A 72,089-nucleotide genomic window follows, 5' to 3' on the forward strand; every position below is an offset into this window, starting at 1 on the left:
TATAGAGACAGCTCAGAGGTTCTGAGCACTGGCTGCTCCTCCAGAAGCCTTTGGCTGGATTCCCAGCACCCACCTGATAGTTCACAGTCAGTTGTTCCTCCAGTTCCAGGGGAATGTCTCTTTCTTCTGGCTCATGGGCACAGGTATAAATGTGGTACAAAGACACACATGCAGGTAAAATACACATAAAATAAAAATTAAAAAGGCCTAAAAAGCAAACAAACAAACAAGCAAACAAACCCATGGACTCAGGCGGAAGGTGACCTCTGGGAATCTGCATTTAGCAACCCTCTAACAGCTGGGCTTGGGTCCATGTTTCCCTTAAACACTGCTTGATCCTTGGTCTGAGTTTCTTCTGGGGCCACAAGTGACTCCAAGAGACATTTCTTTCATTTTGAGCTCTTCCAATCAGTACCAAGTACTCTTCCAATCATTCTCTTGTGCTGGGCACAAGAGAATAACTCTTCAGATAGGTGGGTCATGGTTGATGAGATAGCTCAAAGCATAAAAGCGCTTGCCATGAAGCCTGGCCACCAGAGCGTGATCCACAAGGTCCTCATAGTAGAAAGTAAGGACCAACTCCAACAGTTGTCTTTGCACACACATGCCCGCACGTCCATGAGAAAAAGTGTGGACCGTGTTGGGTGTGGCTGTGTAGACCTGTAACCCCACCACTTGGGAAGTGGACATGAGAGGAGCAGGAGTTGAGGGCCAACCTTGGACTCTGATTCAGGATACATAAGCCAAATAAACCCTTTCCTCCCCAAGTTGCTTTAGTCATTGTTTCCTTTCCTTTCTTTTCTTTCATTCTTTTTTCCTTTTTTTCTTTCTACCATCCTTCCTTTCTTCTTTTCATCCTTTCTTTCTTTCCTTCTTTCTTTTTCTTTCTTTCCTTCCTTCCTTCTTTCTTTCTTTCTTTCTTTTTTTCTTCCTTCCTTTCTTTCTTTCTTTCTTCCTTTCTGTTGTTGTTCTTGTTTTGATACAGGGTTTCTCTGTATAGCTCTGGTTGTCCTGGAACTTGCTCTGCAGACCAGGCTGGCCTTGAACTCACCGAGATCCACCGTCTCTGCCTCCCAAGTGCTGGGATTAAAAGCTTGCTCCACCACTGCCTGGCTAGTCATGGAGTTCATCAAGCAATGGGAACTATAAGTAAGACATCTCATGGCCTTTCCTTAACAACAGGTCATGAGGGTCCAGGAAAAATGTCTGCCTCATTTCCCATTGTTTGCACTAAACGCTGTGTGAAGCTGTTTTGCTGCTGTAACAAAATGCCAGAATGAACTCAAGGGAGAAAGGGTTTGTTTTGAACTCATGGTTTCTATCCATAGTCCTTGGTCCATGGGGCTGTGGTGAGGCAGAACACAATGGTAACAAGAGTGCAGGAGGCACAGAAAATGGAAGGGAGTGGGTTTCAAAAAGATGGTCATATGGATGGACTTCCACCACCTCTCACAATAGTGCTACCCTGTGGAGGGCTAAGCTTTCAAACCAGGAGGCTGTGGGGGAGACATCAAAGTCAAGCCATGACACCCCCAAGTCTGGAATTAGTGTGTCTGTAAGTAAGGAGACAGGACTGAGCCTGGGTTCCAAGGAAGGCTCTGGAAATCCAGACACACCATGAGCAGATAATGTGGTCACATGGGAGCATTGCTCTAACCCAGCCAGGCCTGGCAGGCAGCTTTCCGAAGAGGAGATCCTCTGAAGAAGTAAGCCTGTGACCTGGCTAGCTATCCCTAATCGCCTACCACAGATTTCCTTGGCTTTTCAAGTACAAGCCATAGGAAAATGTATAAATGGTGATAAACACTATTTCTAGGCTTTAAACATATATATATATATATATATATATATATATGTTTGTTTCTAAAGATAGGAAATGAACCCGTTTCCCAATCAGCACCATGTCCCTCTCATTGTCTTAATTTTCACCTACTTTCAGTTTTCACTCTTTCTTAATTGCTCATTATTGCAACTTCAAGGCCCAGGAGAGTTCAATGACGAACTGTCACAACATCTGAAAGCCTGCAACTAGGCACACCATCTCAGAGAAGTCACAGGATCTCTTTGGGTCTTTATTTTGGAAAAGGATTCTCAAACGCATATTTTAACTGAACTGGTATCTTGTTAAAATCCACACTGGCTTTGAATAAAGTGCTACATTGTGGGGCCAGCAAGATGGCTCAGTGGGGAGAGGTGCCTGCTGACTCGGGTTTGATTCCTGGGACTCACAGGTAGGAGGGAACCTTCCTCTGTGGGTTGTTCTCTGAACACTGCCAGTGCACCATGGCTCGTGCACGCCCCCACCAATAAATAATGTAAAATATCATTTCACACACGCCCACTTTCCTGAGACGCTTTGCTAGTCTCTGGGTGCTGGGGTGTGTCCAGGAAAACACAGTAAGCATCATGAGAGAGACAGGAGTTCCGGGGAGGCAGAGCGGGTCCTTTATTGCTACTTCCTTACTCAGAAGAAGGTAGGGCAGGTCAACAAGCCCTGAAAACGAGGTTAGCCAATTTAAATTGAAGGGTAAAGCACCCTAATTTCTTCTTCCTTCATGAACTAGGTAGGAGGAATTCTACACAGCTGGCTTGCCCCAACATTTTGCCACCTAGACCTTCCATTTGAAATAAAACTCTTAAAAAGAAAAGCACATATTCTGGTGACATCTGAGTCTGCTGGGTCCCCAAAACCTTGCCAATATGCACCATCCCTAATCCCCAGGCCATGGCCCCTGTCACAATCCTGTGCTGTTTCAGTCCCATAAGCGTAGAGCTCACCCCTCATCAACACAGTTTCCTTTTTTTTTTTTTCAGCAGATGGAGCCCTTTGCAGAAATCCACACCTGACTGGGGGGTGCCCAGCCCCAGTTGATAGCTATATGACGCAACCCGTATACCTTCGGCTCAGCGAGCATCTTGGGAGAGTGGGCAGCACGACTAAGAGCCAGAGGACCAGGAAGTCTACTGTGAGGTATTACCGTCTATGTGATAGGAGAGCCACACCCATGAAATCTCAACACCACGGTCACCTACGCATGACCTACGCATGTACATGACAGCCCCAGTTGATGTGCCATTGTTGATGGGAGAACTCTCACAGGGCCCACCTTAAGGTGAAGAGCTATAGCCAATTAATGGCTGCTGAGAGGGAAAGAAATCAGTTTTCTCCAGAGATGAGATCCCTCAAAGTTTATCTAACCCCAAGTGGTCAGCCCTAAACACATATACGTACATACAGGAAACACTGATTTGATTCAGCAGGTAATATTTAAATATACACGTGTGTGTGAATAACTATAATAATTAGAGAAGAGGACATGAATTTGAGAGGAAGTAGGAGGGACAAGGGAGGAATTGGAAAGGATGTAAATAGAATACTCACGTACAAAATTATTTTTAAATAGTGAACATTTCTACTGGCTGGGTAAGCCATGCTGGATTAGACCACTTGGCTTTTGTCGTGTGAGAGCCATAGTCTTGTTCTTCTCAGTTGTGTTCTGTCTGCGTCTGGCCTTTGTGGTCTCAGAGGAGTGTCTCATTGGGTTGCACTCCTGCAGAAACCGGAGGAACACAGGGTTGGCTCCTCTAAAGGTCACTATGTTTTTGTTTTCGTTTTATTTGACTTGTATGAGAGTTTTGCCTGCAGGTATGGCTGTGCACTGCTTGCACGCCTGGTGCCTATGAAGGCCAGAAGAGGGTGCTGGGAATTGAACCCCGGTCCTCTGGAAGAACAGCCAGTGCTCTTGACCACTGAGCCATCTCTCCAGCCCCAACCTATAGATTTTTTTTTTTTTTATTGCAGGCCCTACCTCCTGCCAGCTATAAGTGCAGCTCTCATTCAGAACCCCCTTGTCTAACCTTGGTGGCAATTGTCCCCATAGGTCCAGCCTCAGGGAGCATCCTATCCAGCTGTCATCTTTACATCTTGTCCTCATTTTTTGTAGTTGATCCTTTTTCTCAAACGCTTCTCAGATTATATATAGGTTGACTCTGAGTGGCCAGCTGTTTGTTGTTGGAACCTTGACAGTTCTGAAAAAGATTCAGCAAGCTTTAACGTCTGCACGCCTTTCTGGGTATTTCACTCTAGTCATTGTCTGGCCTGTGCGTCTGTCTGCTCCACATAAACACAGGGTTTGCTACAAAGAGAGGGAAGGGGAGGTTTGATTCGAACATTAAAAACTGGTTAGGAACTAGGTGAAAGACCCAGGGGACCAGTGAGTGCTTGGCATGCTCTCCTGGGTTGGATCCTATATTAGTTGCTTTTCTATTGTTGTGACAAAAGGCCATGACCAAGCAAGGCAACTTCAAGAGAAAGAGTTTCATTTGGGCTTGTGGTTTCAGAGCGTTAGAATTCATAACAGCACCAGGAACAGCTAAGAGCTAAAAGTAGCTAAGTTCTTGATCTAAAAGTAGGAGACAAAGTGAGAGCACTGAGAGTTTCGGGAGCCTTTTGAAACCGAAAAGCCCACATCTGGTGACACACCTCTACCAAGCCCACACCTCCTAAGCCTTCCCAAACAGTTCCCCTAACTGAAGCCTCTAGGTTAGGGTTATTACTGTTGTGACGAAACACCAAGACTAAAGGCAACTTGGAGAAGAGTTTATTAGGCTTATAAGTCCCAAGTCACAACCCACTGAGGGAAGTCAAGGCAAGAGCTGAAACCAAGTGGGAACCTGAGGCAGCAGCTGTTGCAGAAGCCATGGAGGACTGCTGCTTAGTGGCCTGTTTCTACGGCTTTCTTAGCCTACTTTCCTGTAGAACCCAGGACAACCAACCTAGCCCACAACAGGCTGCGCTCTCCCCATCCATCACTAACTAAGAAAATGCTTGATGGGCTCCTCTACAGCCCAATCTTATGGATGCATTTTCTCAATCGAGGTTCCCCCCTCTCAAATGACTCCAGCCTGTGTCGAGTTGACATAAAATGAGCCAGCACAGCAGCCAGGCGGTAAAACACATGAGTCTATGGGATCCATTTTCATTCATGGTACCACACATCCCCAGCTCCCCACCACACACACAGCAGGGGAAGGAGAAGAGAGGGAGATTGGCTTAAGAAGTGTGACAGCACATGCCTGTGATTGCAGCACGTAGGAAAAGGAAGCAGGAGAAACTCTGTCTCAAAACAAAACAAACAAACAAAAACACTGGCTTAACTATGAAGTCAGGTTATTGTTTAAAAAGCTCTTTTTTTTTTTTGTCCTTCCTCACAGAAGGAACTCGGAGAATAAACCTCCGTGAGTTCTGTGGTGAAGACCACGTGGTCTATGGCGGTGAGGACTCAGGCTTCTGAATGGGGACATCAGGAGAGGATGCACTAGGAAGCTCTGTCCCTCCTCATCCTTGGAGACAACAGTGCAGGAACCCCGGAGGAGCGTCACAAAGCAAATCAGGTCTTTGACTGGGGTGGAGCATCGAGTGACTTGCATGACTTCTCCAAACCCACAGTATTCCTGGGGTAGCCATGAATGCTGGCCGAACACACAGAAAGGCAAGCCAGGTGCTAAGGCTTGGTGTTCTTGAAGCTGTGTCACAAGTGCAAGCTGATTTGAGAGCTGGGGGCAAAGTGACAGTGCAGCACTCTGACAGTGCAGAGTCAGAGAGTCTATGTGGCTTCTATGTCCCAAGTCACAGCCCGTCGAGGGAAGCCAAGACAAGAGCTCAAACAGGGTGGGAACGTGGGGGCTAGACTGCTGGGTGTGTGAGCCACAGGATACAGCAGTCAGCAGGCGCTGGAGCGAGGTCCGGTCATCCAGGGCCATCACAGGCTTTGATGAGACCTGGAGACCAAACCACCCCTCAGAAACTGCTTCTGTGCTCAGCTGCATGGGTGACAATACCCAGAGACGGGGTCAACACCTTCCTAGGACCGTTAGGTCAATGACACCATGTCTGAGGACGAGACACTTTTCCTCCAGCCAGGAACACACCCACTCGCCGTATCAGCCTCAATTACACAGGGTACCTTAGGGAACTGGAGGACAAGGAAAAGGGAACTGTTCTCTGGACAGCTTTATCTCCTAAGCTGGGCTGAAATTTCATTTCTGGGTCAGGAACCATCCCTAGCTGATCTGGAATGCCCTATAGTCAAGAGGCCAGGCTTTGCCTCGAACTTAGAACAATCTTACCTCTGCTTCCCATGCTGGTATGGCAGGTGTGGCCACCATGTCCCGAGGAAGAAGCCCTGGAGGCCAAACCCAGGATTCTCTTATTAGATAGTCCTTAGTATTAGTAAGTCTACAGAGTGGATCCGTTCACAGGCTTTACCTCTTTGGAGCTGAGGACTGAACCCAGGGCCTTGAGCACAGTAGGCAAGTGCTCTGCCACTGAGCTATTCCCAGCCACCACCACACCCACCAAATTTACTTTGATCTCTCAGTAGAGTTTATGAAGCAGATCACCGTCAATGACTGAATTTGTAATTTGAACTGGGTGAGGGCGTTATTTGGTCCTCTTACTTTAGCTCTACAGGGCTGGGAAAGTCATTTGAATTGTAGAAAGACAGGTTAAAAAATAAATACTGCCAGCTGGGTGCAGAGGCCTTCAATCCCAGCGCTCCGGAGGCAGAGACAGGCGGAGCTTTGTGACCAGCCTGGTCTACAAAGGGAGTGAGACCCTGCCTCAAAAACAAAAACAAAAGCCAAACAAAGAAACCGAAAAACCCACAAATCAAAATAGATATTGTCAAATAAATACATATAGGGAAAAATAGTGAGATCATGGGTGGTTTGGGTTTTTTTTTTGTCTATTTTCCAAACAATTCACCATGAGGAGGGTGTGAAGAGAAACCATGAGTGAGTGAAGTCCTGAGTGAATGCAGATTGCTGGCATAGGAAAGGCCACGTAGAGAACTTCAAGGCCCTAGACCCACAGGACATCACAACATTGCTGCCCATATGGTCCAGCCTTAAGAACGGCAAAGCTTTCTTGGGAGTTTGAGAGTTTGTGGATAACTGATGCATGTGTATAAGGACTATCAAGTGGCATCATCTTCTCTTCTGCACAACCTAAGCCTGCTCACCTACAGTGGCCTCCTAAGGAGACTAGAAGGTCCCTCTCAGAGCTGGGCCTAGTATGTACCTGAGGTTCCCAGTTTGAGGCATCCATCTTTTCTGTACTCCCTCACGACTCTTGCCAGAGATCCGGGGCCCAAGCCATCAATCATATTTAGTTTTATTAATTTAATAGCTTGACATATTTATTGCATTCATATTTGAGATAATTTAAATTGTAATCAATTTATTGAAAATTTCCAAGGCTGATGCACTAGCTGATTTAGTCTTGTGCTCGGTGAATTTCCAGGTGTTGGAGCATCTGAGGAGATTTGTATAGTCCTTGCTTGAGGAAAAAGGCTCCTTCCCTTTTGGGGAGCCCAGGGCAAGTCCTAGGAAAAGCCACCTGTCCATAGTTATATCTCCCTGAAATATTGGGTTGGCAGCTAAAGAGGAGAGTCTAGGAGGGAGAGAAGAGGGAAAGCAAAGATCCATAGACACACTGCCGGTCCCTGGCTTAGCAGATGAGAGGCATGCTTATTGGCCCTCGCCTTTAGGAGCCTTCTAGCTACTTTGGAGAGAAATGAGGGCATCTTCTCACTGTGCCCCAGTCTACACTTCACCCTCATACTCTCTGCATCAGGAGCACCTGGGCAGAGCTAAGGGTACGAAGCAATTTCCATTCAGTGTGAAATTAGACCAATGTTCCTCTGAAAAGAGATAGCGGCTATTGCATTTCAGATTAAGTACAGGTCACATGGAAAAAAAAACTTGCGTTTGTGAATGGGGTTTTAGGCATCATTCATAGTGCCACGAAGATTTTCTTTTTAAATTTAGTTTTCCAATTAAAAAAAAAGATTTATTTTCAAATAATGTGTCTGTGTGTGGGCATGTGAGTATATGTGTCCACTGAGTCCAGATGTCAGCTCCCTTGGAGCTGGAGTTCTAGAGGGTTGTGAGTGATAGAGGTGCTGGGAACTGAACCTGGGTCTTTTCTGAGCCATCTCTCTAGCCCCTAACTGTTTGGATTTTAAAGCAAACTGCTGATATACACAATAGATGGATCTTAAAAGACTATGTTAGACGAACTTAGGATGCATGGAAGAAGCCAGACAGAAATAATCCTGGAAACAGCTGAGGTCTGAACTCAGGCCTGATGGCGGTGGTACACAGGGCCTTCTCTCAGCACCCCTCCCTGCCCGGCAGCCTCCTCTGCCCTATTGGTTTCTAGCCCAGGTTCTGGGGCCGTTGGGGGTGGCGCTCTGAGAATTCCTTTTCATATTTGAAAGAGATGCTCAACTGGGTTGTTTCTAAGATTCCTTGTGATTCTCATGATGCTTTCTTCTTACATTTGTACTTATTTTTGGATAGTTAATATTCACAGTACAAAGCTGCAGCCGCTCTACCTGCCAAGGATTACAGGAGGCTAAAGAGACAGCACACTAGTGAAATGCGGGACCTGCATCAGACTCCAGCAGAGCAAGCCTGTCAGAAGAACCAGCAAAAGGCAAAGCCTGGAATTAGTTAACAACATAGCAGTACTAGTTTCCTACTTCTTAACAGATGTGCCATGGTCATGCCATAACATGAGAGGAAACTGGGGGAGGAGGTCTTTGGGAATTCTCTGTCGAGATATCTTTACAATGTTTCTGCAAGTCAAAATCATCCAGAGTAAAAAGTGTTTCCCCTCCCCTTCCTCCTCCTTCCTTCTTGTTTTTGTTTGTTTGTTTTCTTTTCTTTTTCAAGATTGGTTTCTTGTGTAGACTTGGCAGTTCTAGAACTAGCTCTGTAGAGCAGGCTGGCTTCGAACTCACAAACTCACAGAGATCTGACTGCCTCTGCCTCTGCCTCTGCCTCCTGGGCTGGGATTAAAGGCGTGCTCCCCCACCTGCTGTTTTCTTTAAAAGTGGACTGCTATGGGCATGGCCTTTAGTCCCAGCACTCGGGAGGCAGAGGCAGGCAGATCTCTGCAAGTTTGAGACCAGCCTGGTCTACAGAGCTAGTTCTAGGACAGCCAGGGCTACAGTGAGAGCCAGTGTGCAAGTTTCTGACATAATACAGAGATATTCAACTAACACTGAAAGAACATATGTGTGTCCTATGAATGTTACTTTACATTTATTGACAACTTTCCCCCCCATGGAGGTTAGGACAATACATCCCCTCTCTCCCCGCCCCAGTCCATCTGAAGGACCAGCAAGCTCGCCAATCCTGGGACTGTGTCCCTCACACCAGGTGAAGCCAGACTGTCACCCCTCAAAATTCTCTCAAGCAAAACCTCTCTCACATACCATCCCCCAAGAGTGGGCCTGTCCCTAAGGAGGTAGCAGTGCAAACCAGAAAGCTGGCTGCAGTGGCCAGGGGTAAAGATATCCTGAAGAAGAGGCAGCTACGCACGATTAACATTCCTGACATCAATGACCACTGTCCCTCAGAGCGGCAGAAGACCTTTGTCTCCGGTCCACAGCACACAAAGGGTCAAGCCTCCCAGATCTGTGCCTTGTGGAGAAAAAAAAAAAAAAATAGCCTCACAGGTCAAAGTGTTCAGATTACACCCAAGAAAATCCCTTTGCAGAGAGACAACAGCAAATCCCCAGTGCAGCTGAAAGGACAAAACTTTCTACACCTCAGGGACACTTCAATGAATAAACCGGTTAAACATGGTTTGGATTTACGGAACATGAAAACAACTGGATTAAAGTATAATCTGGCTGGAAAGGAAAGGAAATGTACCAACAAAGCTCAGTAACGATGAGGCTAGTGTTGCCCTCCACCGGGCAGGAACCGCCATTCCAGGTCAGAACAACCTGGAATCTCGAGAGCTCGTCCCTCCTTTCCGACCATCAGCACACAACGCTCTCTAGAAAATAAACTGTCGCCAAATGGCTGGTCTGTCCTTAAGGCTCAGTTACAAGGCAGAGCAGCATCGGTGGCAGGCCACCCCGCACCTGTGTTAGAGGGCGGGGCAGGGTTACAGAGCTGAGGTTTCAGTTTTTACTGGCCATGTGACGTTGGGCGAAGTAAACTTTGTCCCAGCTCTTGGTAGAATGAGGATTCTATTTTACGTTACCTGCACATACTTGTGTTAGCAAGCTTGTCCACGGGAACATTTAAATCACCAGTTGCTTCTGATGGATAATTCTACACACCTGTGCTGTATCTCTCTGGCCCTGACCGCTTTACCTCTTCAGACTTTTTTTCTTCCATGTAGGCACGATTTTGTCTGTCAGACACACTGCACTGGGTAACACAAACTGAAGACAGGCCTTAAGAGGAACAATGCATAGCAATATGGCCAGAATTGGAGTGTTTATTATTTGTGGTAGTTTTCTTGGCTTTTTTTTTTTTTTTCACCTGCTGGAGGCTTCACCTTCTTTTGGTGTTTTTGGTTTCTGCCCCTCTATTTAGGTTTACCTGATTTCTCCTCAGAGAAGGGCTGTCAGCTAGAGCCCTTGGGACCATCTGGTGTAGCGGAAGGGAACAGTATAATATCCAGATCAAATCTCAGCGTTTACTGGGCTGCTGGCATACACACATGCATCTAGAAGGTTTATGGCTCTTAGCTCTGTGACCTGTAGCCCCTTTCCCCGGCTGTTCATTTAGTTCTAAGCCCCTGGTGACAGGAAGGAGGCTCCTGCAGGCTGGGAGGGGAAGAGCACCTCTCCCTTCTTGGCTGTGGAAGTCTTACTCTGAAGAGCAGGGAAAGCAAGGAGGGCCTGGCTGTTCTTTCGTGACTCATCACGGTTTTATTTTGCTTCACATCTTCATTGTATCTGGTGGATTCCCGGAGGAGCTTCCGTAAAAGAGATCTCCAGGGATTTCTTAGTCTCATGTCAATGCGTACTCGGCCTCCACCGAATGGACTGCATTCTCTTCTAAACACACACACATGCTGTGGTACACGTGTGGAACTTGGAGGATGATTTTGGGGACCAGTTCTCCCCTCCACCGTGTGAGTCTGAGGGATTGAACTTTCATAGCCAGGCTTGACAGCAGGCTTCTCTATTTTGGCTGAGCCATCTTCTCGCCAGCCCGAAATCATCTGCACGCCTTTCCTAACCAGGTTGTAGCTCCAGTGATTTCTCCCAGAAACCTGGCAGTAGTTGATACTCTCAGATGAGCTACCCTGTGTGATATGGGGAGAAAGCTTGCTCTGTAACACTGATATGGTCTACTTTTTGGGGTGTGTGTGTGTGTGTTTGGAAGAGTGCCAACTCCCAGCTCCTTACAAGCTTGACCCTGAATGGCCACCCTTGTCCCTCCACCTAAATCCTGAATCCTGTGCTCTTTTCTTGTCTTCACATCTGTTTACGCTTTGGCTGTGGTAGGTTTTGACTGACAGTGACCCAAGCCTGGCTTTGAGGAAAGGGCTGGGGTTCGCCCTCTCTTGCCCACACCTCTGCAGTAGTCGGTGTCACTGGCCAAGTTTACAGGACCATTTGCATCGCAGCACCGCCTCTGGTGGTGAAGGCAGCTCTAAATGCCCACTGGGGCTGTAAAGTGGCTTCCTAGCTTCCAGATCAAGGGCTGGGAGAAATTTCACCCACTATGCATTAAGATTAACAAAAATAATTTCTCAAAATCTGATAATACCTTTTTCTCAATTACCTGATTTTAAACATGAAGCTGAGCCAGGTGTGGTGACACAAGCCTTTAATCCCAGCACTCAAGAGGCAGAGGCAGGTGGACCTCTGTGTGTTCAAGGCCAGCCTGGTCTACAGAGTGAGTTCCAGAACAGCCAAGGGCTGTTACACAGAAAGACTGTGTCTCAAAAAGATGAAGTTGGTCAATGAGGTTCAAATATGACCAAATTCATCACAGGGACTCTTTCAGCTGAGTGCCCAGCCTTTCCAGGATTTCCTGGGACGTTTAAAAAAAAAAAAAAGGCCCCTGACTTACTTGAGGCCAAACCTACATCCAAACCCATGCATTCCTGTCCTCTTGTTTGGTTACCGCTGTGCCTTCCCCACCAAGGCAGACTGAGGGCCATAAGTCAAGATAGGACATGTTTCCTGGAAACCAAGCCTTTTGTTCTGCCAACAGCTGAATGGAAAGCCACCGTCCCTGTCCTAAGTACAGTTGTGTGGGAACCTTTTGATCCAGACGTCTTCAGTCATCCATCCTGAGTAACCCTGAGCCCAGCTCATGAACTTTGGGAGCCTGTCTTTTCATCTGTCAAGGTGAATGCTACCTGCATGGCGTTCTACACAATCAGAGAGAGAGCACACTCAAAACACTGGGGCTGACACTATCTTAGAATAGTTTCAAACTCCTTTCCAATACCCTGTGGTAGTCAATGCTAGCAAACGCTGACTATGTAACCTTCAGGCCCCAGCATGGTGAACTATCTATCTGTACTGGTCCAGTGGCCTTGGGCCTCCTTACAAGCTTTTCTTCTGCTCCTACAGAGAGAGGAGATTCCTTCAGAGTGGCACACAACAAAATTACCTAGGTCACAACCACAGGGTCCTGGTGGGAAAACACCCAAGAAGCCAAGTGCCAACTATACTTGCTACACAGCAAATGGCTCTAAGGCCAGCTACTAGGATGGACTCCAGGACTTCCCAAATGCTGGGTCAACACTCTGACAACTGAGCGTCAAATCTAGGCTCAGAATTAGGTGACAACATGGAAGCTTCTCCATATCCCAGAAGCCGAGGTTCTATCGACTTTCACAGTTAATCCTGCTAATTACTCTTGTGTCTGCAGGACCGAAGTACATCAGAGAAATAACTTTATTTTGATTTGTGGTTTCAGGGGCTGTTGTCACCGTTGAGGGGGGCACAATGGTGTTGTGGTAGCAGAGACCTCACAGTGGCAGTGACCACCCACATGGCAGTGGCTCAGGGAGCAGAGGGCTCCTAAAATTAGAGGCTGGCCCAATAACCTTCAAGAGCAAGCCCCTCCTGTCTTCCTCTCGACAGCCAGGGAGCCACTTCTACTGTCTCTACTGTCCTCCTACCCAACCCAAACAAACAAGCAAATGCAAAAACCACAATGACAACGCTGACAGCTGCTCAAACAAATGCTCAAAACATTAGCTTGTCAGGAACCTCTGAAACCACGTCCCCAACAGACCTGTGAGTTATTAAAGGCCCTGCTGATACTGAGCAAGGCAGGCAGAAGTGGACCCAAGGAATTACTGAGCAGGCCAGGCCTGAAATTCCTTACAATCACCTGTAGTGAAAATTTTGGTTTCTTTAAAAACCCACTTACGGTATGTGAATATTGTTTTAATGCCAGGAGCAGGATATGGGGCTGCTTCAGACTGTCCACAACTATGATTATCTGGTTCTCTCGGAGGGGGCGTGGTCCTTGCCAGCTGCAGATGGTTGAATTCTGGGGACTTTGGAGAGGGTATGAATGGGAGAGCCCTCTAAGGGCCCACGGCGGCAGCTGCTCCCTCTGCTGCTGCGCCTGCCATTGCTGGACTGCTGGAGATACTCTGCCCTTAGTATCAGCAGGAAGTCATCCAGAGAGCTCTACATCCCCTTTCCCTCTGAACTTCTTTCTTGCTTGCCTAGTGTTGGAGGGGGTTGGGACAGAGAAGGATGGTAGATGTAAGAACCCAGTAAAGTAGCCCACAAAAGTACGCCTGAAAAAAAAAATTACGCCTGCAATTAACCACCCAAGCAAGGCTTTGGAACCACATACAGTGTTCCGTTGGTAAGTCTTGAGCCTTTACCATTACTTGGAATCTATTGGGTCTTCATCTACTACTTGGAATAGACAATAAGCAGAGAGCAAAGCCACCCTCAAGCACATGACCCCCTTCTCCTCAGGGACCACAATCAAGAGAATTCCACTGAGTGGAAACACCTGAGCTTCTTTTTTCCTGTTGGGGGAGGCTGTCCCACGAATTGCAGATTTAGTTGTGTCTCTGACACACCTGTCAAGACTCCACCTCTCAGCTGTGATAGCCAAAAAAAAAAAAAAAGCACCCCTTAGTTGAACTTTGATACGGGAACTACTTAGCAGAGCCAGTGTTCCCTTGAGACAGGGTCCTGGCTGGGCCGGCAGCTGATATAGAGAGACCAGGCTGGCCTCTGCCTCTGTGTGCCAGGAATAAATGTGTGCACCATGGCCGGCTCCATTGTGAATTTTTTTAACATCTAATTTTGTGTGTTCGGGTATGACCATGCCACTGTGAACACATGGGCAGAGGACACTGGGTAGCAGTGGGCTCTCTCCTACCATGTAGGTCCCAAGGATCAAACTTAGAACCTCAGGCTTGGGAGCAGGCGCCTTTACATGAGCCACTGCGTGTCAACCCCTTCTCTTTTGTATAGCAAAAACTGACAGATTCGATGGGCTCTCTCTGGCTCACTAAAATCAAATTTCTATGTTATCTTTATTGTTTTGCCTGCCTGTGTGTGGTGTTTGTAACTGCTGACCCTACATCAAAGCTGGGTGTCCTCTTTGACTACTTTCCACAGCCGCCCCCCTCCCCACAGGATTTCACATGAACCCTAAGCTTACTTCCTGCATGCTGGGATTATTAGCATCGACATGTCCACCTGGCTTTTAAATGGGTTCTTAGGATTTGAACTCTGGTCCTTATGCTTGGGTAACAAGCAAGCACTTTTGTCACTGAGACATCTTCCCAGTCTCCTTGTTTAAATCTTTGTATCTTTTTAAAAGATAATTTGTTTTTATTTTAAATCATGTGTCTAGGAGGGTTTGTACATAGGAGTGCAGCTGTCCTTGGAGGCCAGAAGAGGGTCTTGGATCCCCTGGAGCTGGAGTTATGGTCAGTTGTGAGCTCCCAGATCTGCACAGGGACCTGGATCAGGGTCCTTTGCAAGAGCAGCAACTCTGAGCCATCTATCCAGCCCCACAGTTCACACTCTTACATGCTGGGCACTAACTCCAGCCCCTTTCTTCTGTTTTTGAGTTTCGCTATGCAGCCTAGATTAACTCTGGAAGGCACTATAATCTGCTGGCCCCTGGGATTACAGGTGCTCACCACCACACACGAGTGCTTTAGAACATCTTGTGGTGGTTCAAATAACTGGTTTTATGAAATGTTGATACTGTTTTGAGCAACAAGAGGCCTTTTCCTGCAGCTGTGACTTCTCCATCGCCTTTGCGGTCTGCTTTGTGGATATCCCAAGATTGTTTCTCTTAAATACACTGCTGCAGGTTCACGTGGGCTGGCACATGCCTGCGACTCCAGCACTTGGGAGGCTGAGGCAGGAGGAGTTTGAAGTCAGTCTGGGCTACTCTCTTGTCTCCAGAGGGATGTTCTGGAGTTGGAGGACGACATCCCCTCTTCCTAGAACTTAACACCTAATCAACATGGGGTCCCAAACCACTTACTGTCCAGAATCAAACCAGAAACCTCATATTCCAGTTGCATAGGTCTGGTCAGAACAAGTTAGGCAGCAAGAAGTTGTGTGTTTTGTCTTGTCATTTATGTCATCAGGTGCTCTTCTCTCCGAAAAGAATGAAGTGTGCCACTAGTACTAGCAGAATTAGAGAGCTCATAGCTGCCACTATACCCTCACTAAGTTCCAGCAAGTCGTTCAGATGCTTGGGGAACAGCTGCTGAGAACAGGAGGCTTGACACTGACATCTCAAAGGCTGTGACGGAGTGACTGGAAACAAAGCTGTTCTCAAACACAGTCCTTCCCAACAAGGCAGCGGGCCTTGCGGAAGCTTTCCCAGGGCTTCACTCTGCTGCTGTTTAAAGCAAATGCCCCATTCAAAAGGTGCTGGCGTACTTGCTATCACTGGCCTTTAAAGAGGAATGGGGTTACGGGAATGAAAGTGTATAATTAGTATAGAATCCTTTTCAGTAGGGAAGGTAAGTATAAAGGACAGAGAAAGGACAGGCTCTGGAGGCCGTGCAATCAGTGCACACCAGAAATGCATTTCAACTTTTATTTGAAAACAACTTAAATTTTTAGACAAATGATTTTAGTATATAAATTTGATTTTGTTTTTATACAGAATATAAAGATTTCCCTCATTAATCTTCCATGTGAAGGGGATTACAGGCCAGAAGGAAGACACGTTCTGCACACAAAGTATACCTTGTATGTGTGGCGCTGGAGACAAATGGTGTCATGCTCCTGCACATAAATTAGGACCAAGTGGTGACATCACACATGGGGTGGGGGAGAAATAGTCTAGTCAATCAGATTCAAGAAGCAAACGACACAGAAACTGCAAATAAGACCAAGTTGGCAACTTTAGTCAGGACACTGCAGGTTCTACGGGCTCGTGACATCACAGTGTGCGCATGGACACAGCAGGGAAGAGCTACTTAGAGGCTGAAGCAAGGGAGTTTTCACTAAAGCAAATTAACTTCTTGTCAACTGCCAAACAAAACCGAATGAAAGGGGAGCGTGTGAGCGTTAGTCGAGCCGGGGCGTGTTACAGCAGTGTCTGTGCAGCATGCTATGTTAGTTACAATGTCTTCAGTGTGTGGGGGGTCAGTAATGGCCTCATTCTGCTTCTTCCTGCCAAACTCAGGCATGTCTTATTTTAGACGGAGTATAGCTTTTATCTATTGTCTCATCCTGCAAAAACATGTGAAGACAACGTTCATTCTGGGCCAGAGGATGACCAGCGACCCTGGAAAAAAAGAACAAAAACAATTTTCTAGTCCATTGTTTACTAATGGTAGGATGTTTACTAGTGGTAGGATGGGGTCAAAACACACACATTTTAAGGTTAGGAGATTTGTACTATTTATTAAATGCAAGCATTATTCTGAACTACTCATAAGCTGTGCTATCAAATAATGGTCTTTTCTTTTGGTTCATAGAAGTGATTTAAAAGACATTTTAGAAACTGTGAGATGGCTCAGCAAGCAAGGGTACTTTTGGCCAACTCTGCTGTCCTAAGTTCGACCCCCAGGACCTCAAATGGTGGAAGGAAAGCAATGACTCCGCCAATTATCTCCTATGCTTTACATGTGTGCATGTGCACGCACACACAGGCACACACTTATACACAAATGTAATCATAAGAAAATAAAAATGACTTAAAACTCTGTAGTTTCTGGAATGCGTATCTAATTAGCTTAATTAGTTGGTACCTGCCTAAGACACTTACATTTTATTGTTCCATGTGAAATAGTTCACTGGATTTTAATAATCTATTTTAAACATACAGGATCTAAACCAGGAATGTTAGCCCTTGCCTGTAATCCCAGAACAGCAGAGGCTAAGAAGGGAGGCTCTTTGTTTGAGGCCAGTTTGGGCAAATATAAAGAGATAAAACAAAATATAACAGGGATAGATTTTAAGTTAGAAATACAGGAAGCTCCATAATAAACAGGAAGAAACACACCAATGTTTAGGTGTTCTGCTTTTCTCTCTTTCTCTCCCCTTCCCCACCTAAGTTTTCCTCTGTAACTGGCAGTCAGACTTGTGTTTCAGACCTAGTTTAGCTTTGCTTTCTTTCTCTGAGTATGTGTCCACAGAAAGGTAAGTGCAGGGGCCTGTGGTGAACACCTGTCATCTCAGCACCTTGTGGAGGGCTCAAGGCCAGCCTGGGCTACACAGTGAGACCTTGTGTACACCCTCTGCCAAAAAGAAAACCACAGCCACACATGAAGGTTGTGTGCTGCTACGGTAGATGCCCCAGTTAGAGGCTTTTGTTTACCTCTCACAGACAGCAAATTGTTACAAATCCCTGTGTGCTCACACAGCCTCGCTGTCTGAGATTTCACTAACATAATTACAGTGGGCACAGTCCAACGCCTGCAGCTCAGCTACTCAAAAGGCTAAGACTGGAGGACTGCTACAGCCCAGTTCAGGGACAATGAGCAGTGTCTGAACATCTGTCCATCCATCTATCTGGCTGTCTCACTCTCCCCTTCCTCCTGCTCCCTGCAGCCCCAGCTGAGTGCGACCTGCAACACTTCCAGTCAGCTTTCCTAGCGCAGGCCACCGAAAGCTTCCTTTCTTAAAGGGAGAAAGAGAGAAAGAGAGAAAAAGAAAAGGGATGGAAAGATGTAATACTGGTTTGAACTTAGCAACCAACAGTTACTAAAATACAAACAATCCTAAATTTTCTTACATTTAAAAAAAACATTTTGTCATGAAAACAATTTTTATGTACAATTTTACATAAAACATGCTGATAATATTGCTACCTGCAATCAAATAAAATGATTGCAAATATATTGTGCATTTTATTATTCACATGAGAACATACCTTAAATCAGAATCATGAGTAAAAATATTTTCTGAATGATGCAATTTTAAATGCAATTTGCATAAATTATCCAAGAACAACAAATAAAAAACTTAGGTCAACATAGACTCCCTCACGTCAGCCACTTAAGAGTATTGGCATTTACCACAGGCTGTCCAACTTAGAGACATTTTCACTTTGTTTAGATGGCTCAGAAGTCAGGAAATGGCCAAAAGGAAAGGCAGCATGGATTTAGCTTAACATTTAAATGACAAGCAGTCAGGGCTGGAGATGGCTCAGCAATTAAGAGCACTGCCTGCTCTCATAGAGGACCTGGGGCTGATTCCCAGCATGCATGGGCACAGACACACATGCAGGCAAAACATCCAAATACACACAATAAAGTACTAAATCAATGAGGGCTGACTAGTCAGCTGATGCCTCACAGCACTGACCTCCACCCTGAGGGACAGAAAGAACTTACTTGTTTATAAACTGCTCCAGCCCTTGTTTCCTCTCCTCGATGAAACTGTCATCAAATATCCCGTCGTCCCCTCTAAAAGGGAGCTGCCGCAAAAACGCTTTCCCAGGGAGCGGAGGGACCACCACCTACGACAGTAGGAACAAAGTGAATCCGTGATGCTGCCAACCCAGAAAACGCTCTGCGGTGAAGCGCCAGTGCCAGTCCATCGCCCGAGCATGGCTGCCCTGGACCCACACAGTGGAAGGATCCACAGGTTCTAACAGTGCCACCTAGCAGGAAGGGAAGAACATCTCCACTTACAAAATCTATGAAAGGAAAAAAAGAAAGGAGCTGGAGAGATGGCTCAGCAGCTAAGAGCACTGGCTGCTCTTCCAGGTTTGATTCCCAGCACCACTTGGCAGCTCACAACTCTTGTAGCTTCAGCTCCAAGGGACCCGACACCTTCCCTGGCATACAAATAAAATTTAAAAACAAAACAAAACACCCTGCCCCCACAAACCAGTAACATTAGAATCAATATACTAAACAATCAACTTTAATCCAAGATAAAATACACAGATAAGGTTACTTTGCTTTGCTCTCTGTTTTTGAGATAAGGTCTCATATAGCCCAGGCTACCCTTGCACCTGTTATGTAGCTGAGGATAATCCTGCATTTATGACCCCCCTGCCTCTACCTGAGATTATATAGGCTTAGCCACCATGTTTATGCTGTTTTCAATCTATACATATTCCTCCTAACTGGTCAAAACAGCCATTAGAACCTAAGACTGTTACAGGCAACAGGTTTAATAACCTACAAAAGTCATGAATGGCTTATCTAGCAAAGACCCCCTTAAATATCAAAGAAACTAAGAAAACTTTGCTCCCTGTATTCATTTCTTTATTTTGTGTATATATGTACCTGGGTGTGTAGTACCTAAGAGCACATGTGGACAACTTGCAGGAATCCGATCTTTTCCGTTGTGTGAGCTCCCAAGATTGAACTCAGGTCATCAGGCAAGTGCCTTTATCTGTTAGGCATCTCACCAGCATCATATCCAGTCATTTTAAAGATTTCATTAGAAGTCCTTTCTTTTTGAGACAGGGTCTCAGGTAGCCAGCCCAGGGTATTCATTTTGTAGCTAAGAATGACCTTATGGGTCTGGTCCTCCTGTGCTGGGACTACCTGTGTGTGCCACCACGCTGGGTTTGTGCAGTGTGGGAACTGGGCCTGGGGCTCTGTGCAACATGCAGAGGTGCATGTTGAGGGAAGACCTCAAGGTTATCTTTGGGTAACAGGGAGTTTGAGGCCAACCTGGACTGCATGAAACCCTGTCTGGCACAAATACTTCCTCCATCGAAACCTGTGAATGGAAACCTGTTCATGCCTGTGAGTAAAAGGAGGGCGTCTGGTGAGTATAAGGCTGAAAGCTAAAGTATGTTAAGACAAAAGCCAAAAATTCAAGCCATGAAGACAAACGCAGACACTGAATGTCACTTAGTTTCCAGCTTAGGCCTAAAGTACAAATAAATAACGGAACAACCCACATGCGCTGCTCTTAGCAATAATGGGAGTGAAATTTCCAAAAAGGCTGGACTCCCAAGATACTTATGTGATCCACAAGTGCGAAGTAAAATAGCCCACAAAGAAAGACTGTGGAGCAGATACATGATAAGGAACCTTGGCTTGTTTGCTTTTTACCTTTTTTTTTTTTCAGGTTGAAATTTTAGCTGTATTTTAGTTCTAACTTTACTATTTCGATCCATTGGTTTTTTTTTTAATTTAATTTAATTAATATATTTATTTATTACAATTTATTCACTTTGTATCCCCGCTTCAGGCCCCTTCTCTTCTCCCCCTATGCGCTTTCCCTATTCCCTTTGTAGTGGAGGACCTCCTCCCCTTCTATCTGATCCTAGCCTATCAGGTCTCAGGTCGGCTGCATCATCTTCCATTGTGGCCTAGTAAGACTGCATCCCCCCTCAGGGGGAAGTGATCAAAGAGCCAGCCACCGAGTTCATGTCAGAGACAGCCTCTGTCTCTGCTAGGGAACCCACTTGGAAACTGAGCAGCCAATTGGCTTCCTTTGAACAGGGGGTCTAGGTCCTCTCCATGCATGGTCCTTGGTTGGAGTCAACATCCTTAGTCATCATGGAAATACAAATCAACCATGAAATACAAAACGGACCCTGAGATTTCACCTCACACCCACCAGAATGGCTAAGGTCAAAAACTCAAGTGACAACACATGCTGGAGAGGATGTGGAGAAAGGGGAACCCTCCTTCATTGCTGGTGGGAATGTAACCTTGTACAACCACTTTGGAAATCAATCTGGTGCTTTCTCAGAAAATTAGGAAGTGTTTTTTTACATTTTAGAATACTGTAATAAAAAGGCAACCCAATTAAACAGGCTTTTTAAAAAGGTCAGCAGCAATATTAGCCACCAAATGAAAACCAAAAGCGCAATGATACTACTCCATCTGTAATAAACAAGGGTAAGAATAGGAAGTACAGACACGGACATGGAGAGACGCAGAATGCTCACACTGCCGGCAGGAATGGGAAATGCCACAAACACACTGGTGCACATCTACAGTCCGTGTGTTACTATACAGATGTAATGGTGCACATCTACAGTCCGTGTGTACTTACATATGTACTGGCGCACGTGCAGTTTTACACGGGATGATAAGCGAAGAGGACAGATTGTACTCAGGAGCTGAAAGGCCAATCTGGGCCACAAGGTGAGCTGGAGGCTAGTCTGATTTTGCTCTCAAGGAGAGCAGGAGCAGCTGTGAGCTGACAAGACGAATCAGGAGGTAGAGGCTGCCGGCCTGATGATCTGAGTTTCCTTTCATCTACATGGTGAAAGAAGAACTCACTCCTAAAAGCTGTCCTATGACCTCTGTGGCACTCATGACTACACTCATACATAACCATGTGTAATAAAAAAAAGTTGTTATGCAATTCAGCAACATAATCCAAGGTGTTTATTCAAGAACAGTAGCAACCTAAATGTCTATCAAATGATGAATTGATAGAGATAGGAATCTATCTTTGTGAAAGGGCATTCTTCTAATGTGTGAGGCCCTGGCTTCCATTTCTAGGACAGCAAATGAAGAAAAATAATGGGGGCTGGAGAAATGGCTCAGTGGCTGAGGGTACTGACTGTTCTTCCAGAGGACCCAGGTTCCATTTCCAGAATCCACAGCTCACAGCTGTCTGTAATTCCAGTTTCAGGACAACTGACACCTCTAGTCTCTCTGCACACTGCACACACACACACACACACAGAGCACATTTAACCACATACACTTGCACAAATATACACAGCTAAATAACCATACACATAAAATAATAAATAAATCTTAGAAAACAATTGGACAAATAAAAGTGGTATTTCTATACAACAGGCTATTATTTATAAATACAGGGGCCAAGTGAGGTGGTGCACGCCTTTAATCCCAGCACTATGGGAGGTAGATGCAGGTGGATCTCTGTGAGTTCAAGGGTAGCATGGTCTACAATGTGAGTCCAGGACAGCCAACACTACAAAGAAAAACCCTGTCTTAAAAAAAAAAGAAACATAAACAAACAAGTAAGTAAATAAATAAAGGGGCTAGAGAGGTAGTTCAGCAGTTAAAAGCACATGCAGCTCCTGTAGAGAACCCAGGTTCTGTTCCTACCACCTACACAGCAGCTCCCAACCATCCGTAACTCCAGCAAACCTAACACCTTGCTCTGGCTTCCTAAGTGCCAGATATGTGTATGTATGTAGGCAAAACAAAATACACACAAAATCTTCTTTACAAGTATGATATGTGTTAAAATAAAAGCTTGAAAACACGCAAAGTGAGAGAAGCTACACATAAAAACATTAGGTGTTCTGTGTTCCCATTTATACAAGCAAGGCCATAAAGTACATCAATGATCACTCAGGGGAAGGCGAGGAGGAGCTGGGAAGAAACTGTTATCACTACCCAGAAACACAGGGTTTCATTTACTTTTTCTTTCTTTTTTTCTGGAAATGGTCTTGCTGTGTTGCTCTGGACTGTCACTTGGAGCAATCCTTCCTCTGCTACCTGAGTGCTGGGATTAATTGCGGGTATGATCTACCATACCTAGCAAGTTTCTTTTAGAAGGGTGATTGCTGATCATGAGTTCCTAAACTGACTGTGGTTGTGGCTGTGTAATTCTGAACATTTTAGGTGAATTACGTCACCTCAATTGTATAGCATGCAAATTATCTCTTAATAAAAAGCAGTTGCTGGGGGAGAAAAGCATATAGTCAGCAAACATTTGTTAAACATTCCAGGGACTAGAGAGATGCTCAGCGGTTAAGAGCACTGACCACTCTTCCAGGGGACCCAGGTTCAATTCCCAGCACCCACACGGTAGCTCACAACTGTCCAGTTCTAGTTCCAGAGGATTCAACACCCTCATGCATGCAAACATGCAAGAAAAACACCAATGAATGTAAAAATAAGTATATCATTCTAAACATTCAAGTGTAACATAAACTAAGTTAAAAAAAATGCAGTCTAGCAAAATACTTCTCTATGGACATTAAATTTTTCTTTATTTTCCTAAACTGTTCGATTTTTTAACACACACACACACACACACACACACACACATGCACACACACGTTTGCTTTTTGAGACAGGGTTTCTCTATGCAGGCCTGGCTGTCCCTGAACTCAAGAGATTTTCCTGCTTCTACCTTCTGGAACTAAAGGTGTGCACCACCACGCTTGGATTAATGTGTATATGTACGTGTGTATGTGTGTGTGTGTGTGTGTTTAATTTCCAACTTTTATACACTTAGATCTTCTATCTGCAAATAGCAGCAGCCATATATTGTACTCCTTAATACTCATCCAGATTTTTCAGTCTTTTACTAAGTTCACTTATCCATTGGTGGGTATTATTATGTGGTTTTGGTAAAGATTACATTGGCCTAGTACATGGTAAACATGTACTCTGCCACTGAGATACACGCCTGGTCTCCAATCATGCTCTGTGTTATAAACTAGTCTCCTATAAAAACATGGCTAAACTTTTAAACTCATCACACTCTGCTAGTCTGTATGCAAAGCCCTAAGGCAATACAATGTGTAAAGCTCCTCAGATGTGGGAGAGCAACCTTAAAGCCTTGTGAATAAGTGTCACTGGACTATACACCCCAGCCCCCTTAAACCGCTACATCCTTAAAATATGTTCTTGATATTCAGAACAAATAATGCATCCTCAATATACTGTAAACCACTTTTGAACTCTAAAGCTCAGGTGTCGATCAACTTAGTGTATGGAGACCTCCTGTTGAGATTCCTATCAGAATTTTATGGATTATAATTAAGTTAGGAGATAATGTGCTACTGTTAAGGCAAGGCCTTTACCTTGTCTCCACCACTGCAACTTGTCTAATAGAATGTGATTGCCTTAAAGGGGATCTTCATTTAGTCAGAACTTCATTTATTCACCTGCGACTCCTAGAACAACAGGGTGAGTTTCACATGTTCAGAGTCATTCAGTCATCAGATGTAAACACTGCACACTGGACTGCCTCTGCGTCCTATCTTCCTCCCCCACTTCCAGGCTTTTCCTTACATAGGTTTAGTAAGTCTTCCTCTATTCATGAGTAGTTTGATATTCTGTGGAGTATGGATATTTGGATAGTTTTGAGGAATGTTATGACTTATGCATGATGCTTGTCTCATATATGGCCATCTTTACTTGGCTAAAGTTGTTTTCTTTCCATTTTCTATTTTACAGAGCTTCAGAAAATAACACAGTCTATTGAAGTCAACTTCTTTCTACTATATTCTATTTATAAAACAACTTTTATAAATTTTTCTTCTAAGAGAAGGCAATTCTTAGCAAGGTATACCCCAGCAACGCAATAGTGGATCATGGTCACCACTGAAAATCTAGGCTGGGGTTTGTAAAATCTAGCTCAGTTTGTAGAGTGAACCCCTCATACACACAATGCCCTGGACTTGATCCCCAACACCAGATGTGACTCGGGGCAATGACACATGGCTGTACTCCAGTACTCAGGAGGTAGAGAGGAGACAAAGAGGTCAGTGTCATCTTCAGCTACATAGAGGCCATTCTGAGGGCTGGCGTGTAGCATGAGAACCTGAGTTCAGATTCCTAGCCCCCATATTAAACCTGGAATAACAGCGCCTACAGCCTCAGAACTTGGGGCTGCATGAAGTGGATCTGGCGGGGCTTGCTAGCCAGCCAGCTTAGATGAAATGTCAAACTCCAGGTTCAGTGAGAGACCTAAGGTGGAAAGTGATAGAGGAAAACAAATGAAGTCAACCTCTGGTCTTCATGTGAGCGCACACATGTATGTCAGTCACCTATACCCACCCACAAGCTTATCTGAAGAATATCATTGTGTCAAACAATAAGGTCATCATTTTATGAAACTTATACATACATGTGGGATAATAAAAAAAAAAAATACCATGAGTCAAACAAAACTGAAAAATGTACTGACACTGAGGATGAGGAAGGAAGAACACAAGGCTGAGAAATGTTATTCAAATGTCAATGAGCAAAGGCTCAATTGCACTACTGAGCAGAAAAGGGAAGAGCTCTTCTGAAACAAAGAGGATGACTATTCCTCTTCTCTCAGAGCACAGCATGAAATGGACCCATGTGCAGTAAGACCTACATTGACTGAAAATATGCTCTGGAGATCTTAAGCTAGAACTGTCCATGTTTTGCTTTAAAGTTACATTGTAAGTCATAAAAGAATAGCTCCATTATAAATAATTCTTACCTTGCTCTCTCTTTCTAGTTCACTTCGAAGCCACTCAAAGTCACTGTATCTTCTTCTAACAGTAGATTCCTTCAGCTTGAATATAGGAAGATTTGTCTGAAACCAAAACAGTTACTCCTAAGTTGAAGCACATTAAGGCATTCAGAAAGGAAGATATCTGCCACATTGATAACATGACAAACGTGGTCACCTTACAAGGCACATTACCACTGTCCCCAGCCCTCCTTTTAGTTAATTTTGAGACAGGATCCACTAAGTTACCCAGGCTAAGCCTTGAGTACCACCAATTGTGTAGTCCAGCAGGCCTTGAACCTGCTAACATCCTGCCCTGGCCAGGTGGTTACTTTTTTTTGCAGTGCTGGGGACTAAATCAACAGCTCTGCACACTAAGCTGAGCCATACCTCTAGTCCAAAACTACAACTTCCTTTGTTTTTGTTTTTTTTTTCCTTTGAAATTCATTGATCTTGCAAGAGAGACAGCGTGTGTGAGAGAGTGTATTGTGGAGGTCTAAGCACAACATTCTAGCTGGTTCTTTCTGTCTACCCTGTTCTGAAGTAGGGTCTCTTGTTCTGCCTACTAAGATGTGTATTCCTGGCTGTCTGGTCTGCAAGTTCTGAGAGATTCTTCTGGCTCCACCTCTCATTTTGCTGTAGAAATTGTTGGGATTATAGAAGCCTGCCACCATGTCATTCAACTTTTTAGCATGGGTTCTAGGAGGCTGAATTCATGTCATCAGGCTTGCATGGCATGCCTTTTTATTTGCTGAGCCATCTCTCTGAACCTTAAATATTACCCTTAATTGGTTTCTTTAAAAATGCCAAAAAAAGGCCAGAGAAAGTGTATCTTCTGTATCACTAGTAGAAAATTAAGAAGCTGTGCATGGTGGCGCTTTAATCCCAGGACTTGGGAGGCAGAAGCAGGCAGATCTCATTTAGTTGGAGGCCAGCCCTTTCTACAGAGTGAGTTCTAGGACAGCCAGAGCCATACAGAGAAATCCTGTCTTGAAAAAAACAAAAAACATAACAATAACAACAACAACAACAAAAACCAGTCAAACAAAACAAACAGCCCCCACCCCAACATAAAAAAGGCAATAAGGGAGCTGGAGAGATGGCTCAGCAGCTAAGAGCAAGTATTACTCTCACAGGACTCAAGTTCAGTTCTCAGCAACCAAGCTGGATGGCTCACAATCACCTGTAATGAGGCTCCAAGCAATCCAATACCTTCTTTTGGTCTCTCTGGGCATTGAACTCATTTACACATAACTAGATTTATACACATCTTTACAAATGGTTATGAAGGGCCATAGCTCAGTGGAAGAATATGTTCTTCACCTAGTGAGGTTAAAGTTAAATTATAGTAGGTAAACTAGGCTAACAGAGCCAGATCTTTATAGGATTTAAGAACTGAAAACACGATGTTTAGAATGCTGAGGTTAGTCATAATGCAACACATAGTTTCTGGACTGAAAAGGCTACTTGTTGCTATTTCTGCCAACTTTTGGGGGCTGCCTGGGCATTGGGGTGGGGGAGGAGGTTGAGATAAGACTTCTATGTAGCCCTGGTTATCCTGAAACTTACTACGTAGACCAGGTTAGCCTTTGAATTCACAGATATCTGCCTGTCTCTGCCTCCTAAAAGCATTTAGAGATTAAAGGTGTGTGCCACTATGCCTGACCCAATAACAAGAAGGTCATGATTGGCCGGGGCTATATAGAAAGGCCACTAAAACTCTTAGAAGTGTTTTAGGATTAAAAACGTTAGCAGAAGAAAATATTTTAATATGCATATGAAATCATATAGTCCTTGTAGACCAGAAGTGAAGTAGGATATCAAATGTAAGGCCAGCCTGGGTTCCAAAGATCCTGTCACAAAGTCTGCAGAGCCCAGAAATTCTTTCATGCAGCAAAAGCCAAGCTCTATCAAAATTCTACTTAATGCTACCTACTCTCTTTGGTGAATTTTGTTCTTAATTCAATATTTGCACTTGGAGAATTTGTAAACTGTTTTAAAGCTAAGGAAAAAAAAAGTTAAAACCATCAGGAGAAAAAACACATTTTCTGTTTTGTAGATCAAGACACCATGCACTGCTACGAAATCTCTGCTCATTTGCTAACCTTAATGCTGCCAGTAAAGAGCTGTCAGTCAGCAGAAGAAAGGCTTTCTATTCAGAACCCTAAGTTCATTTTGTAGTGGTGTCAATTTTTTCCAAAGTGTATTAACTTCTATGTTGTACAGCTTAAGAGCGTGGAACCTACTACAGACGCTAGTGGGCAGAACAGCGTATAGGTTTCAAGCATGAAACCAAATCTCAGAAGAGGTTTAAAAGCACTTGAGTTTTCTTTCCCAGGTAACCACAACATTTGTTCATTGTATTAATGACCAGGAGCAAAATTGGACCTAACAAGACTCTTATTATACTAAAAGTCAAACTTGTATTTAGACATGCTGGCTTGCTATACAGGAGCATTCTCATTCCTCAGAAGAAGAAGAAAAAAAAAAAGATCAGGTCCCCTGGAGAGCAGGATGATAATTCCCAGAAAGAAAGCACTGGATTACTTCTCTCTAATTTCACCCATTGGCTTCTTAACCAGTTCACCCTTCCGCATTAAAATATTAAGTCTTTGTAAGTGTCTAAAGATAGAAAGGTCTTTACAGAGCTGAGTATTTTCTGCAGGTGAGATTTTACACTCTGAATTCCCTCCTCTCAAATTACTTTACAAAAGGGATTAACTGCTCTCTTTATTCAGTATGTTAAGATCAAGCCTGTGAAAAGAGGTCCCCAAGAATTTTCATCCTTCTGGGTACGGAAGTCTGTAAAGTTAATCTCTGAAACAACATATCAAGCTTACAGGTACAATGTTGAGGGAAGGGAGCCAACTCAGCTCATTTTACCTTCCATTTTCCCTTTTGAACTTTTGACACAACCATGATTACATCTGATCCTCTCTAATTGAGTGAGGATCGAGGGGAAAGGCTCTTCCCCTCTCCTTTAGCTAGTAGTTTATCTATGTGAAAAAGGACCTTGTAGATTTACTCAGCTGGCGATGATTTCTCTTCTTGTTTCATGGCTACCCTGGAGTTCTGACAAGGCCTAGCAGGAAACGATGGGCTAGGGTGTGACCACAGATGGCTGGGAGCGCACATCCTTGCCCAGTGAGCAGCAGACCCTCTAGCACAGTAAGAACAAGCAAACAGGTGGACATTATCTCCCCACTACATTTAGAATACTGAGCTCGAGTGTGGGTGCCTGCCAACGTTTTTCCTGAGTTAAGTGTGGAAGGCAATCTAGCAATCCCAGAATTAGAGAGGTCGAGGCAGGAGGGTTAGAAAGTCATCCTCAGCTACACAGAAAGTGAAGCCAGCCTGTGCTTCATGACTCCTGGGGCTGGAGAGATGGCTCAGCATTTGGGAGCACTGGCTGCTCTTCTAGAAGACCCAGATTTGGTCCCCTCACCCACATAGTGGCTCATAGCAGTCTATAACTCCAGTTCCAGGAGACCCAAAGTACACACACACATACATGCACACACACATAGAGGCAAAACACTCATATACATAATTAAATAAAATCATTATAAGATCGCTTTAACTTACCTGACCAAAAAGGGGGTGGGGGAAGGACTGTCATGTTTTTGTCTGAACCACTGAGCTACTTGATTGCAAACTCATGTTTGGCCTTTTGCTGTTTATTTAATGCTTATCTATAAATGGCCTGAGGCTGGATATTCCCCCACCTCCCAGCTTTGGAAGACTCATGTATTGTTTACCAAGCATCTATAAGACAACAGTGCTAAATATGAAATCATTTAAAATAATGGAAAAAACATAATCCCATCCCTCATAAAGCTTATGAAACACCAAGGAAAATAGCATTATTATAAAAGTCTGAATTTGTATGGTTAAAACACCACAAATAGGATCTGGTTAGTTCACTAATGGAGCCTTGCCTAGTTTATGCAATGTCTGGGGGTTGATCCCAGTACTCACTAGACCCCTACGTCCCTCCTACATACACTAAACCAACTATACACAAGTTCCCCACCCCCACTAAAAAAAGGGAAACAAATAACAAAAACAGGAGACTAACCGAGCAATTTGTCCAGAATGATGCCAACTGCAACAGGGACTCACTATATATCCCAAGCTGAGTCTCCCCCTCAGAGCTCTTTGAACCCTCAGCTCCCTAGTGCTGGGATTTTTTTAAAAAAAAGGATTTTCTTTTTGATTATGTGTACATATGTGTATGTACATGTGAGTGCATGTGCCCAGAGGCCAGAGGAATTAGATTCCCTGGAGGTACAGGTAGTTAGCTGTGAGCTGCCCAATATGGGTGTAGGGAACCAAACTCTAGTCTTCTGAAAGAGCACATATGCTCTCAATGACAGGGTGACTTAAAGACAGAACTCTCTAGGGATGAGATTACAGTGAATCTGAAGGAAAGCTGGAAGACCTGTTGTGGTTGTGAATTAAAAGTCCTATTGTTTGGTGAAGATGATCTTGAGAAGTCTGATGAAGGCACCCTCAGAAACAAGGGTGGGAAAGCTCTCTGTGCATAATGTGACAGCTGGGAAGGAGCAGGAAGTTCTGCTGCGCTGTTCCACGGCAGGGTGACCAAATAACAAACCGCAGCGCTTCAAAGAGCTACACATGATTCTGAATATTGTTACCAGAAACAAAAGATTAATGTACATGTGAGATCTATTTAAACCGAGCTAAAGACTTCATACTGACATGTATCCAAACACCATATTCAGCTAATAATATTTCATTATGTAAAAATGTTTGTTGTTCTCAGACATTCCCTACCTTGCCCAGGCTAGCCTCAAACCACTCCGCAGCCCTGGGCTGCCTCTGAATTCTAATATTACTGCAGCAGTCTCCTGCGAGCTAAGATTACAGGTGTACACAACACACTTGACCTTAATATGTGCAACTTTTAAGTACCAGAGAAAATAAACAACAAAAAGATGTGTGGACAAGATGGTTCAGCAGGTAGGGGCACCTGCTAGGCCAGACAAGCCTAATGTCCTGACGATGGTTCCCACGACCCACATGATGGTCAGAGAAGAGAGAACTGATTCCCACAGGCTGTCACCTGATCTCCACATTTGTGACATGTCACATGTGAAGACACATGTTCACGCACACATGCATGTGTGCAGAGTAAATAAAAATGTAATTACATTTTTAAAGATGAATACAAAGACAGGTCATAGCTGCATAAAAATTTACACATCAACACAGTGACTTAACAATAAATCTGCCCGTTTTATATAGTATCTATCTTTAATGAAAGGCTAGCTATCTTTTAAAAAGTGTTATTTTTGTAAACATCTGTCTTGCTTTGTGTTCTAAATATATTTTTCTATTACCTAAAGAACCCTGTGGGGTTTCTAAGTGCCCTTATGTCTTTTCATCTGAAGTCCGTGGTGGAGACACATCGTGCCTTTGTTTTTGAGTGCGTATATGTGTGGTCATTCGCCTTGCAAGTGGAGACCAGAAGTCAACTTCAGTTACCCACTTCCGTTCATCTCAACCATATTTATTGAGACACAGTCTTTTATTGAGGCCTGGAGATTACTGACCGGCTACCCTGGGGCAGAAAACCTCCAAGATCTGCCCGCTTCTATGCAGTCAGTGCTGGGGTTATAGGACTGTGCCACCATGTCCAGCTCTTACGTAGCTGCTGGGATGTGACTTCAATGGACCTTCAGCAAGCTCTTCAGCAAGTGCTCCATCCACTGAGCCATCCCTCAGTCCCAATGTGTCTGAATAGAAGATTCCTGGGAAGGGATGGTGTAGCTCAGTAGTTGGGAGAAGAGAGGGGAGGGGCAAGATGAAGGCTGCCTGTGAACCCCTCTTACTTGCTTACTTGTACTTTTTAAAAGACAGTAACTGGGAACAAACAACAAAATGAGACAAAGTTACAAAATAACCAGTACCCTGTATTTTCTGGTTCCCTCTATTTTTCTAAGTTAGCAACATATTTCATAAGCCTTTTGTAATTTCCATGTTGTAAGAGTCTCTGTGTAAGGTAAGAGAAAAAAGACCACTGGAGTTCATGTGTTGACAGTGCCTTACTAAAACAAGCATGCCTATAACAAAGCTGGTAACTAGACTGCATTCAAGAATCTGGATTCCTAATTAAGGGCTGGGCCAATGGCTTGGTGGTGAAGAACACAGGGAAACCACATTAGAGCTGCAACACTAACACGGAAGACCACAACTGTCTGTATCTTCAGTCCAGGGGATACAACACAATCTTCTGGCCTCCACAGGCACTACACACAGAGTCATACATATAGGCTAAACACTCATAAACATAAAACATAATGGTTTAAAAACTGAATATGGGGGTGTGGTGACATGCCTGTAAGCCCAGCACTCAGAAGGATGGGATAATGAGTTTCAGGAAAACCTGAGCTACAAAATGAATTTGAACTACACCTTCAAGACCTTTACTATATTTTTTAAGATTAAAAAAATTTGGATGGTGGTGCGGGCCTTTAATCCCAGCACTTGCAAAGGCAAGCATATATCTGTAAGTTTGAGGCCAGCCTGTTCTACAGAATGAGTTCCAGAAGAGGCAGGGCTACACAGCCAATTCCTGTCTCAAAAAAAGGGGGAAAAAGCCACTTTTAATGTGTAGGTATGCAGGTATCCATGCGTGCAGGTGCCTCCAGAGGTCAGAAGAAGGTGATAGATTCCCTGGATCTTGAATTACAGATCAGTTCTAAGCTGCCCTGATATGAGTGCTGAGATCCAAATGCAGGTCCTCTGTAAGAGCAGTATATGCTCTTAACTGCTGGGCTATCTCTTCAGCCCTCCTTATTAAAAGAGCAAAAAGTTAAAGGGAGCCATTTCAGCTATAACCTACATTTTGTTTTGTTCCATCATGACTAGTTCATGAGTTCTGGCAGGGATGCTATCTGAGGACTCCACTTGTGATGAGCTCAGAAATGCACTTGGCTCACTTTATTAAGGGACAATCTCTGCCTTGCCAGATTTCGCCAATGTAGTTTAACTTTCAGTCTCCTTCCCCGGTCTTCTCTCTAGTCCCCCGATCTTTTCCTTTATTACTTTTTTCCAGAGCTGGGGCTTGAGCCCAGTGCTGAACATAAGCACTAAAAAACATGGTTCATCACCAAGTTCTTTCTTTTCCTCTTTTAAGCATCTTTCTCCCCCTCCTCTAAAATCTGTCCTTTATAATAGTTCAAGACTTACAAAACCAACAGAGGATTAAAGGAATTCTGCTTCTTGGGAATCCACATATTTGGGTGAATTTGGGTTTTATTTTTATCAGTACTTAGGACTGAACACAAGCCCCTACGTGCTAAGCATGCATTTCACTTAGCTATACCACCAAATCCATGTGACTGATTTTACCACTAAGAAAGAGACTAGTTTTTACTGTAGAACGGAGCTATTCATTTCCAAATATAAATAAAATATAAATAAACTGTGCTGCATGTTCATGACTGGGCATCCAGAATGCGAAGAAGTCTTACAGTCGAGTCTGTAGAAAGAAGAGATGGCTATCTGCCCTGTCCTAGAAGAAATCTGGGTGGTTAAGCTTCTTTCTATCATTCTTGCCTATTCATTTACGATTGATAACTGAATTCTTCTTAGCTCATGAGAAAGACAGACTAGATTACAAAATCATGGAACACAGAGAAAACTAGAAAAGAAAGTAGGGCACGCTGGTGCATCCCTACAGTCCGAGCGCATGGGAAGGAGAGGCAGGAGGATGAAAAGTTCAAGGTGATCCTCGGATACAAAGTAAGTTTGAGGTCAGTATGGGCTACATTTGACTGGTCTCAAAGACTGTAAGTACAAAGAAGGAAGTGAGTTGTGCAGTACTGCCTTACTATTGCTATATTCTTTAAACACACCAGAAACAAAACGGTAACAATGTTAGGGGAGATCTGTGTGCCCTGTACTCTTAATTCGCTACTTAGGAAAAAAGGGACTAACCATTTGTTTCTTCACAAAAGCTGTATTATTAATCACATAGTAAAATCATCAGGACTCCAAATGGACAGGGAGAGGACAGCATTTTTGAACCTGTAGTATAGCGGTCTAAAACAAGCATTCCCTTCAAGTCTCACACAGTAAGCTGTCCATTAGCAGTCCTACCCACTTACACAGGCTGGCCTAGCAAAGTCAGCAGCTCACATACACTCTATATGTAACCTGATTATCATTGATACTAGGCAGAAAACCAAGCCTGAAAATGCAATCGGCTGAATATAGCTTAACAATAGATAGGAGAAAAATGTTTACCAGGTGTTTCTAGTATTTCTTCAGATAGTGTCACGTGTACATTTGAAAAAGACTGGCAACAACATCAAAAGTACACTAAATAGACCACGCTCTATTCAGTCAATCCTAAGAGGTGTAAGTGGATGCCCTCTCCAGGCTCTCATTCAGCACTTGCATTTCTTCAAATATCCGCATCTAGAGATAAAGGATAATAATCCTAAGCGCTAAGCTACTGCCTTTCCCTCCGGTACTTTTGATGCTTGCTTCACCCAATCTGGAACAGCATGGAAAACCAGAGATATGGTTTATAACCTAGATGAACTCCTAAGTATGGCTGCAGAGAAGTCACTTAAGCAAAGAATAAACTTTTAGTCTAAAGAACCTTTGAAATGGAGATTGTGACTAAGCCAAGGTATTTAGTTTCTTCTTTTTTAAAAAACTAAGGACATGGCCTTCCAATGATACAATTCCTCATTATTTTAAGGAAGTATCCTTTATGGTATATTTCCAAAATGGGCAACAAAGAGTTATTTAAACTCGTTTAATGTATAAACCTAAAAATTCCATAAACTCTTCCTACTTTGTTCATATTCTTCATTTGTTAATTGCCAAAAACAGTCATTTGTGAGAACATGGAAGGTTTTTTGATGAACAACTTTTAACAGAAATGTATAAAAATTCCACTGTAAGAGAAAATCAAGTGCGAGTTTATAAACAATCACATAATTCTACACTTCTGGTGGAAAAAAATGGGCCTACTAATTAATATATCAGTTAGTAGTCTAACATAGTTTTTTTTTTTTTCACATTTTATATGTACAAAACTTTAAAATTGATACTTAATATGTTGGAGACACCACACTTTCTGATTTAAGTAATCCAAATCGTGTGGGCTAACCAGATAACTCAGTGGGTAAAGGCACTTGCTGTCAACACCTGAGCAGGGGAGTTTGATCATCAGGACCCACATGGCAGGAGAGAACCAATTCAGTAAGTTGTCCGTAGACCTCCACATCTGTGCCACAGCTCAGATGCGCACACACTCACACACACAAATACATAAATATTTTTAAAAATGAAAGGGGGGAAGAGAAAGAGGGGGGAGAGCCCAGTAAATAGAGCCCAGAAATAAATTTTAAAATATGGTCAACTAATTTTTACAAAGGGCAAAAAATAGCTACAAAAGGGAAATAAGTCTCTTTAATAAACTATGCTAGGAAAATTGGATGTTTATTAAAAAGAATAAAACTTGCTTGACAAGACTGTTCAGTAGGTAAAGCACTCGCAACCCAGGTCTGATGAACTGAGTTCAGTTTCTGGAACTCTGACATAAAAGTCCCAGAAGGAGGGAACAGATTCTACTAAATTCCTTTGCCATCCACATGTGAACCACGGCATGTGCATGCTCCTACATACATAGCAGACAGTTCTCTGGCTCCTGCTCACATCCTTGGGCATACAAATCTTCATATAGTTGCACATACACCACGCCATTCACCCACCCAACAAAAACAATATGAGTAAGATCTTTTGTCTTCAAAATAGGGAGTACAGAAGAAACGTGTAAGGCAAAAAAGTTGGTTGGGTCCTCTCGGTGGTGAAGCACTTCACTAGCAGGGGGCCGTGGGTCTGACCTTTAGTGTCACACAGTAGGCAAGGTCTGCAAATGCAGCATTACTGAAGAGCTCAATAGGCCTCTTCCCAAAGTTAACAACAAAACTAGACACACAATCAAATCAACTACATCTGGCAGCTGGAAGTTGGCTAACGGCTTAAAACAAACTACAAACCATTTAGTAATAAAAACTACTAGCTGGGCATGCAGAAGGCCTAAGATGATCTCCTTGTCCTTCGAAGGCTGAGAGGAGGATGTTTGAGTTTGAGGCAGTGCACGCTACATGAGAACCTATTTCAAAAACAACATGCTAAAGTAAACTACAGGTAAGGAGAGAGAAGGATGGTATTTTAGACTAGGACTGTTACTATCATACCAGGCCCCACCTGAATCCAGCAATGATAGGGAGAATAATAAGGTTGTATTTGCAGGTATACTGTTATGTGTCTTGAGAACAGAAAATTGGAGAGGACCAATATTGAGGGAAACCAGGATTGCAATTCTATGGTAAGCAACAAACCAACAGACCTGATTAACAGCAGAGAAACTGGGGAATTACACAGGCATGGTGAGCCTTGATAAGCTTCTAACTTATCTTGGGTGGCTTGACAGGCTGTGTGTGCTTGCATAAAACTACAAGATTGAGAAAGGCTGGATGCTAGGGACGTTGGTTATCTACAGACCTACACTTGAATATGACGCCCTCCATAGACGAAGAAGAGAAACAGACACAACAATCGTGTCATGTAAAGGCTAGGGCAAACTCAGAAATTACCTAAAAGTTGAATACATTCCCCAACCTACACACTGATCTCTTCCAAAGGCAGTTTTCCTAGCTTAATGTATTTACGTACAACCTTTGACCAGTAACTAATCATGAGTGTAAGATGATCCAGGGTGACCCCCAGGAGACCAGGATTCAACCCTCTTGAAGAAAAACAAATCCCTAAAATAAGTAATGAACAGAAACACTAAGCATGATATGTCTCTGTCAAATTGTCTTCAAAATATGTTTAGTGTTTTGTTTTGTTTCCCACAGACTGGCAATGCTCTTAACTTTAGTCAGAAGTTGTTTTTGCAGTGGGCAGTATATACTGCAGGCTCATTGGTCAAAGTATTAAGAACAAGTGGCTGCTGTGGTGGCGGCGGCAGCGGCAGCGCACACCTGTAATTGCAGGGCTTGGAAGGCACAGCAAGTGTGGTCTACACAGTGAGTTCTAGGTCAGCCTGGTCTACAAAGTGAAGTTCCAGGACAGCCAGGGAGGGTTACACTGAGAAATCCTGTCTCAACAAATAAATACCCAAACAAACAAACAAACAAACAAACAAACAAACAGGAAGTGACTACTGAGTGCTCACGGTGGAGGAATGAAGCTCATTGGTGGGGTACTTGACTAACATACAAGAATTCTCAGCCCTAAATGTATCACTGGAAGGCCCAGGAACACCTTGGAAGAGGGATTTGGGGAGAATAAAGAGCACAGGAAGGGATGGAGTGCTGTGGAACACTGCCTTGCTGGCACCAATGGGCACTGTATTCTCAGTAGGTATGATTATCAACATGTACAAACTTGGGTTCACCACGTTCATGGAAGGCAAAAAGCTGACGAGGCCCCTGAATTCTCTGAGGATTTATAGGTGGTTAACAATTGCTGGTGGAAAAGAGAGGACCCTAGCTAAAATGTTCAATCCCCATCCTGAAAGGCAAAGAGGATGGACATCAGAAGAAAAAGAAAATAGGAAACCACCTTGGAACCTGCTACAGAGGGCCTCTGAAAGCCAGAAGAAAACAGGAAACAACCTTGAAACCTGCCACAGAGGACCTCTGAAAGCTTCTGCAGTATAGACTGTCAAAGCAGATGCTGAGCCTGATGGCCAACTGATGGGCAGAGTGAATGGAATTTTATGTAAGAAGTGGGAAATAGTAAGAGCTGGAGGGTACGGGAACTCCACAAGGAGAGCAACAGAACAAGATAATTTGAACACAGGGAACTTCCCAGAAAATCATACTCCAACCAAGGACTATTCGTGGAGATGACCTGGAACCCCTACACAGGTGTAGCCCATGGCAGTTCAGTGTCCAAGTGGGTTACATAGTAATGGGAGGAGGGACTGCCTCTGACATAATCTGATTGGCCTGCTTGTTGATCACTTTCCCCTGAGGGGGGAGCAGCCTTACCAGGCCACAGTAGAGGACAATGCAGCCACTTTTGATGAGAACTGATAGACTAAGATCAGAAAGAAGAGGAGAACGTCCCCTATCAGTGGACTTAGGGAGTGACATGCATGCAGAAAGGGGAGGGAGGGTGGGATTGGGAGGGGAGGAGGGAGGAGCTTATGGGGGGATACAAAATGAATAAAGTGTAATTAATAAAAAATTAAAAAAAAAAAACAATTGCTGGTGGATGGGGAAGGTTCTTGAAGCTCCATTACTCCCCAAGGATCTATAGGCAGTTGATTAATGGCTGCTGGGGAAGGCAGACATTTTCTCAGTGGGTAGCCAATGCTATGTCATCCATGTTCCTGTAAAGAATCCCTTATCCATGAGCTTGTAAAAAACTAATCAAGCTAAAAAAACAAACCAAAAAACATCAAAGTTTTTGGGAAAAGGGGGGCAAGAGGGTAATGGGAAGGGAATATGATCAAAATATATTACATACATGTATAAAGTATCATAAAATCCATTACTAAGGAAAATTAATATATGCCAAGAAAAAGTTTAAAAATAATTGAGTGTGGTAGCACCTGAATTTAATCCTAGCACTTGAGAGGCAGAGGCAGGTGAATCTCTGTGAGTTCTAGGTCAGTGTGATCTACATAATAAGTTTCAAGTCAGCCTGGGCTACACAGTGAGACCCTGTCTAAAAAATAAAACATATTGGTGAGGGTCAGAGATGCAGCTCAGTGGTAAGCAGCTAGCCTGAGCAAGATCTTGGGTTTGATGCCAGCTTGAATATAAAACAACCCCGCCCCCAAATCTATTGGTGAGTCGTCTAAAGTAATAAGCTTGAGAACTTACTACTCAGTTTCTCATTACTATAATGAAACAGCAGAGGCAACTAATGAAGAGAAAAGGTTTGGAATGGAACATGGCTCTGATTGTAGGTATGTTGCCACCATTCCCAGTTAAAAAGAAAGCTTTAAAGAAAATCCTTATTACGCCAGGGATGGTGGTACATGTTTATAGTCTCAGTGAATGGGATGTGATGTCAATCCACACCTAGAGTTTAGCACAAAAGTGAAAGTGACCAGACAGAGAGAGACAAGTAACTAAAAGCAGACTGGAGGTCAATGAAAGTCGGGGAGCCAAGTTCTTTCACTAAGAACCATCCTATACATCTCACGGGCCACCATCACTTGTGATCAAATAAACACAAACTGAACAAGCCAAATTCAGTTTAACATACCAATTGAAATGACTGCTAGGGGCTAAGAGCAGGAGCTACTCTTCTGGAGGATCTGAGTTCAATTCCCAGCATCCACAGGGAAGCTCAAAATCATTCGTAACTCTAGTGCATCTGACTCCCTCTCCTGGCCTCTGCAGGCACTGCACAGACACATTAAGGCAAACACATAAAATAAATACCCTCTGGCAAATTTAAATGATTTCTGGGTACTGTATTAGGAAAATTCTAGATCAGAGAAGACCAAAGAACATACTTCTAAGTAATTCACTGAAGAACCAACTGTATTCATCAGTTGGTGGCCTATGGTAACATCTACAGCTTCCCTTTTTTCTTTTCTTTCTTTCTTTCTTTCTTTTTTTTTTTTTTTAAAGTCAGGGTCTCTCCATATAGCCTGGCAGTCCTGGAACTCATTATGCAGATCAGGATGTAAACCAAAAAATGGACACCAAACCACTGAACCTCCTGTTTCTATCAAGTTCTGGGACTGCATGTGTGAACCACTGACATGATATGGTATTAAAAAAAAAAAAATTAAGCTGAGTGTGGTTCTACATGGCTTTAAATCACTGCATCTGGAAAGTAGAGGCAAGCAGATCTATGAGTTCAAGGACAGCCTGGCCCAAAGAGCAAGTTCCAGAACAGCCAATGTTACTTAAAAAACAAACAAACAAACAAACAAACAAACAAACAAACCCCTATCTTGAAAAACAAAAAAAGCTCTTTGTATGTACATATGCTGAATATGTGGGCTAATGCATGTGTAGTCAAGGACAATGGAACTGGCTCTCTCTTCAGCTTAAAATGGGTCTGGAGACTGAACTCAGATGGTAAATCTTGCAGCATCATGGGCAAGTACCTTTTACACATTCAGCCTTCGCATGGTCCTATGAAAACATTATTCTTGTTTATCCGAAAGTTAGGGAAAATTGTGCAGTTACATATTTATTAACTAAAAAACTTAAGTATTATTTTGTACTTTGATACTTAGATCCACATGTTGCAAAATGACTTTTCTCCTAATATATGCAAAAAAAAAAAAAAGTGACACTTCTATTCTAAAATCTCGATAGAATTTTGGTGATTCAAAGACCTGACAATAAAGTTTGAAATCATGTCAAAGTTAAATTTTAATTTAAAATATTCTAAAATATTCATCACCTAATTAATATTCAAAACTTTACACCTGTCTTTTCTCAGAGATCAACTTCCTCTCGTATAAGACACATAAAACCTCATCAGCAAAGATTAAAACCCTATAAAGATTGCTTGTGTGTGTACATCGGAAAAAAGGTTTATGGAAGCCTGGGGTGATGTTCAGAAGGTTTAGAGCTCACCATGCCAACACAAGGAGCTGGGTGTGGTGCACACCCTGATCCCAGCACCCGAAGACTGAGACAGGGAAGCCTTAGGGACGTGCTGAGCAGCCAGTCTCATCAAGTCATGAACTTCAGGTTCAATGAAACAACTCTGCCTTACAAAATAGGGAAGAAACCACAGAAGACGCCTGGCGCTGACCTGTGCCACTACCAGGTCACACTGCGGCACATGTATCTGCACGGACGGGCGCACACACGTGCACACAAGCCCACCCCAGTAAATAACCTTCTATGACTCTCATTTTCCCCCCTTCCCTGCTGATTTTAAGATGGGGTGTCCGCCTGTTGCTTGGACCGAGTACCCTGGAGCAGCAGTCTTCAGGCCAGTCAGGGTCACAGGCAGGCACTGCGTTGTCACAGAAGCATAACTCTTGACTTGGATCGCTTAAGTGCTTTGTCTTTGAGAAACTTCCACCTTTTATTTTTAAAACCATTTACTGACTTATCACCAACATGGACACTCAACTTTTTTCTTTCCAACATGTGTGCACGCCAAGCGTACGTGCATGTACAAGTGTGTTTACTGTGTCACTGAGCCTAAAAGCCATAGGTTGACATTAATTAGGATGTCTTTTTCAGTCACTTAAATTTTTAAAATTATGTGTATGAGTGTTACGTATGTATGTATGTATGTATGTATGTATGTATGTATGTATGTGTGTGTGTGTGTGTGTGTGTGTGTATGTATGTATGTATGTATGTATGTATGTATGTATGTATGTTGTGTGCCTGGGAAGACCTGAAGAAAGCACTAGATCCCCTGCAACTGAAATTAATGATGGTGTGAGCCACCACATGGGTGCTGAGAATCAAACCTAGGTCCTCTGGAAGAGCAGCCAGTACTCTTAACCACTGAACCATCTTTCTTTCAGCTGCTGCAGTCATTTTTCCATCTTCTTATCCTTACGCCTGCATAGCTAGTACTTTATCCACTGAGCCATCTCCCCTGTCTTGACACTCAACTTTTTTTCTTTGTTTTCCCTCAAGACAAAGTTGTTCTTTGTAAGAGTCCTGGCTGTCCTCGAACTCATTTTGTTGAACAGGCTACAAAGTGAGTTCAAGGCATAGGCCACCACAACTAGCATTTTTTTAAAGTTTTTTTTTCTTTCTATGTAGTGTGAATGTGTATATATCATATGGGTAGGTGTGTAGGAGGTGAGGAGGGCACTGGATCCCTTGGAGCTGGCAATTCAGGCAGCAAGCCACTACATGAGTGCTAGGAACTGATCTCTAGTCCTCTGGAAGAGCAGCCAGCGCTCTCAACTGCTGAGCCATCTCTCCAGCCCAATACTCAACTTGTTTTTTAATGAGAGAAAAAAAAGGTTGCTTTTGCAGATTGCATTTTCATATGCTGAGCAAGTGCTCTATCCTGAGCTATATCCTCAGCCCAAGGGAGAAATAAATACCAAGACAGGGTCTCATGTATTCTAGACTGCTGAAGATGGCTTGATCTTTTCAGATGATACTCAGGACTGTACCCAGGATTGCCAACTGACCTAGCTTTCCAGCCCCAAACTCCAACTTCTCATCCTGTTCCGCTGCGATTACAGATTCAGCCTGGTTAATGTACTACAAGAGATCACCTTTGTACACCATACCTCCTGAGGCCCATCTCCAGCCTTCCAAAGAAAAGCATTTTAGAAACCCTGGCCATATACGCTGTCTTAACACAAGGACAGGGACAAAGGCCTTGGTGTTAGACAGATGGGAAAGAAGTCACACAAAGCTCTGCCCTATGACCAAGGTGCAGAGTCAGGCTCAGGCCACTTGGTCCCTATGACTTGAAGCACTTCCTGTTGGAAACCATCTCTATGACAGAGGTGTGGCCACTGTTAATAGCTTTCTGCTGCTCTGAAACAATTTTACAAGAGTCTTAACACCTTCAGACAACTTAAATTTGCTCTCTTTAAATAAGTTAGTTACAAAAATCAGTATCAGTGAATTTCCTTTAGATAACCCAGAGAAAAATCTGTTTTACCTTTTCAGCTTCTAGAGCCTGAGTGTATTCCTTAGCTCTCAGATCAGCAATTCCATTACTTTAACTTCTGCCACTATGTCCTCTCTCCTTCTGTGACTTTTTTGCCTCCCGGTTTCACTTCTAAAAGCCTTTGTAATTATACTGGGTCCTACCTGGATAATTAAGAACAATCTCCAGCGCAAGAATTTTCAGGACCATGGACATGGTTCAATAGGTAAAACTGCTAGCCAACTAACCCCCAGAACCACATAAACAAAAACAAAAGCCAGATACAGCATCACACATTACAATGCCAGAGATCCTATAGCTGGATAGAAAGCAGAAAGAAACAGGAGAATTGCCTACATAGGTCTACAGACCAGCTATCCCACCAACAAGAGAGACCTGGCGCTCACTCACCACACACTCTCACTCACCAAAGAAAAAGGTGAGAAAAGAAAGACTCACAAAGCTGTCCTCTGACTTCTACCTATTCTCTATTGCACTCGTAACTAGCAAGAGCGTATCTGTGTGCACTTGCATGCGTGTATACACGCATACAGGCATACATACATACATACATACACACACACACACACACACACACACACACACACACACACACTGTCACATCCGCAAATTCCTTTTTCTCCATAATGGAAACACATTCAGATTCTGTGTGCTACATACATACATATCAACAACATCTTTGTAGAATCACTCACTAACCATCACTCAAGTCACTGCTGCCACAACCACCGAATTTGGAAGGAGATACATTCTGTCACAAACTTTCTCAAGTCCCCTCCAATATGGTAGAAGTGACAAGTTTCAGAGCCTCACTAGAGAGAATAGCGCAGTGCCTACCTTTACTTTCTTGTAATGTTCTCATGGGAACTGTCATACATGGAAGCCTACTAGATAACAAGAAGCCACGTGGAAGACAGCATCAACTGTCAAACATGTCAGTCATTCAGCTAACAGTCACAGAAGTGACAGAGACACTACCAAGGTAGTGGCTGGACTAAATCGTTGTTGTAAACCAGTGTGAAGCCAGCAGTTTGAGGATAGTTTGCTGTACACTGCTAAATAACATTTAGAGGGAATAGAAGCCATATTGTATACATACAATATCTGGATTCCTTTCTGAGAAAATAAATAATACAGGATAAGGACTAGGGTTAAATTTGAAAAAAGAGCACACTACACTATCTTAGAGAACAATTATGCTGAAACAGAAAATAATTATAGTCACTTAAGAATCTGAAATTAACTAGGTGTGGTGCTGTGTGCCTAGCACTTGGGAAAGTGAAGCAGGAGGAGAGTGAGTGTGAAGGGAGCTGGGGCTATACAACCGAGACACTGTCTCAGAAAAGAAGACACTGTTCCCACTAGGGAGTGTACTCAGTGGTAGAGGTTACTTGCCTAGCATGAATGAAGCCATGGAAATGGAGTTCCACATGGTTGTCAGCAGCCACGTGGAAAATGAACCTGGGTCCTCTGCAGGAGCAAGTGCTCTTAAGCATTGAGCCATCTCTCTACTACCTTAAAAAGCTTCTTGACCCCAGCCAAGAAGGTGCTTATCTTAGTGTACACGAGGCCTTTTATTTAATCTCCCATATCACAAATAAATAGCTTTCCCTCAGCAACAAAAACAATCACCACCATGAAAAGACAACTACAGAACAGAAGAAAAACCTATGCCAACTATACATTTCACTTGAAATATATATTAAAAAGCTCCATTTTTCCCCCCATTTTGCTGGGTGTGGTGGCGCACCCCTTTAGTCTCAGTACTCAGGAGGTGAATCTCTGAGTTTGAGGTCAGCCTGGTCTATACAGAATGAGTTTCAGAATAGCCAAGGGCTACACAGAGAAACCCTGTCTCAAAAAACTAAAAACAAAAAACAAAACAGAAACCAAATTGCTGTACATGTAAGAGCTATATATAAAAGTTACAGAATTATCATTGGTTTTATAATAATAAACACAAAACATGTAATATCCTCTAGGAACAAGATATGCAAGGATTTTTTATGTTGCTAGATTAAACAAACAAAAACAAAATAACACTAGAAAACAAGAACAAAACAGAACAAGAACAAAATAACCACTAGAACATAAAGAGCTGAATGAGCAAGCCATTAAATGGGGAAAGGCACTGGTTGTCCCTCAGACCACCATCTCCCTTTGATGCCAGCCCGAACAGAACTTAAAGTATAGCATGCTTGTATACACACACACACACACACACACACACACACACACACACACACACACTGTTTTATGTCCAAGAAAGGATAGGGAAGGGGAAATAAAAGACAGAAAGCTATTCTGCAGTAGGGGTGATGGGAACCAAACTGCAAGTTCTAATTGTGGATGCATTCTTCCTGTTTAACAAAATTCTGGACAGTTCAGGTTTCCTTCACCTCTTGTGTGGTTCTCGAAACTCATCAGTTCTAGCTTCATCCTCCATTTCTAGTCGTGCAGGTCTGTCTGGCTCACTCATGACTGTCCATTAAACTGGAACTCAACCTGTCTCACTGACAAACCCTGTTGTTCACAATCGGCTTTCATTAGTTCACTAAGTGGCTCTTAATCTTTGTTTGTTTTGTTTTTCAAGAAAGGGTTTCACTGTATAGCCTTGGCTGTCCTGAACTCGCTTTGTAGACCAGGCTGGCCTTTTAACTCACAGAGCTCGGCCTGCCTCTGCCTCCCGAGTGCTGGGATGTAGCATCACACCCAGAGTGCCTCTTAATCTTAAAGAGCACCACAGAAACACGTTCCCCTCCACCTTCAAATTCACATAACCCTCCTTTAGTCTGGGCTCTTTCCTTCAGTTTTCACCATCCCCAACAAGCATCAGTCTCCCTTGTGTGAGTCTTCAGCAACGTCCAACTGGCCCGCCCTGAAGCAGTCTTCGAGGCAGCACCAGGAGCACAGAAAGCAGCTGCAGTGGGCACATGTCATATACATGTCATATGTCGCCTCCCTTCACCTAGCATAGGAACTCCAATAATTAAACACCAAAAGCCAACTCAACCATCCATAAATGGAAAAGACAGTTCTCAAAGAAGACATACAAAAGGCTAATGAAAAGCGTTCAACACCTTTAGCCATCAGGAGAATGCAAATTTAAAGTGCTCTTTCTGAGGGCAAGGAGAGGGCTCCGCAGATAATGGTACTTGCCCTAACATCTGACAACCTGACTTCATCCTCAGGACCAAATGGTGGAAGAAGAAAACAGACCCCCCCCCCCCCGTAAGTTACCGTCTGGAACCTACAGGTAAACCATGGTGTGTGTGCATCAACACCTTCACATACAAAAACAAACAAACACAATCAACAAATGAAATGTCTATCTCACCCCAGTCAGAATGGCTACCATTACCAAAAATAAAATAAAATGAAATAAAATAAAACAAAGCTGGTGCAGCTGTGTGGGTGTCACAACACGGACAGTTGCTAGTATAGAGGGTCACTGACTCTGTGATCTAGCTATCCCACCCACTTCAAGTCTAAGGATTCTCCATCAGCGCACCACAGAGGCAGCTGCACTAGGCACGACTGGTGGTGTGCAGAACCAGCCTAGGCGTACAGTAACAGATGAATTAATTAAAAAAATGTGGTAATCACATGACATGGAAGTTTATTCCGCTGTAAAGAATGTAACTACGACACTGCAGGGAAATAAAAATAAATGGAAATGGTAAATAGAATAAATGGAATAAATGGAATAAATGGAAATAAATGGTAAGCTGGATTCGGAAAGACAAATACTATATTCCCTCGCATGTATCACTGAAAACGTATTTATGTGTACCTATGTGGGGAGATACGGAAGTGGAAAAGGGACTATGAACAAGACGAAAAAGGTGTAAAGGGGGAGAAACAAACAAGAGGGTAACAGAGCATATGTGATGAGGCAGAAGGGCAGACTAAAGGGAAGAAAAATGAAAAGGGATGGGGGGGGGAAGAGAAGGAGCCAAAAGAGAGGAGAGAACTGTTTCAATCAGACAAGGGGTCCTGGGGCAATCAAGTGGTCAGAATCCTCTCTTAGTATTGACATGACCCAGGCAGGTCTATAAACCAAAATGCTGGAGGGCAGAACAGCAAACATAGGTGCTCCCTCTACTGGCCCATCTACTGCACTCAGACTCAGACTCCTGGCCGGACTTGGGTTCTCGCTACACATTTTCACAAGGTGTGCACCAAGTTGGAACTGAACTTACCTCTTTCCTTCCCCTCACCTCGTCTATATACTCAGAGTGTGTATGTGTATGTGTGGGTGTGTGTGTGTGTGTGTGTGTGTGTGTGTGTGTGTGCGCGCGCACTCAGGTGCTCGTGGAGGCCAGAGGTCAATCTTGAGTACTGTTTGTCAGGATCCATCCATGTTGGAAACAGTCTCTCCCAGGACCTAGGCCTCTTAGATTGGGGGGAAGGGGGGCTCACCAGCAAGCTCTAGGGCTCTTCCATCTGCACCTCCCCACTGCCATCGTGACTAGCTTTGTACATGTGTGCAGGAGTGGCTGGCACAGGTCCCTATGCTGGAATAAAAGTGTGCGCCAGTATGCCCAGGCCCCAATCTAAGCTTTTCAGGTCCCCTGACTCAGGCACCTAACCAGTACAGTACTTGTCACACAGTTTATAAATGCTCATTTATGGGATGGCTGTGAAAAACAAACACAAACAAACAAAAACTCTGATGGAAAAATCTAGTCCTGTTTTAGGATGGTGTAAACTTGTTTTATTTTTGTTTTTGTTTTTTGAGAGTCTCACTGAACACCCAGGCATGCCTGGAATTCACTGTGTAGCCCAGGCTGGCCTCAAACTCCTATCAATCCTGTGAACCTCCCAAAAGCTAGGATTACAGATTCTTGGATTCAGGTCCAAGAATGGGTGTAAATTTAATGAAGGAACCATGTTTCATTAAACTCAGTATTCTAAGCAGTCAATCAAACAGCTGGTCCACAAAAACTACTCTACTCTAAGATTATTTTCTTAAACACACATCTGTCTTTTCTTAATTTCTGGCTTACTTTCATGACACAGACTAGACATGCCTAGAGGCAAAAACACCTGGCTTAGGTGAATACAGTCTAGGTCTTTCCTTTCAAATACTCAGACTGTAGAAGCTGACATTATTTAGCCTACTAATTTGCTTCAAAACAAGTTTTCTATCTTTGAAAATTATCCATGGGTTTTTGTTGTTATTAGGGTTCTGCCATTTTTGTTTAGTGCATTTATTACAACTATTTCAGAACCCTTTTAAGCCCATCAAGGCTACTAACAATTGTAGCTGTGTATTCCTCAGTGAGACAGCACAGAGCACACTAAGAAAATTCCTCGTTTTAGGTCTCCTAAGTGCCTTGCTGGGGTGCTTGTTAAAACAACCACTGCCCAAACCTCATCTAGCCAATTAAGAGTACCTCTCATGGGGCTCAAAAGCTCTCCATGACATGAATGTGTGAGTGTGAAAGAACAGGTATAGATTCTATCAGAAAAATCTAAATTTAAATCCCACTTTCACCACTAATAGTTATGACCTTCAGCAAGTTAACATCCTGAATCTTCATTGAATCCAGGTGCCTTTATGTGCCAAGCACAGTGTTGTGGAGCAAGGGTAGAGCTTCTAGTATAAGATACAGGAACCAGAGAAAGCCACAAACATGAAACAGGGCAACTAAGGCACACAGGAAGTAAAGCCAGTTTACTATGGCAGGATCAGCAAAATCTCTACAAAGGGGACATTAAAGCTGAGTGCTATGGAGTAAGTTAGGATAGCCAGATGAGGCTGCTAAAGGACAACTGCTCTTACAAAGAGGAAGTACATGAAAGGCCTGACTACAACAGAACTCCACTTACTCAATGCAAGTACACTGGGGCAGAGGCTTTTAGTAAGGCTGAGAAAAGCTGCTGGCCATGGTGGTGCATGCCTTTCATTCCAGTACCAGGGTAGCAAAAGCAGGTGGATAGCTGTGAGGTACTGGCCAGCGTGGTCCACACAAAAAGACTCTGTTTCTAGCACAGGCATGGGGAACACCTATTGCCCAGCACCCAAGACGCGGTAGGAGAAACAGTTCAAGCTCAGATTGTGCTACACAGTAAGACACTGACTTACTGCAAAAAAAAGCAAAAAGGGAGGCCAGGAAATAGCTCAGTCAATAAAGTGTCTGCCATGCAAAGACCCAAACTGGACCCCTGGAACACAGGTGAAAAGATGAGCAGAGTAAATGCTGTAATCCTGGGGCTGGGGAAGCAGGACAGGGAGAGCCATGGGCAGCCAGCTTCAGGGACTTAATTAAGCTCTAGGTACAAAGGAATTTACCTTCTCAAAAAAGCTCAGTGCCTGGCTGGGTGTTTTTGCATACTTGTAATCCCTGCACTTAGAGACAGAGGCAGGAGGATCTCTGTGAGTTCAAGCTCAGCATGTTCCAGGCTAGCAAGAAGGATGCTGTCTCACAAAACCAACAAAACAAGATAAGGTATACAGCTTCTGAAAAACAACACCCACTGGAGGTGACCCTCTGATATCCACAGCCATGTGCATACCTGTGTACAAAGAAGCACACAGAAATAAAAAACAACGAAGATAAAGGCACTACAGAGATGAAGAGCAACAGGGAATCGGTCTCAGCCTTTATATCTGCAAAACTGGCTTTTATCTCCTCTGCTCGCCTGAATCAGAGGTTGACTTACATAATAGGTTATCAAGTGAGAAATCCCTCCACTTTGCAGCTTTAACCCTCTCCTTCGGGTCCCCTCTTCACAGCACAGAATCTGTTCATCCTTCCAGCTGCTTTCCTAGGCACATCTCATCTACTGATGCCAACTTCTATATCTCAAGCATGCCAACACTGGAATGTCCTTCAAAGGGTTCAAACATCTCAACACACCAAAATTAGGGTGTAGATACAACAAGTTTAATGTATTTTTTAATAAAAAAAAAATTGTAGCCCAAACCAAAATACTTAGGTTATAACCACAACAGCTCTTGGGCATTAAACAGACAACTTCCTCTGGGTGGGGGACAAGTTTTATGCCTTTGTTTCTTAAACTTTAAGTTGAATAATATAGATTTGAGTTTCTAATTATCCAATAGAAAGCAAAAGTGCTCCTTTTTAAATGCCCACTTTCATCACGTTCTCTAAGGCTGGTGTTAAATTAGACTCTTCTGCCATGAATATAAGTGACTCCGCTTGATGGAGATGCAAAAAAGTCAAGTGCAGGGCTCAGGCGCAATGGCTCAGTAGTTAAGAGCACTTGCTGTTCTTGTAGCTGACCCAGGTTCAGTTCCCAGCACCCACATTGTGGTTTACAACCATCCAAAACTCCAGTTCTAGGAGACCCAGTGGTCTCTTCTGACTTCTGTGGACACCACCAGACACACACAGAATATTCACACACATAATAATTAAATCTAAAAAATGTATTCTTCAGAAGTTGATTACATCTGATTTCAAACATATACTAGAAAATATTTCAGCTGGGTGTCATGGTACACCCCTTTAATCCCACCACTCAGGAAGCAGAGGCAGGACCTCTGGGAGTTCAAGGCCAGTGAAGACCCTGTCTCAAAAAAGAAAACAAAGTCAGGGCTAACTGACTAAGTGAAAAAAGCTACTTAGGTTGGGCAACTATCCTCTGGCATCAAAATAACCCGATATGGGCTCAGGAGTCTAGAGTACTTGTTGCTCTTGCAGAGAACCTGGGTTCAATTCTTCGCATCCACATAAGTGGCTTATGAACACCTTAACTTCAGTACAAGGAGATCTAACATCTTCTGACCTCTGAAGGCACCCAACATAAATGTGGACCACAGTCATTCACACAAATAAAATAAATGTATTTTTTTTAATGACCTGAGATTCAGTTGGACATAGTGGCACACGTCCTCAATCTCAGTACTTTGAAGATAGAGGCAGTGGACCTCTATGAGCTAAAATACTATTTTGGCCAGGCATGGTGGTACAAGCCTATAATATAGCACTTCAGAAATGAAGGATCAGGAACTAAAAGCCATCTTCCGCTACATAGTGAGCTGGAGGCCAACCCCGCCTCAAAAATCAGAATAAATACTATTTTGACCCTTTAATAAAATACTTTCAAGTCTTAAATAATTGATTTCCAAATTTAGTATCAGAGGTCTGACCCCAAAGAAAACCAAGCTATATACATCTTTAGAATGGTGAAGGCATCAAGCTGCTACTTGACACGGGGTCTCTCTGGGTAGCCCAGGCTGGCCTCTGCCTCCTAAGTGCTGAGGAAAGGTGCGCTGGAAAACCAGCCACTCTACTTCTACAAAGCATCTCCCTCGTTAAAACTTTTCTCAACCCACATTAGTATTAGGCTTTAACCTTGAATGTAAATTTCAAATGGCTATTTAGTAAGGTACTAAACAACATGGCTTCTTTTCTTATATCAGACTTGCCTTAAGGAAGGAATACTTCCATATCAAATAGTCTTTTGATAAGGAATCCATTTTAGTAAGTCAACCGCAATACACACACACACACACACACACACACACACACACACACACGTAACTGCCTGCTGACTTTTCATTTAAAATATATTTATATCTAAAAAGGGCCAGACTTTGAGTAATGGGTGCCAGTCACTACATTATCCAATCCTGGGAGGTAAGGGTGACTACCAAGGATCCATTTCTTGAAAAGGAAGAATTTTACTTTTTTTGTTCCTCATCCTGCCAGGAAATGGTACATATTCTTTATACCCAATGCTAGCTCAAACCTCAGGAAAGCATCTCAATTGTCTCCAGGTAAAATAGCAGATCTGAGGGTAACTGAAAATCCCCAGTCAACGTATTAACACAAACTTCATAAGCAGTGGCTCAATTTCCTTTTCAGCCTTCTCTTTAATATGCCAAATAATGTAGACACTGAGCTTTCCCAGACCTTTAATCATGTATGGTGCTCTCTGCCCTACCTACCCATTACAACAATTTAAAAAAACATTAACACTGAGCCAATTATTTTCAGAAGCTGAGAGATACTAATCAAGTGATCCTAACAGTCTTAAACACCATTCTCAAACGAGAAAGATAAATGGAGATTGGGAAACTTGTATTCTAAAGTGCCACCATCTAGATAAAATTACCCTGTGAATTGGAGCAATTTCAATCAGACCCTGTGAAATTGAACATTTTTCTCAAGACTAGAATTAGAGAGTAACTATAAGATAGTTTAAGGGCCCAAACTCTGAGATAATAAAATGGCTTCCTACATGATAAATTCAATAGCAAAAGGCAAGCAGTAGAACTAGGAAGAATATCAACAGTTTAGAATAGTAATAAATAAAATTACAAAATGATAAATGTATTCATCTCATAGCCATTCTACACCCCCCCCCCACGCTGGAACTATGTAGTCCAGGATGGCCTCGAACTCAGAGATCTGCCTGCCTCTGCCACTCAAGTACTGGGATTAAAGATATGTGCTAGAACATCCAGCTCATTCTACCTTAATACAAATCATGATTACTCTCAAAAATCATATGCTGATTAAATAAAGCCTGTTGGCCGGGTGTGGTGGCTCACGACTGTAATTCCAGCACTCAGGGAGGCAGAGGCAGGCAGATCTCTGTGAGTTCAAGGGCAGCCTGGTCTACAGAGTAAGTCCAGACCAGCCAAGGCTACACAGAGAAACCCTGTCTCAAACAAACAAATAAACAAACAAATAAAGCAAACCTACATGGTGTCCTGAGTTTTCAGTTACTACATTACATACTAAGAGAAACTACATCAGTATTTTGTGCGCATTAAAACCTCAATTACCTTATTATTGTGTACCAGTATTTCTGACTGTAACAGTCATTAACACACAACCAACTGGCTTATAATAAAAATAAACCAGAGGAGGTATACAATTTATTTAATTATCTAACTCACTAATCACTCTTAAAAAGGACTGTTTTCTATGTACATGCCAGGCCATTAATAATTACATGCATATTCACTATTTGGTAATAAGGTCTCATGTATTTTTGAAATGAGAATCATCACACTCGGATCTATTTAACAATGTTCTCAGCAAGAAAGGCACTAAGCTATTAAGTGGAGGAAGTGGAGGCTGATCCAGCCCAACTGTGTGACAGGAAGCACTAGCTATGGAAGTTTAGAAACAGGAATACTTAGTTTCATGCTAGCACAAGGAAAAAACATGCTGGTGAATGAAGGGAAAAGAGGAAGTTCTTCTTAGTGACAGGCCATATGCTAAAGACAAAAAAACTATTCCCAAATTAAAAAAAAATTATTAGTAAAACAAATTTTATGTATGTCTGTGTGTGCCAAGTGTGTGAAGGTGCTCAAGGAGACCAGTAGAGGGCACTGGGTTCCCTGGAGCTGGGGTTACTGGAGGGGTCATCCATCAGATGTGCATGCTGGGAACCGAACTCACATCCTCTGCAAGAGCAGTAAGTGTTCTTAATCACTGAGCCCTCTCTCTAGCCCTTAAAATTATCCCCATTTACTGCCAGGAGGTGGTGTCGCATTCCTGTAATATCAGGACTCAGGAGGCAGAAGCAGGTCAATCTCTGTGAGTTGAAGGCCAGCCTGGTCTACAAAATTCCAGGACAGTCAAGGCTACACAGAGAAACCCTGGGAAACCATAATCAAACAAACAAACACAAAATTTATCTCCTTTACAAACTGGCTTGTATAAGAATGTATTTCCCTAGGTGTACTAGAGCCTGAATTTTGTGGTTTCTGGAGAACAAGATACTAATTTGGCTCATGTTTTACAGATCTATACGGTTCAAAGAATAGCTTGAAAGATCAAGCTATTACTATCTTAAAAGATTCAACAAACATGGAGACACATGGCTTTAATTGTAGCAGTTGGGGCCAGCGCCTGGTCTATATAGCAGGTTCAAGGCCAGCCAGGGCCTGCATGTGAGATTCTGTCTCAAAAAAAATAAAAAAATAAAAAAAGTTTGATGATTAACTTTTTCCCAAGTCATTAATTACATAAGAATCATTCTTAAGAAGTGTTTAAGTTTCACAACCTAAGTAGCAATGCTGAGCCACACAACTTAAAAAAATGACTAGTATGGCAAATTTTGTTTAACACACAGTTAATGAGAAATGTCTTCATTTAAGTGCTAACAGTAACAGTAATTATTACTTGTTATGATTCCTCTGAGGCCAAAACTATCTTACAGTTATTTTTAGTATTTAGTTTTTAGTAATGAATTGATAAAATAAAATTTTTTCAAATGTGGACAAAACCTTTATTCCTGAAATTACAGAGTAAAAGGCAGTGTTTTCATTAGCATCTTTCAAAAAATCTTAATTACTTTTTGCCAAAAAAAAAAAAATACTAGGTATGAAATTTTAAATGTATGTTTCTATTTCAGCTGATTCCTTCATTTAAGTGAAGTGAAAATCTACAAATTAAGAGGGCAAGGTATTTAAATGAGTAAGTATGTCCTTCCTAGGCAAGTTGTTATCTTGGATACCGAGGTAGGTGACATTCCCCACACGTAGGCCTTTAGCAGGACTACAGCCCTGAACACTAAGGTCAACCATTCCCCACCACTGTTAAGGCTTGGTTCGGCCCTACCAAAATATTTGTCAGGCTCTTGCGAACTCCCGTCAAGTTCTGCTCAGAGACCCAGGTTAGTCTTGTAGCTTGAGAAAGGCCTGGAAAGACCAGCTAAGCTTGGCTTGGCCACGTCTTGGTTAGCGTCCAGGAAAAAGAGAGAGAGGGAAGGAGGGAGGGCTTCAACTTTGCACAGCCCCCTTTCCCCCAGTCACACCTAGCTCCCTTTTTCGGAGACTAGTGTTCTCGAAAGATCTACCTCTTCAACTCAAATGTCATGCCCAGCTGAGCTGCTCGAGAGGCGAGCAGAGATCAACCCACGCCCTCCTCTTCCAGCACCTTCTGCCAGAGCCAGCGGGCTGGTCCCTATACAAACCGTCCAAGGAGGGAGAGAGCCAGGCTCTTGCCTCCGTCCGTAGACAGGCTGCCCAGGGCGTCTGCAGCACGGTCTGGCCTGGGCAGCCGCTGACAACTCGGGGACCCCCACCCGGGGACGGCGGGGGCGAACGGCCGCGACCCGAGGGTGGCGGGAGCGGGGCGGGCGCCTCACCTTGACCCTGATCTCATAGGTGGTGAAGCGGCCCCGGCCGACCCCCACGGTCTGCGGGTTGCTCACATCGATCTCGAGGAAGTTGCTGGGCGGCCCGTAGGCGTCGTTCAGGTTCTGCGGCTTGGTGATCAGCCGCCGGGTGTCCGCTACGGTCTCCGCCATCTCGCTGTCGCCGCGGCAGCCGCGGGCTCTCCTCCACCGCCTCCGCCTTCGGCCAACGCCGCCGCCGCCGCCGCCCGCCGCGGGGACTCCCGGCTCGCGCGCAGCGGACGGAGGCGAACGAGCACGTAGGACGGGCGGGCGGGCGTTCGCTCCGTGCGAAGCTCCGCCCCAGGCTGCTCCGGCTTCCGCCCTTTGCCCACAGAGAGACAGCTGACTTGACCCGAACGCCGCGCCCCGGTACGCAGTCCCCGCGGCGGCCCTGGAGGGACACTGAGGGGTGGGGCTGAGGCGCAGCGGGGTCACGGGACTGTGGGCGCCAAAGTCTCACCGTGGCGGGACTACAACTACCATAATGCCTCGGGCGAGCGCGCCGCCGCCGAGTGACGCGCAGGCGCGGCAGGGAGGGGACGCTGGGGAAGGGGTGTGAGTTTCCGGTTTTTCTGACTCAGCCTCCGCCGGGAGGGACCCCGGAAACGATTTTAGCTGTTTGGCACTTTGAAGGCAGTAGTTGGAACAGCAGGAAGGAGATGATCCTGCATATACTGCCTGACTGTGATTCCTGGAAACTCTAGAAATCTTTACTAATCTTCTAGAAATCTTTAATAAACATCTCAAATGAATCAGTACATATCTGTAATCCTGACTTTTGGGAAATGGCGACCAAGAAAATCAGGAGTTCGAGGCCCGCCTGGGCTATATGAGACCTGCCTCGAAAAACAAGGGAGCTGATTTTGTAGCTCGGTTGGTAGATTGATTGCCTAGGATTCATGAAGTCCTGGGTTCAGCGCCCAGGAGGGACATAACGTTAGTGTAATGGCAGCACTCAGAAGGTAGTGGAGGCCTGAGGAGCAGTAGTTTCAAGGTGATCCTGTTCTACACGGATAAATTCAAAGCAGTAAAATAAAGGAGTGGAATTTTTGAAACCGGATAAGATCAAACTAAGGTCAAACTGTGTCTACAGTCAGGGTGGACAAGCTGAAAGCCCCCTCAAGAATCCAAGATAAGCTGCCATTCTTGTTTCCCACCAATCCTGGTGAGTTTGTTTTGTTTTTAAGTGGTAAATGTGTCTGTATTACACTTGGAATACAACTTAAATGAGGCTTTCTACAAAACGGAAAAAAGGAGCACAGAAGGACTCTGGGGGGAAAGGGAGACTGGAAGATAGCAGAATGCTGAGAACTCGGACACCAGGAGCCTCTGCATTGTGTTGTCATCCATGACGCCTGAACAAAGCCATCATGGGTCATAGGCAGCTTCTCATAGGTTCGTTAGAGACCCTTCAAGGCAGCTTACAATGTCAGCACTGTGGCACAGTCATAAAGCTAGCAAGTCCCAGAGCTAGCACTTTATCTCTGGAGCACAGGAGACTACAGATCTGAAAAGGATAAACTAAAGAGTTGGAGACATGGCTTACTGATTAAGAGTGCCTGCCGTACAAGCATCAGGACCTGAACTTGGACCCCAGGACTCATGCAACAAACAAGGCTTGCCAGTAACTGCAACACTGTTGGAGGCAGAATGGGGGTATGGAGGAAACAAGAAAATCTGGGGTTTGATAGCTCTCAGTCTGGTGGGGTGAGGGTGGGGGAGAAAGATAAAAAAATGAGCTCCAGTTTCAGGGAGAGACCATACCTCAAAGAAATAAGCAAGGGTGATAGAAAAAGACATTGACGTTGGCTTCTGCACAAGATGCCTGAATATAAAACACACACACACACACACACACACAAACATAGAATTAGGATACAATGGCTGGATGAAAGGAACAGTAATTTTTTCTGGGGGAAGGGGAGTCTAGATAAATGCCTAGTTATAATAGAGATGGAAAATATTTTAGGGAAGCAAACAAAAAACTGAAAAAGAAAATAATAAGCCCTATTCATAACAATGACCAAAATAACCAAATCTCAAGAACTTAGTGGGAAAGCAAAAGTATCTGGACTTTACAGCCAACTTGGGGTATATACCAGATTTATAGGGTTACTTGAGACCTTTGCGTTGAAAACATAAGTTCGAGATTTAAATGTGAAAAAGTTAAAGGTAGGGTATGAGATACAGCTTAGTTGGTGGGATACCTGCCTAGCATGCAATGGAGGCCCAGGGATTGATCCCAGCACCACACACATGAAAAGGCTGTGATGGCAAATGGCTGTAATCTTAGCACTCACTGGAGGAAGGAGAATCAAGAGTTCAAGGCCAGCTTGAGCACCTGAGACTCTGTCTGGAAATAATAGATGCTGGGTATGGAGATGCATGCCTGATACTCTAAAAGCCAGAAGAGTGAGGCATGACACTCTTCATTGGAGACCAGCTTGAGATTCATATCAAGACCCTTCTCAAAAAAAAAAAAAAAAAAATTAGAGAAAACTGAAAAGTTGTAGAACACCAAAAGAAGAGTATATATCTTAAACAATGTGGGAAACAACTGTATTGGTTTCTCTGATTTTTTTCAGTGACAAAATACTCAACAGGAAACCACTTAAGGAGAAAAGGATTTGTCTTGGCTCATGGTTTAAGACATGGCAGAACACACAGCTAGGACTCACAGCTGGAAAGACTGGGAAGCAGAGAGCAGGATATGCTTCCATTCCTTCTTCGATTTTTATTCAGCCCTGGCTGCTAATCCATGGGATGATGATGCTGACATTGTGAGTAGTTCTTCAGTTCAACCACTTGGGAAGCACCCTCACACACTCAGAAAGTGGCGGATGTCCTTAGTGATTCCAAACCCAGTCATGTAAGTGCCGACCTTGCTGAATAAAAAATATACAGCAAAAAGTGCTCAAATGAAAAATGGGGGGAGCCAGGTGCCGTAGCACTCGCCTTTAACTCCCAGCACTCAGGAGGCAGAGGCAGGTGGATCTCCAGGAGTTCAAGGCCAGCCTGGTCTAAATAGCAAGTTCCAGGCTAGCCAGAACTACAACGAGAACCTGCTTATCAGTATTTCATGTAGCCTCTTAAGAAAGGAAATTCAAATGGACAGTAAGCATAAAGAGTGTGTCCTAATGTTTTAATCAAATAAATGCAGCTGGTAGAGGCCTGTACCACCATAACCAGTTTATAATTTTCATCTTAAAATGTCAGTTAAGGATTTGTTTTATCAACTGCCTTCTTGTTTGATTAGAATGTCACTTCCCCAAACCCAGAAATTTGAGAAAAACAAAAGCGAGTAACTGGACCTCCAGAGAGTCAGGATCTGTAGTCATAGCACACTTAAAAGACCAAAAGATCAGTCCAGTCTTCTCTAGATCATTTACCAAGTCCAAAGTACCCTAGTCCTCACACTCCTACCTATCTCCAGGCTGATGAGCATTCCTGAAGAAATTCCATACTGAATAGCACCTTAGCAAATTCATGGTTTCATTTGAGACTTCAATACACCCAAGAAATCTCTTATTTTACCCTCTTACATTGGTGCTTTCTTGATCCTAAAAGGTAAGAAAGTAATCTCTTCTTTCTTTATGTACACAGAGAAATTAAAGGAAAAAAAAGCCAATTATGATAGCCCAGAGCTGGAAGACAGAGGCAGGGGGATCAGGAATTCAAGGTCATCTTCACCTACATTAGGAGTTAGAGGACAGCCCAAACTACTAAGACTATTATACCCCCTCTTAAAACCAACAAGGCCCAGCAGAGAAAGTGCTTGTTCTGCAAGTCTGGGTAACCTCTGACCTCCACACACCTGCTCTGGCACAGGTACACCTGCACAGACATCACAGATGCAGTAACAATAATAAGATTTAAAATCAGAAAGAAAAGTGAAAATATGGAGCCCAGCGCGTCTCTGTTACAGGACAAGTTTCTCCTAGAGCTTCTCAGACTATGAGACCATCTTCAACCATGTGGATCTTTTGAGACTCTCAGCACCTTTTTTTCTTATTACAGTATTATAGAAATGATAAGAATGGTGCTTTGTATTGTGGATTTAACTTGCCCTCAGCTGACAGATGTATGTGGTGGTTCAGCCTGAGGGTTGCCATTGCTATGAGGAAAGGGTATAATTGGCTTAAAGGCCAAGTTGGGAACTAAAGTAGAGAGCGCGGAGGTGACTGGCTTGCTTCCCATGGCTTGCTCAGCCTGCTTTTCTTTCTTAAACATAACCTTTAAAGAGGATTTCCTCATATGTATAAGTGCTTTGCCTGCATTTATGTATGTGCACCATGTGTATGGTTGCTACCTGTGGAAGCCAAATCTGCTAGGACTGGAGTTACAGAGATGGCTGTGAGCCACCGTGTGGGAGCTCAGGGCTTGCCTAAAGGTGATCTGATGAAGTTCGGTGAAAGGCATTTTCTCAATCAAAATCCCCCTTTCTGATAGCTCTAGCTTGCGTCACGTTGACAACAAAACTAAGTACGATGCAGTCCTTTCTTTTATAACTTTTATAACGCTGCAGGGCACAGCCTTCAGTGTGGTGGATATCCCATATTGGGTATGTTTGTAGGATAAATTTGTGTAGGGGGGTGATTGAGCCAGAGAGGACATGTGTATTTATAATTGGGAGATCCTGTAAAATCTAAAGTCCCCCTTGCTCTCTTTTTTAAAGATTTATTATTTATAAAGTACTCTGCCTTCATGTGTAGGCATGCCAGAAGAGGGCAGTAGATCTCATTATAGATGGTTGTGAGCCCACCATATGGGTGCTGGGAATTGAACTCAGAACCTTTAGAAGAGCAGCCAGTGTTCTTAACCTCTGAGCCACCTCTCCAGCCGTTTTCTTTAAGGCTGGCGTAGACACAGATGACCCATCTGACTCATCTCTTCAGCCCTTCTCCCTTTCTTTCTAAAGTTGACTTTTGGTTAAAAAATTTTTTTTGTTTGTTTTTGTTTTTGTTTCTAAACAGAGATCTGCCTCCTCTGACTTCCAAATGCTGGGATTAAAGGTATGTGCCACCACTGCCCAGCTGTTTAATTTTTTTAAATTAAAAAATGTTAAATCTGCTTATCTTATGTGTAAGAGTTTTTTGTCTGAACATATTTATGTACACTGTGTATATATGTGGTGCCAAAAGGGGTCAAAAGAGGGCAGTGGATCCCCTTGACCTGGAGTTTTGGCATTAGGAACCAAACCCCAGTCCTCTGAAAGAACAACAAGTGCTCCTAACTGATGAGCCATCTCTCCAGTTCTTGACTTTTGTTTAACAATGCATGGAAAGTACATGTTTGTCTAAAGCTTCACAAACAGTGTATGATCAATTTTTAAATTTTGTTTTGTTTTTTGTTTTTGTTTGTTTGTTTGTTTGTTTTGTTTTGTTTCTCAAGACAGGGATTTTCTATGTAGCCCTGGTTGTGTAGACCAGGCTTAATTTTTTTAAACCTTTACTAGTCTGCACAGTACTTGATTTGAATTTTCCTCATTTTTGAATGCCTGTGAATATCTTTTCACAGTTTTATGAACCATTCATATTTCCTTTTTCTATTTGTGACCTATCCAGATTTTTTGCCTATTTTTTTAAATTGATGGCTGCATTTTCTTTTCTTTTTTTTAAGTTATGTGTGTCTATGTGCCATGTGTATGGTGATACCCTTGGTTGTCAGATCCCTGGAGCTGGAGTTACAGGCTATTGTGAGCTACTGTGTGGGTGCTTGAAACTAAACCTGGGTCTTCTGCAAGAACAGCAAGTGTTCTTAACCATTGAGCCATCTCTCTCAACCCCTTTTACTTAAAGGATATTTCTTTGGTGATACAAATCACAATTTACTCTCTCAGTTTAACTTGATCCTGATAATGATGGTTTTTAACACTCATTTATTTTATTTTATCATTATTATAATATTTGTTTGTTTGTTTACTGGGACAGGATTTTATTTTGTAGCCCTTGTTGGCCTGTAACTCACAAAGATCCACCTGCCTCTGCCTCCTGAATGGTGGGATTAAAGGTGTGAGCTACTGCCCTGCAATCTTTTATTTTATAGCTTTTGAATCGTGAAAAATGGCAAGAGGCAATTACTGTCGCAATAGATATGTCAGGGTGCAGTCAAACTAAAATATAGCAAAGACAGGGAATTTACAGTACGGGAACTAGAATAAGGGTGTCAGCGCATGGAAAAGTACTGAGAGGAGACATCATGATATGGAGATTCTTGCTAAGCTGAACCAACAGAATTCTTGCTATTGTTAAGCCAAGAGTTCTACATCTTAATGGATGGTGAAACTGATCTGGTATCAAGACCTCTCTCCAAACTGACTTAGAATGGGTTGATTGAGAAAGGGCATGGAAAGCCAAGACAAGGACTAGCAGAGAAGAGAGCTCAAGGGTGTGAGTGTATCTGACATTTGTCACCCCACTTGATCACCCAGACTGACTTGGCTGATCTGGCTGGCAAGGCAGATTCCCTTCCTCCTTCATTGCTAGCATCCCTCCTCAAGTTGCGTGTTGGGTGGAAGAGAATGGCCTTTTCTGACAGAGGAGGACCTTCCTCAGTTGACATTGTGTGATTATCTTTGTTCCTCTACTTCCAGATAAGCTCTCAGGAGAGTTCAGCAGGACCTTTCTGTGGTTTGCTCGCCGTCAGGGCCTCCCAATCGTGTTAGAAAGGTTACCCCAAAGAACAGTGAATTTAAGAGCAAGCTCAGGGTTTCTTTGACCGGCCCCTCCTGTATCTTAATCATTCCCAAAGCACAGAGAGATAAAGGGTCTGAACTTTCCAGGAGGAAGGTGATTCTCAGGAAATCCATTTAAGAAGAAAGATTAGCCACCAGAGAGAGAAAAGGCTAAAGGTCTTTTTTTTTTTTTTTAAAGAGTGACTAAGAGATAACCTGAGAGGTTTTTATCTCCATAAAACAACCTTTGAGGGGAGGGTCAGGGGAGCACATGCCAATGATCCCAGTACTCAGGAGGCTGCAGCTGGAGAATCATGAGTTTGAGACCAGCCTAGAGCTGCACAGTAAATCCCTGTCTCAAAGGAAAAGCAAGGGCAAATATGTTTGGTTAATTGGTGAGGCGTTCGAGAGGCAGAGACAGGCTGACCTCTGTAAGTGTGATGCCAGCGTGGTCTGTAAAGATCGTTCCAGGACAGCCAGGGCTACACAGAGAAACCAAACAAAATGAACAAACAACAAAAAGGTTTTCTCTAGAATTTTTGGGTCCCTTTGGCCATTTTTTAAAACATATGTATTAAGCAGACTGTACTTATACAGTCTGGAATAGGTGTGGGTAACTAGGGGAGGAGAAATGGCACACAGCTGATCATAGAGACAGAACACCACCACCACCATAATCCCAGTGCTTGGGAGATTGAAGCATGAGGATCAGGAGCCCAAGGTCAGTCTTGTTATAGAGTGAGTTGGAGGCCTTCCTGGGCTACCTGAGAACATGTTTCAAAAGAACAATAAAAGTCATGTCAGGACTGTGATAAGAGCTACATAGCACATTCTTGGGGAAGGGTCAGAAGTAAAGAGTGAAACAGAAACATGAAATTGGTGTGGATTTCTGTGTGTGTTCCAAGGACTGAAACTAAAGCGAAAGCATGTAGAAATACATGCTTGAGTGCTCCCTAGCGTTGATGACTAGCAAATTGCCCATGATTTGGGTATTCCTGGGAGATCTATTCCAATAGTAGGGGTAACTAGTCCAGAGTGTAATGGCACACACCTTTCATGCCAGTGCCTGGGAGGCAGAGGAAAATGATCTCTGTGAGTCTGAGGCCGGCTTGATCTCCACATAGTCAGTTCTAGGACAGCCAGGGCTATGTAGAGAGACCCTGTCTAAAAAGAAAAAAAAAAAAAAAATCACAGGAAGCTGGCTTGGTGGCTCACACTAAGAATCTAGTAGTCAGTGTCATGTTACATACAGTTACATACAATCAGCATGGGTTGCATACAGTTACGAACAACATGGTTATATACAGTTACATACAGGCAGCATGGGTTACATGAGACTCTCTCTCAAAAGATCAAACCATAACAACTGACATGGCGCAGCAGATAAAGGTGCTTGCCTTGAAGCCTGATAACCTGAGTTCAATTCCCAGGCCCTGCCTGTATGGTGGAGGGAGAGAACCAACTCCTGTAAGCCGTCTTCTGACTTCCACACGAACCATGCATACATACATACATTCCTATAGGTCAATGAGTGCAATAAAAACTAAACCAACCAAACCAAATAAACATCAACAAAAACTACAAGGCTAAGTACATGCAGTAGGCCACCAAAAAAACAAACAAACAAACAAAAAAACAGGCTAAAATAACAATTAAGTCATTATTCTAAAGTACCATAGTAACCAAAATCAAATTAATCTACTTATCTGACCTTTTAAAGAACTAGGAAAAAGGTCAGACATAGGCATTTGGGAAGCTGGGACAAAGCATCCTGCAAGTTCAAGGCCAACCTGACTAACATACTGAGCTGAGACCCTGTAATTTTTTTTTTAGGTTGAGTGTTGTTGATTATTAATATTTAATATTGATTTATCTTTTAGTTAAGCAGTGGTTATTCCTAAACCAGCTGTATACCCAAATCACCACACAGAGACTAGGATTTATTTAATTAACCTAGAGCACAATGCTGGGCAATATTTATTCCATCCTAAAACTCCAAGCCCACATAGTTTCCTCCCATTCAGATTTCACACATTAAACTTGCTTTTAATCATATCTTAGGTCCTGTTCATCTCTGCTCATGGTTCCAAGGCCTCTCCTACAGATCTCCTCCAACTCCTCACACTTGCTTCTTTCTCCCCCTCTCTGGACCAGGATGTCCCTCCCTATTCTCTCCATTGCTCAGCACTGGCTGGATGTTTAGTTGAAAATACAGAGAACAAATGGTGGCATGTTCACACAAACTTGAGACAGGTGATGCTTAGAAAAAGAAACATCACAATGCAATGTCCAAATTGAAACCAGATAGTGGGGTAGAGAAAATCAGCATTTGAATGAACAAGGATGAATTGTATACATTCCACAAGAACATTATACCAACAGTTGAGTGGCTGTTTTTGTAGAGACATGTTCTAAGCACTGGAGTTAAGAGAAAAAGGATACTCAATTTGAAAGATACACCTGGGAATGTTGGTGTATGTCTCAAAAGAAAGTCACCTCACCAGAAACCCTGTCTTTGGAAAAAAATAATAAACCAGAAGAAGTAAAATAGTCAAAATTAAAAAGAAGCCAGGCAATGGTGTCATATACCTTTAGTCCCAGCACTCGGGAGGCGGAGGCAAGCGGATCTCTGAGCCTAAGACCAGCCTGATCAACAGAGTGAGTCCAGGAGAGCCACGGCTACACAGAGAAACCTTGTCTGGGGGGATGGGGGACGTTAAAAGGAAAAAAAATGCTAATTCCAGTTACAGGTACACCTAGGTCTATGTCTAGCTTGTAACAGAGAGCTGGGATTTGAACTTAGGTCCTCATGGTTGTCCAGCAAGGGCTTATATCTACTGAGACATCTCAGGAACAACATTCTGTATACCATAGTCCTTCAATAAAATAAGCTATCCCAGATAACTAGCAATCATTTTCTTCTGGCTCTGTCTCCCAGCCATGCTTTCTGAGGAAAGTAATTTTGCAATGACCAATCTACTTTTGTCTGTTTGTCTTCTTGTCTTTTTCTGTCTATAAAACTGAACTTTTCTTTTATTCTGTGTTATGGGATGAAGTACTGCCAGCTCTATAATGAAAAAGAAAGTCAATCAAGACCTTTAGGGGCAGAGATGATGGCACACAAGGTAAAGGCATTTACCTCCACCAGCCTTTGACCCCCCTGACTCACGTAAAAGTGGAAGGAGAGTGTCGATGGCAAGGAGCTGCCCTCTAGTCACCATGTGTGTATACACGTGCTCCCCTCCATCATACATGCAGCATACACAGTGACAATAGTAATAATAATAAATAAAGTTTAAAAAAACCTTTAAACTGGGCTGGGGATATGGAGCTGGTTGCTAGAATGCTTGCCTAGCATGCACAAGGCTCCAGGCTTACTCTTCAGCTCTACAAAAGCAAACAAACAAACTCTCTCTGTAGACCAGGCTGGCCTCCAATTCACAGACATTCACCTGCCTCTCTCTCCTGATTGCTGGGATTAAAGGCGTGTGCCGGCACTGCCCAGCACAGCAGAATCTCTGTATACAGGTCAAGCTGGTCTGGAACTTGCCCCGTGGGCCTAGGCTGGTCTCCAATTTGTGACACTCTTGTTTCAGCCTCTAAAGGGCTCGGATAACAGGTGTGCAACACCACACAGGCTGAGTCTCCATTTCTTCACATATAAAATGGGGATGCTCAGAGCATGGGTGCTTCCGGCCTGTAATCCCAGAATTCAGGAGGCTGTGGTAGGAGTTTAAGGCCAGCATGCATTCTAGTAAGTTTGAAGCCAACCATGGCTACATACCAAAACCCTGACTAATAGATAGGTGGACAGATACATAGGGCCCCCTGCACATAGCCCAGTCAGTAAAATGCTTGCTGCATAAGCATGAGGACTCCATTTCATGCTCAGCACCCATGTGGCATGGCATGACGTCACATGACATAATATGATATGACATCACATGATATGACGTGATATGGCATGACAGAGCACACCAAGCAGGAGGCTCTGAGGCTTGTCAGCCAGCCAGCCAGGCTAAATTGTGAATTCCAGGCTCAATGAGAAACTCTGCCTTAAAAAGTAAGGTGATGATTGAAGAAAAGACACCCAGGACCAGAGAGAAAGCTCAGTAGGTAAAAGCTCTTGCTGTTAAGTCTGAAGACTGGGTTGGATCCCTGAGACCTGCATGGCGGGACGAACTGGATCCTTTAAGTTGTCTTTTAACCTCTGCGTTAAAAGGAGGAGGGCTGGGGAGGTGGCTCAGCAGTTCATAGCACTTACTGCTCTCACAGAGGACCGGAGCTGGGTTCCCAGATGGCAGCCCACAACTGTCTGTCAACTGCAGTTCCGGGGTATGTGACCCACTCTTCTGGACTCTTCGGGCATCATGTATGCACACTCTGCACATATATACATGAAAGCAAAATGCTCGTACACACATTAAAAAAAGACTGACGTCCACACACAGATGCACGCACACGAACACACACACACGAACACAACTAAAATTAAATAACAAATAAAGATAGGAATGATAATAGTACTACTTTACAGAATGCCAAAAGAGGTATGACTTGAAAACATTTGGAACAGTGTCAGACTCATGAGAGCTGTATAAAAGTCAACAAGGAAACGGGTTTTTGTACAAGGAATATGATTTTGAGGTCATACGTTGAAGCAGGGACTGCCATGATTGGGAGTAACCACAGTGGGGTTTGATGGGGCCCTAGGAGGAAGGCAGAGTCTAACTGAATCATAGTGAGCCACGGTGTCGCCTTCTTTTGACCATAACAAACCTGAGCTTAAGTCTTATGGAATGTTTGAATTATTTACCTTGATTTATTTACTGTGATTTTTTAGGTTCAAAACACGAGTGTTCATAAGCATATCAGTTGAATGCAGTGTCAGTCGTCGAGACCCTATACGAAGTAGTGTCCATAAAGGTTTATTTTATATCACCATAGTTTATTTTTTAAAAAGCCAAAAATTTTCTAAATGTGGTTAGTTTCAAAGTAATTTTTTGATAAACCAACTTGAATACTGCATTGTGGGTAACAAGGTTAAATAAAGGTTCTAATAAGACAAACAGTGACAATTTAAATAAATCAGATGTTTTTTTGTGGAAGATTACTCTGTGATTTTCTCCAATTATTCATGACATTTCACCCATTCATATTGTGATCTGCTTTAATAGTGGAAGGGGGGGAAAAAAACCTCTTGTCTCCTTGTTTATTCTTTGTTCTCAAGGAGATAAGCTGTTTATAAAGACACGTTATTTGTTATTTAAATCACTTTTACTGAAGTTGTTTATTTCCTTGTTTCAGTTTCTAAAAATATTGCAACAATTGTAATGCTTCTTAGAGATGCCTATTCAATTCAGAGTGATTTGTACTGAAATCTTTGCTAAATGGGCACAGGTGCTGACGGGTAGACCATGATGGAGTGAGTCAAAACCCGCATACCGAGAGAGAGGGAGAGAGAGAGAGAGAGGAGAGAGAGATATGGGCTAGAGACTTACTGTGGCAACTTTTCAAATCTGTGGCTAAAAACATTTTAGACCTTTTAAAATCTTACATGTTTACAAAGGTCTAATGCTATACATGCCACCTTGTAAGTATTTAATAATAGTAATAGTAATAATGATAATAATAAACTAGGTCTAATTCTAAAACCATAAGCAGAAAAAAAATGTGTAATTTAAATCCAGAAATCTGTTTCTTGGAAGGTGCCCTTTAATCACTTTGCAGACTTTCAAGATCATAATTATTACATAAAAGTAATTACATTAAAAGATAATTTCCTTGGTAGTAAAGTATCAAATTAAAGCTGAAAAGCACTACTTATAAATAGAATTAAATATATATATTTTAAAATTGTTGAACAGCAACATGAAATTATATCTCTCCTACTTCTTTTCTCTTTGCTGTGCACAAAATTACCCCCAAAATAAATTTTGGTGTTTTGATACCAAGAAGCCGCATGAGAATACTTCCTGCAGCCATGTGACACTTTTTCCATCTCAACCTATAAATGTAAACTGTGGTTTGACTTAGGTAAGCAATAGGACTACTGTGTGAAATCAAACCAAGTGGATTCGATATTACAAGGGACTTTTGATTATTTCTAAGAACGAACAGTTCCAAATCCAGCTGGGTTGATTTATCTGGGGAAAAAAAAAAAAAAGTGAAGCCCGCTCTCGTAATTTTACAGCCTGCATTCCCGCTGAGTGAGCCTGGATACTGCAAACTGCGGGCTGTGGGTGCCCATCTCGCCCTTTGAGGCTGATGAGAATTGCTTGTGCTAAGTGAGATACATGCTGGGAAAATTGGGCCCTTACATTGGTGTGTGTAGACATTAGCAGTCGCATGACACTTTCCTGATCTGGTCCCTCAATTTTCTCCAGTCTTGGTTTTGACAGAAGATACTCAGCTTTGGAACGAACATTCCTTGGATAAGATATTTTCATCCATTGAAAGTTTGTCTTCTTAGAGTGTCAGCTGAGAACTTCTCCATTATCAATAAAGATGGATAAATAAAACTGACCTGACCTTAATCTTGTCTATGTCATCTCAGACATCCATAAGCAAGCCAAACCTGTCTGATTGTTTCCTTGCTGCTAATTTGGAATGTAGCCACCTAGAGCAAGGAGTACAATTGGTTTATGACCATTGTTTATAAAGGGTTATGAAGATTGACTGCACTGCAGGCCAGCTTCAGTTCCTCTGGATAAATGGGCTATCGGAAAAACACTCAGTTCTTCTTATTGCCTGGGTACATCCATTCAATAAAAAAAAAAAAAAAAGATTATCAGGGATCACTGGTTGTGGAACACACCTTTAACCCCAGCATTTGAGAGGCAGAATCAGGTGGATCTCTGAGAGTTCAAGGCTAACCTGGTCTACAAAGCAAGTTCCAGGACAGCCAGGGCTGTTACACAGAGAAACGTTGTCTTAAAAACAAACAAACAACAACAACAAAAAACCCAAACAAGAACCCCTCCCCCAAAAATTATCAGGGAGCAGTAATGCATTCCTACATTGCATGGATTGTTCTGTTTGTTTTGAGGGAAGGGCTCTGTTGTGGTTTGAACCTGAAGTGCTCAGGTTTTGAGTCTTGCTGCCCAGCTGTTGGCAGCACTCTCGTGGGATCTGTGGGGCCTGAGGGTATAGGACTTGGCCTTTGGAAGTAGATCCCAGGGGCAAGCCTTAGAAGAGTGTCACCTGGCTTCTGCTTACCGCTAGGCTCTGCACTGAGCTCTTCTCTTTGGCCTACTGTCACGTGAACAGCAAGGCCACATGATCTGGCTGCTATTGAGAGAGTCTGCCACCTCACTTTCTCTGCTACCAGAAGCAGAAATTTCCAAAAACATGAACCAAAATGAGTTCACCCTTTTTAAAGTTATTCTGGTATCTTGTCCATCTTGCTGTATAGCCCTGGCTACCTTGAACTCATGATCCTCTTGCCTTAGCCTTCTAAGTGCTTGTAATTGGAAATGTGTGCTACCACCCCTGAACCTGCACCACAGGCCTGGTGAGATGGGTCCATAGTTCAAGGTGCTTACGTCCACAACCCATTCGGTGGAAGGGGAGAACCAACTCTGGCAAGTGACCCTCTGGCAAGAGCACACAGGAGCCTGGGGACCCACATACCAAGCAAGCGTGTCAACTGTACACAAATACACAAATAGATGATTTTTAAAGGAAAAAGGCCTGAGCCTAAAATCCCACCACCTGTGTCACTTCAGCCTGTTTGTAGATACATTTTTTCAACATTGTTAACCTAAAGCAATTCAGGAGCAACAATTCAGAAGCAACAATTAGTTCTCCTGGATGCTGTCCCATCCCAAAGCATTCCCCACCTTTACCTCTTATCCATGACTAATATAGATATACAAACAATAATATATATAGTATGTCTTCTGTCCCCAAATTTTCATTATGAAAAGGTTTTTTTTGTTTTTGTTTTTGTTTTTATTGCTAGACAAGTGGTGGTGCACAGCACTGGGAGGCAGAGGCAGGAAGATCTCTGAGTTTGAGGCCAGCTTGGTCTATAGGACAGATTCCAGGACAGCGAAGGCTACACAGAGAAACCCTGTCTCAAAAAAAAAAAAGTTTTAGATTCATTTTTTATGTGTATGAATGTTTTGCCTGCATGTACCTGTGTGTACCACAAGCCTAGTGCCAATGGAGGACAAAGAAAGCATTGGAACTGCTAGAAATGGAGTTACAGGTGGTTGTGAGCCACCAGGTAGGTGCTGGGAATTGAACCTGGGTCCTTTGCAAGGTCAACAAGTGCTCTTAACCAACAAATCAACTCTCCAGGCCCTGAAAGGGATCCTTTAGTCTGGCCTAGTACACATTCTTTCCAGTTCTATTAGTTTCACTGTCAGTAGGGTTTAGAAACTCACCCTGGGACCTGACCCTTTTCTGGTTACATTTGTTTTGTTCCCTCTTGATAAATTCTCCCAGACAGCCCAGGCTAACCTAGAACTCCTGGGCCCAAATGATTTCCTGCCTTGCCTCTCAAGCCAACAGGACTGTGGGCATGGGGCCATGAGCCCAGCTTGTGGAAAGCAGATATAATAACGTATTAAACTCTTTTATTTCAGAGATTCCCAGGTTTCTGAGCTTTAATTAAAATATAGATAATAATTGCATATGTAGTATTAAATACGGGACATCGGTAAATAGAACTTTTCTGGAAATTTAAAATCCAGTTGTTTTAATGATTTTATATATATAAAGGCCATACAGCTCCACCTGCCCAGATTTGTGGTGATCTTCCTGCCTCTTTGACTGGAATGTTAGGATGACAGGTGTGTGTGTATCACCACACTTAAAATATGTTTTTCTTATTAAGAACACAATAACCCAGAAATAGCATCAAAATACACACTTAGGAAATAAACAGGATTTATTGGTAGCTTGGATTACTATTCTAGTTTTTCTGGAATTATAAATATACAAAGGCTCATAAAAATAGAGTACTCAATAAATCACTGATGACATTTTCAAGCCCAAAGCATTTGGGTGATATGAACAGAGTCAGGAGCCATGTCTTGATTTTTCTCAAGATTTGTTACAAAAGATTGTGTCAGGTGTGGTGGTGCACGCATTTAATCCCAGCACTTGGGAAAGGCAGAGGCAGTTGGATCTCTGTGGAGGGTAGCCTCGTCTACATAGTTCTAGGACATCCAGAGCTACATAGTGGGACCCTGCCTGGAAAGAAAGGAAGAAGAGAAAGAAAGAAAGAAAGAAAGAAAGAAAGAAAGAAAGAAAGAAAGAGGAAGGAAGGAAGGAAGGAGAGAAAGAAAGAAAGAAAAAGAAAGAAGAAAGGAAAGAAAGAAGAGAAAGAAAGAAAGAAAGAAGAAAGGAAAGAAAGAAGAAAGAAAAACAAAAAGAACGAGAGAGAAAACAAAAAGAGAGACAGAAAAAGAAAAGAAAGAATGAAATTGTGTGTCATTCTTTCATTTTTTAGTCCTTAGAGAGGTCCTTATAATTTAGATAGTTGGAAGGGCTTTCCTCAGTTAGGCTACAACTCTGAAAAATAAATGGAGTGATTTGGAGAGGAAAGAAACTACTTTAGTTCTGACCAAGTGAAAATGGATGGAGTTAAGGTATTTTAAGACAATAGGGCCAATCATATATAAGAGAGGATGGATGGGAGGGCTGAGGATCAGACGTTAATTGAAAGTGGTTCCAAGTTTGTAGCTGGGTGTGATGAAGCATGCATGTAATCCCCCTCCTCTGGAGAATGAGGCAGGAGAATTGCTGCTAGTTTAAGGCCGAATTAGGCTACACAGTACCCAGTCAGCCAAGGCTCCACAATGGTTGGAATAATAGGAGGCAGCTGATGAGTGGGTGGACAGGTATAGGGCCTGTGGGGTCATGGCTGATGGAATGTCACAGCTTAAATTGCCTGTTCCCTGCTGTCACAGCTCCTTCTCCATGGCATTGGTCACAGTGAGTCTTTACAATGTCAGCACCATGGGAATCCCACTGCCTCTTGTCCCCTGGTTCTGTAAGATGTGCTCCACAAGCTGCCGGAACCAGAGGGACTGGGAAGGCGGGCAGCTTTCCTGAACAGGAGGCCAGAAGCCAGCACAGAAAGCTCAGAGGACACCAGCACCTCTGAGATGCTGGGCCCTGGGTCATGCTAGAAAGACACCACTCACCCTGCACTCTCCAGCGCGGACACTGAGCTTCCTCCACGTGTCCTTCCCAGCAGTGGCAGAGAACCGTAGGTGACTCTGCAACCCTTAGCAGTTTTCCCCGACAACTAAACACTCTCAGGGTCTTTCAACAGTGCCCCTTGTATTTTCACTGAAATTACTTCTTCAGTTAAAAAAAAAAAATTCTTATAAGTGAGACATGATTCCAGGTCTGGGGACACAGCTGTGACCATACAGACACAAGGAGCTTAAGTTCTAGGAAGAACAGACAATAAGCTTAGAAATTAGCAAAGCATGCACAGTATTTGTGGTCTGGGCTGAAGTGCCATTGCTTGCCTACGGTGCAGAGCCCTCTGAGTTCAGTCTCTAATGTCCAGAGTGTAAAGTAGGGTACCATATGGTGGTGAGTGTTTATGCGATTATAGTTTTATATGAGAGGTAGTAGTTAGGGAAAGTCCTAACTGGGGGTCATAAAGAAGTAAGGACATGGGGAAGTGAGCCAAGAAGTTTTTGTTTTTGTTTTTGTTTTTTTTTTAATTCATTTTATTTATTTAGACAGAGACATTGCACCTAGCAGACATCTTTTTGGGACATGTTTTATTATTTTGATAGGTGTTGTGTTGTGTGTGCGTCTGTGTCCGTGGACTATAGCAAGTGTACAGAGGTCAGAGGACAACCTTCAGGAGCTGGTTGTCACCTTCCACCATGAGGGTCCCAGGGATGGAACTCAGAGTGTCAGACTTGGAAGTGGCTGCCTCCATCCTCTGAGCCATCTTGCCACCCCTCCCCGATGGGTATCTTGAAGTATAGAACATTTCAGGTAGGATGACCAGGACGTGCAAAAGATGTAGGTTTAGAAGGCAGGCCTGGTGAATTCCAGGGACAACAAGAGAGCCAGAAGGGGTGACACAGAAAGAAAAGCAAAGTGGCATGAAATGAGCTCAGAAAGCAGGTTGTAATGGTGACCTAGGAAGGCATCTTGGAAAGCATGGTTCAGACAGAAGTTTAGAAAATGTAGGTTCCTGTTGTGCAGGGGACAGTCTTTGGGTTATGAAAAGACTCGAGGAGACCAGTGAGAAGGCTAGAAGGGTTTTGCAGGGA

The 72,089-nt window shown here is 43.3% G+C and overlaps 1 protein-coding gene and 1 long non-coding RNA gene across 2 annotated transcripts; one reads left to right on the top strand and one right to left on the bottom strand.

Moving 5' to 3' along the window:
• Positions 1-15,862: 15,862 nt before the first annotated feature.
• Positions 15,863-54,520, bottom strand: Snx3 (sorting nexin 3). The gene is made up of 4 exons (XM_055616118.1): positions 54,132-54,520; positions 25,401-25,496; positions 18,626-18,750; positions 15,863-16,572 (listed from the first exon to the last, which is right to left on the bottom strand). The coding sequence occupies exons 1-4, from the start codon at positions 54,291-54,293 to the stop codon at positions 16,467-16,469; spliced, it is 489 nt and encodes a 162-aa protein (XP_055472093.1). The 5' UTR covers positions 54,294-54,520; the 3' UTR covers positions 15,863-16,466.
• A 302-nt stretch (positions 54,521-54,822) lies between these two features.
• Positions 54,823-59,212, top strand: LOC129683437 (uncharacterized). The gene is made up of 3 exons (XR_008721146.1): positions 54,823-55,326; positions 56,747-56,941; positions 59,135-59,212. It is a non-coding gene; the product is annotated as an uncharacterized LOC129683437 (long non-coding RNA).
• Positions 59,213-72,089: the final 12,877 nt, after the last annotated feature.

This window comes from Psammomys obesus, unplaced genomic scaffold (assembly GCF_907164565.1).
Source record: "Psammomys obesus unplaced genomic scaffold, mPsaObe1.curated_primary_1811, whole genome shotgun sequence".
NCBI classification, from domain to species: Eukaryota; Metazoa; Chordata; class Mammalia; order Rodentia; family Muridae; genus Psammomys; species Psammomys obesus.

Excerpts from the sequence above, each read along its gene's own strand:
- Snx3 (XM_055616118.1), bottom strand. The coding sequence starts at position 54,293 with ATGGCGGAGACCGTAGCGGACACCCGGCGGCTGATCACCAAGCCGCAG. Across the intron at positions 25,497-54,131 it reads CCTATGAGATCAGGGTCAAG|ACAAATCTTCCTATATTCAA; the intron begins GTGAGGCGCCCG and ends TTTTGGTTTCAG. Across the intron at positions 18,751-25,400 it reads AACTAGAAAGAGAGAGCAAG|GTGGTGGTCCCTCCGCTCCC; the intron begins GTAAGAATTATT and ends CTACTGTCGTAG.